This window comes from Lepus europaeus, chromosome 2 (assembly GCF_033115175.1).
Source record: "Lepus europaeus isolate LE1 chromosome 2, mLepTim1.pri, whole genome shotgun sequence".
Taxonomy (NCBI): Eukaryota; Metazoa; Chordata; class Mammalia; order Lagomorpha; family Leporidae; genus Lepus; species Lepus europaeus.
The window spans coordinates 42,962,751-43,034,839 of record NC_084828.1 but is presented as its reverse complement, the minus strand read 5'-3'; positions in this window follow the sequence as shown (position 1 = coordinate 43,034,839).

Sequence of the window (72,089 nt, the reverse complement as noted above, 5' to 3'; positions counted from 1 at the left end):
TTCTATCTCAAACATTAAAAATGTTTTGATTAACAATTGTTAGGCCAGCGCCTGTTTCTTAACAGGCTAATCCTCAGCCTTGCGGCGCCGGCACACCGGGTTCTAGTCCCGGTCGGGGTGCAGGATTCTATCCTGGTTGCCCCTCTTCCAGGCCAGCTCTCTGCTATGGCCCAGGAAGGCAGTGGAGGATGGTCCAAGTCCTTGGGCCCTGCACCCGCATGGGAGACCAGGAGAAGCACCTGGCTCCTGGCTCCGGATCAGCACAATGCGGCAGCTGCATCGGCCATTGGAGGGTGAACCAACGGCAAAAAGGAAGACCTTTCTCTCTGTCTCTCTCTCTCACTATCCACTCTGCCCGTAAAAAAAAAAAAAAAAAAAAAAAAAAAAAGTTATACACATGTTTATGGAATGCATTGTGACATTGCAATACATGTATACAACGTGTGCTGATCAAATCAGGGTAATTAATATTTCTCTTTTTTTGTTGTGACTTCATTTTTGGAAACTCCCAGGACCTTCCTTCTATTTGCTCAGAAAATAAATAACAGTTTACTATGAACTATAGTGGCCGGTGCCATGGCTCACTAGGCTAATCCTCTGCCTACAGCCTGGGTTCTAGTCCCAGCTGGGGCGCCGGTTCTAGTCCTGGGTGCTCCTCTTCCAGTCCAGCTCTCTTCTGTGGCCCAGGAAGGCAGTGGAGGATGGCCCAAGTGCTTGGGCTCCTGTACCAGCATGGGAGACCAGGAGGAAGCACCTGGCTCCCAGCTTTGGATCAGTGCAGCTTGGGCCATAGTGACCAATTGGGGTGGGGGGGGTAAACCAACGGAAAAAGGAAGACCTTTCTCTCTCTCTCTCTCTCTCTCTCTCTCTCTAACTCTGCCTGTCCAAAAAACAAACAAACAAACAAACAAAACAAAACAAAACAAAACCTATAGTAACTCCACTGCAAGGTGTGACACAAAGACACAAAGAACTTATTTCTTCTATCTTACTCTGATTTGACTTTCAACCTCCCAGCCCGCTCCCAGCCTCTAGCAATTCCACTCAATGTTCAGATCAAGTGTGCTTAGCTTCCACATGAGGCAGAACAATAGACATTCTACATTTTGCTTATATACTAACAGGGAATTTTAAGATCTATGATTATACAATGCTTTTTATATCTACCAGTTGTTACATTTTAAGTTTTCAAAAACATGTTTTAAAAATATGTAATTTTTGTTTGAAAGGCAGAGTTAAAGAGAGAGAGAGAGAGAAAGAAAAAGAGAGAGATATCTTCCCTCCACTGTTGACCTCCCCAAATGGCCGCAACAGCCAGAGCTGGGCTGATCTGAAGCCAGGAGCCTGGAGCTTCTTCCAGGTCGCTATGAGGGTACAGGGGCCCAAGCACTTGGGCCATCTTCCACTGCTTTCCCAGGAACATTAGCAGGGAGCTAGATTGGAAGAAGAGCAGGCAGGACTCAAACTGGCGCACATATGGGATGCCAGTGCTGCAGGCAGTGGCATTACCTGCAACACCACAGTGCTGGTCCCTACAATAACATTTTAGTCTTCTTTTTCCCAGGTTCTACTTTCAAAATTTATACATATATATATATATATATAATTTTAAATAAATTTAAACATATAAATTAAATATGTTTTTTAACTTTTATTTAATGAATATAAATTTCCAAAATACAGCTTATGGATTACAATGGCTTCCCCCCCATACCTTCCTTCCCACCCACAACCCTCCCCTTTCCCACTCTCTCTCCCCTTCCATTCACATCGATTCATTTTCAATTCTCTTTATATACAGAAGATCAGTTTAGTATATATGAAGTAAAGATTTCAACAGTTTGCACCCACACAGAAACACAAAGTGAAAAATACTGTTTGAGTACTAGTTATAGCATTAAATCACAATGCACAGCATATTAAGGACAGAGATCCTACATGAGGAGTAAGTGCACAGTGACTCCTATTGTTGACTTAACAAATTGACACTCTTGTTTATGGCATCAGTAATCACCCTAGGCTCTTGTCATGAGTTGCCAAAGCTATGGAAGCCTTTTGAGTTCACCGACTCTGATCATATTTAGACAAGGTCATAGTCAAAGTGGAAGTTCTCTCCTACCTTCAGAGAAAGGTACCTCCTTTGATGACCTGTTCTTTCCACTGGGATCTCACTCACAGTGATCTTTTATTTAGGTCATTTGTTTTTTGACAGAGTGTCTTGGCTTTCCGTGCTTGAAATACTCTCATGGGCTTTTCAGCTGGATCCGAATGCCTTAAGAGCTGATTCTGAGGCCAGAGTGCTGTTTAGGACATCTGCCATTCTATGAGTCTGCTGTGTATCACGCTTCCCATGTTGGATCGTTCTCTCCCTTTTTTGTTCTATCAGTTAGTATTTTCAGACACTAGTCTTGTTTATGTGATCCCTTTGATTCTTAGTCCTATCATTATGATCAATTGTGAACAGAAATTGATCAAATGGACTAGTGAGATGGCATTGGTACATGCAACCTGGATGGGATTGCATTGGAATCCCCTGGTATGTTTCTAACTCTACCGTTTGGGGCAAGTCAGCTTGAGCATGTCCCAAACTGTACATCTCTTCCTTCTCTTATCCCCACTCTTATATTTAACAGGGATCACTTTTCAGTTAAGTTTCAACACATAAGAATACTTGTGTGTTAATTACAGAGTTCAACCAATAGTATTAAGTAGAACAGACAAAAAAAATACTAAGATGGATAACGTATTAAGTTGTTCATCAACAGTCAGGGCAAAAGTTTATTTGGAAAGCAGAGTGACATACTCAGAAAGAGGGATATACAGAGAGAGAGAGAGAGACAGAGACAGACAGAAAGAGAGAGAGAGATATCTTCCTTCTGCTGGTTGCAACAGCTAGAGCTGCACTGGAGCCCTACCAAGGTGTCCGACTTGGTTGGCAGGGGCCCATGCACTTGCATCATCTTGTTCTGTTTTCCTAGGTACATTAACACGAAGCTACATCAGAAACAGAGCAGCCAAGACTTGAACTGGCGATCTGATACAAGATCCGGTATTTCAAGGACAGTTTAACCTGCTGTACCACAACACTGGTCCCATTACAAAGATATTTAAATAAACTGGAATGTTTGGCTTGCAATTGGAGGCATGGACATACTAATGGAAACTATCCTGGTTGCAGATCACAACTCACTTATGTAAGTACAGGAAGAAAGTTGAGTGGGAATTGCTAGTGGAATAATTACTCTCCAGGTGGTTTTAAAGAGCATTGTTTTGCCCAAGGAATAACTGAAAATAAATGAAATGATTGTCTTTATTTAAAAAAAAAAAAGTGAATCACAACAAATGAGCAAAACATTCACTGTCTGCTATTCCCTGGAAGGGTGCAGGAATATAGCCTTTTGCCATGGTTAGAGAATGAACCTACATATTGCTGACTTTGTACTTGTCCATCCTCAGCCAAAGTTCAAGTGGTGAAAGCTTTATGCTACTGAGCCTGATTAATTGGCACTCAGACTTCGGTTTTAGAAGCACACACATCACACTTATTTTTAACATCAAAGATAGCTGTTAAGTTTTCTTCTCTATGCAGGGTGGCGTTTCATCACTTCATATTCATTTAGTCTCAGAAACTCAAATCCTGCCAACTCTAGTGTTATATGCGTATCTAAAGTAGAAAATAATTTTTCCAGCTTTATCTTTTGTAATAGTTTCATCAAACAGATATCAAAAGCCTACAGAGCATTAGTCAGGGACAGGGTGATTAGTTTCTCTCTTTATGGATGGGTAATTAATATAAAAAGGATGGAAAAATCCTTAATCCCATTACACTTGATCCATCATTTAGCAATGCTTTTTGACTCTTCAAGGTAAAATCTGCATCTGAATTTCCCCAAAGCAATCAAGTCGTCAGTTTCAGAAAATTATTAAACCCCACAGCAAACTGCACATCATGGCAAGGAAAAAAGTGAGGTTTCTGACATTCATCTAAGAGAAATCTCATTGAATGAAACTGTTTCAGATATCATTTGAAAGTTATTCCTAATAGAATTGACCTAATTTTGCTTTAGTTTATGCAACCTAAGGTAAAGGCAATACCTGCATACTAGAAAAAAATAATGTATCTAAAGAGAACTAGATGGAAATGTATAGAAATATTTACACATTTCTGAGGCAACGTGGTTTATCCAAGAGCATGTGGTGTTGCAAAATGATAGAGAAGCCTATTGCATGGCAAAGACAAACCTTCCTTTCTTGGATGCTTAAGGCAAACTTTCAAACCCCACTAAATGGATCTATCAAGAGTGTGTATTGGTCTTGCCCACAATTTTAAATGCTATTGATTTCTCTTTTTGACCATTTCCATTGTCTAATGCTCTGTATATCATGATTAGGACATGAATCAAATCAATTTATCATTTATGTAGCTGTTGTTGGATGGGAAAGACAATAGGTTTTTATCAGAAGTTCCCTTATTCTCATTACTCCTGTTTTTCTACTACTGCATTATTTCATTGGAATAAATAATTATCTCTTCATTGTTCTTGTAAAAGATACATAACAAATGTTAGCATTTTAACTATACAAAGAGTCTTTGGAATGTTTTTTGGAAAATAGGTATAATGAAAAAACTCTCCATGGATTCCAAAGATCTTTGGATTTCAAAAGTTTTTTTGCATCAAAAAACTCATATTAATTTGTTGTTACATATCTGAACTGGACATAGTTTAAAGCACTAAGAAAAATAAGAGACTTGTTTCAAAAAAGTCCTTATCAGAGCAACATGAACTCTTGTAAACTTGAAGTAAGGGCGCTGGCACTGCAGCTCAATAGGCTAATCCTCCGCCTTGCGGCGCTGGCACACCGGATTCTAGTCCCGGTTGGGGTGCCGGATTCTGTCCCGGTTGCCCCTCTTCCAGGCCAGCTCTCTGCTGTGGCCCAGGAATGCAGTGGAGGATGGCCAAAGTCTTTGGGCCCTGCACCCACATGGGAGACCAGGGTAAGCACCTGGCTCCTGGCTTCAGATCAGCATGGTGCGCCGGGCACAGCGCTCCAGCCGTGGCGGCCATTGGAGGGTGAACCAAAAGCAAAAGAAGACCTTTCTCTCTGTCTCTCTCTCTCACTGTCCACTCCGCCTGTCAAAAATAAAATAAATAAATAAATAAAAAAGGGCAAACATCAAATATATGGTAAAATGTTGGTGGAAAAATGGTGAAATCAGTGATGCTTTATGAAAGTTAATGAAGACAAAGCCGCAAAGAAATCAGCAGTTTATGAATGATAGCTCATTTTAAGAAGGGACAAGACAATGTTGAATATGAAGCTTGTAGTGGCAGACCATCCACATGTGTTGGCAAGGAAAACAATAATCTTGTTTGTGCCCTAATTGAAGATCACCAATTAACACCACAAAGAATTGCCAATACTGTAGATGTTTCAATTGGCTCACCTTACACAGTTTTGTTTAAATGTTTTTGTTTGAAAGAGAGAGAGAGAGAGAGAGAGAGAGAGAGAGAGCAAGCTGTCATTGCCCTGGTTCACTATCCAAATGCTAGCAACTGCCAAGACAGGGCCAACCCTAAGTAGAGAGATAGGAACTTCACTGAGTTCTCCCACATGGTTGGCAGAAACTTAAGTACTTGGGCCATCATCTGCTGCCACTCAGGGCACACATTATCAGGAAACCAGATCAGAGGCAAACCAGAATTTAATCCCAGGCACTCTGATATGGGATGCAATTGTCCCAAACAGTGACTTAATCCCCTGTACAACACACCACAGCTTACACTTTTCTAGCTAAAAAATTAAAATGGAGCAATATTTCTGCTTGGCAGGTTCCAAACTATTTCACCAAGTTCACCTGCTGAGAAGTAGTGGTACAGAAAATTTTGTAATAAATGAGATAAAGATATTGAAGTAATTTTCTGGAAAAATTGCGATAGGGAAAGACATGTAGCTTTTCTAGTACCATTCTGAAGACAAAGCACAATCAAACCTGTGGGTACCAAGTAGGGGAAGTGTTGCAGTCAAAGCAAAGCACAGTGGCTTGTTGGACTGCTCAAGGCCTTTTTCTTCTTGACTTTCTGAAGTGCCAAAGAACAGCAACATCTGCTTATTAGATGACTGGAGACTGTTCACCAAAGCTTCAGCAGAAAAATACTCAGGGAAACTTCACCAGAGAGGCTTTTTCCCCCTTCATTTCCTTCACCAAACAAAAGCAATTTCACAAGAACTCTGATGAGAAATCACTAGGTATCCACTTTGGACAGTTCTGATTTGGCTCCTTCTGAGTTCTTTTTGTTTCCTATCCTTAAAAAGAAATCTTCAAATGGCATTTCTTTTTCTTCAGCTAATAATGTAAAAGAGGGTTGTATTGACCAGGCTTATTTTTTAGAGATGGACTAAATGGCTAGTATTATTACTTACAAAAGCATCTTGAACTTAATGGCACTTATCTTAAGAAATAGTCTATATTATTTTTACTTTTATCTTTTAATTCCATTTTCTCCTGAATGCTTTGCAGCCCCCGTTAGAATTTTGTGACACAAAGTGCATGAATATCATATCACTTTTATCTTTTAATTCCATTTTCTCCTGAATGCTTTGCAGCCCCCGTTAGAATTTTGTGACACAAAGTGCATGAATATCATATCATTATGCTATGGTCATTACCATCCATCTCCTGAACTTTTTCACGTCACCTGAAACTAGACCTTGATACCAGTTAAACCATCACTCCCCAATCTTTTCTCTCCCCAGACTGTAGCAACTATCACTCTAATTGTCTGTCTCTGAATTTAACTGTTCTAGGAACCTCCTTTAAGAGGAATCATATTTGTTCTTCTGTCCTTGATATATTTTACTCAGAATAATGTCTTTAAGGTTCATTCATGTTTCAGAGCATCTGTCTGAATGCCTTTCTTTTTTACATCCAGGTAGCATTCCATTGTATTTTTGTACCACATATATTTTTATATAATAGATACATATAGTATACATATATATATACAATCTCATTGTATTGTATACCACAATTTATTTATCTATTCTTCTGACACTGGATAGTTGGGTTGATTCCAATTTTGTCTACTGTGAATAATGCTGTTATGAATATGGGTGTATGTGTATATGTTCAAGTCCCTGCTTTGATTCAATTCATCCACATTCCCATCAACACTTGTTATTTCTACATTTTGTTTGAGTATACACACACACACACACACACACACACATATATATATATATATATACACATACATATGCATAAAAGTTATCCTACTGAGTTGAAGTTTCATCTCATTGTGATTTGGTTTTGCATTTCTAACGACTAATAATGTTGAACGCTTCTTCACATGTTTAACGGCCATCTGTACATATTCTTTAGAGAAAAGTCTATTCCAGCCCTTTGTCTACTTTCCAAGCGTGCTCTTTATATTGCTCTTGTTATGGCTTTTGCTGAATTGCAGTGACAGTTGGCTGAGTCTAGAAACACAAATCAAAGCAACACATAGAACATAAATGATGTATATTACTGCCTTTACTTCTGGATCCTGAAACATTATCACTCATATTCTGATTTCCTTTTAGTTATACTTAGATATAAGTGACAAGGGCCATGTAACACTTTTGAAAATCTCATGGTGGTCAGTAGTAAATTTTAGTAAGCTCAAATCTTATGATAAATTTTTGTAGTAAATTATAATGATTATATTCAGTGAAAGGTAATTAAAAGGCAAGATTCTGAGTAATAGTTGAATTTAATTCAGTGATTTGGTTGCCTTAAGGACACTCTCATGCCTTTTTTTGAATACTTTAAAAGAGATTTAGTTCAGACACAACTCAGTGCCAAAAACCGTTAGCAGTAATTTTCTTACAGAGGAAAACCCAATCTACATTGATGCAGTAAGAAACAGTAACCAGTATCTCAACAGTGCGTCTCAATTTTCTGTGGATTTCTACTTAGAAAGCAAATAAATAAATAAACAAAAGAATACAAACAACAAACCTGACAGTTTATCCCTCTTATATGTACTTTTCACTTTCTTCCAGAGCACAACAATCCTAAAATATTTGAAAGTCTACTACGTTAAATAAGAATTAGGCTCCTATGTTTCTCAAGAAAGGAAAAAAGCCAATGGTGAGGTATTAAAATTAGGTTACTTTTAGCTCGGTTTAATAATGAACTTTCTAATCCTGAGACCTCCCTGACAGTGAGTTTGAGTGCTTTGGAAAGGAGTGAGCTCACTGTGCACTGTCAAGCATAAACAAGAGAAGCAGGAGCCAGGAGCAAGACAAAGGATTTTGGGGCCAGGAGGTTGGAATAGATGACTTCTTGAGTCTCTTAAAATTCCTACATTTATCGGATTCTCAGAGCTTTTATAAATATTGTGTAGAATATAAAAAGGCACACTTTGTACCCTAAGGACCAAACAGTCTAAGCCAGATGTAAACAAAATGATGGCTGACAGCAACATGACTAAGATATGGAGGTACAGATGCAACATACAAAAGAATCAGGCATTATTTCCAAAGAAATCATTTTTAAGAACAGATTTTGCCATAGCTTCAGCCTTAGAGATTGGATTGTTTGTATTACTGCAGGGCACAAATGTCGCATTCTCTTATGCTTCAATGGATTTTTAAAAATAAAATAATCTACTCTTTTTAAATATCTTCTTATTTTTATATATGGACAGTCATAAGATAGTACAGCAATTTATCAAATTGTCACTCACTCAATAGCAACATGATGATTCAACATCCTAATACTGTCAGAGAGACATTATATTTAAGATGAAACATAACATTTTTTGCAGAAACACTGAATTAAATTAATTAGTGAGGCCCAATCAAAGCAAAGTGTTTCAAAAAAGAAAAAAAATCCCATATTTTTAAGTGAATGAGTCAAAAATATTATTCATGAATTGTAATCACATGAAAACCTTTATTTCAAGGGTTCTGAATGGATTAATGAAGTAATCTTATAAATCTTTCACATATTTAATAAAATAATATTTTCCTTACTTGACTTTCATCACAGATTTGCCAATTCTTATCTATATCTACCAACATAGAAAGCAGAGAAAAATTTCTTGGTGATAGAAAAAGTATTAAATCTATGCAGTCCTTTATGTCTAATCACCATTGTTTCAGTTTAAACTTCTCAATTTAAACTCAGACTCTTCATCTTATTGTACACATAGCCACCAACAGAACCAGCATTTGTTCAAAGTAACAGCCATGAAACCATGACTACCTGTATCTATCCATAAAAAACCTGACTCTATACCCATTGCCTAGGGACTGAAATTCTAACTTCTGAGCCTCGACTTCAAAGAGTCTCACAATTTAGTTCCATGTCTCCCTTCTTCCCACATGTCACCACCATTACCCCTCCACATCTTTTACTTTAGCAGTTTCTGAAGACTCGTTCATGTTGTCTACTCTATCCAAATCCATTCCTTACGACTTCATCCAATCAGTGTCTTAGATGTTTCCAGACTTCTAATTGCTACATTATTCATGAAGCTTTTGGGAAAATTACTTGTGAGCACTCCATCTGAAAGCAGTTACTACTCTTTAAATGCTATACATTTTGTGTGTTTTATTAAAATAGTCATTTTTCCTATGCTTTCCATTGGTCCTTAGTCATTTAAAGGGGATTACTCTATTTTATTGGGTATCTGTGGGCATCATATTTCTCCCATATGACTTTGCTAGTAAGTGATTAAAAATATTGAATTAAACTGAATTCTTTTTTTAATAACTGAAGAAACAAAAATGAAAACAGTTAAAAAGACTTGCAAAGGCTTAGATCGGGCTTTATCAGGTGGTTCCAAGAATAGAAACTGGGACTCACCCATGCTGCAATCTGGCGATTTTACCATTAGAGAATATTCATCCCCAGGTAACCTAATTTTTTTTGACAGTAGGAAATGCTTTGCAACTGTAGTACAAAATAATAATTTAATGGCACAGTAATGTGAGACTAATTTATTGGGATAATAAACTTTAGTTTTTATTTAGATATCTAAATATTATATGATTGAGTAAAAGATAAATGTTAGTAGCTTAAAATTTGTTTATGATACAATAAAAACTTTAATTAAATATTCTTATAATATAAATTCAGATAAACTATGAGGTTTTAGAGTCACAAAAATAAATTGAGTACAGTATGTAATAGTATATAATAGTTTTTATGCAATTGCTGCTTGAGATTTTTCATTACACTGTGAAGTTGCCCTATGTTAATTATTTTATCTCAAGTCATATTTCAATACACAAGTAAATTACCCATATTTTGCTGTAACAAATTTTCTCAAATGAGAAAAAGATACAACTACACTTACAAAATTATATAATTCTTAAATCTATTGATAAGAATGCCTACATATTTTAGGTTGCCTAGCAATGTATAAAAAAAATAAGATGATTAATTTGAGTTCCATCTCTACATTCATGTGTCAAGAAGCACATACATAAACCTGCATCTCATCACAAAAAAGATTACAATGCTTGTTTATTTCCAGACCACCCTCATGGAAAGTCCTAGGGAGTAATTAGTTGCTGTAAAGCACTTTAGATCTCAAAAATCTAATTATGACTGGCCATATGTATAACAATATACATTATTCCATTCTTGAAAATAATTTGTCATTTTAGCACATTGTAGCTAATAAGAAAACAAATATAAAATGTACTTTAAGAAAAATGATTCCTTTGCATGGAAAAAAAAAATCTGAACATACTTTATAATGATCATGCAGCCAGTATCACTCTTAACAATCTTTCTAGATTCAGTGTATTTCAGTAATGCTGGCTTCCTTAATTTCTTAGCACATTATAGATGTACTGAAAGTGAGAATTCTAGGGTGTTAATCATCTGTGTCCATAATAGACTGAAGCAAGCCATTTATCGATTACAGTGTAAGATGACAACCACAATTTCAGTTGAAAGATAACACTTGTGAGTAACTTCAGGTCATTAACTTTGGAAAATGTTACTTTTTCTTTATAATATTATTGTGCATTCATGAGAGTTAATAAAAATAGAAAACAATTGTTTAGAAACTGAAAATTTGTTATCTATGTTCACTGCTTCAATGTTCACTGGCCTGATTCAGGGTTAACACTGTGTCTTGAGAAATGATTTAACTGAACCATAGTCCCAGGGCTTTGGTACCTGAATGAAATGGTGTTTGTTGTTTATCAAGCAATGCAAGTTTGTATACATTTTGTTGTTTACAGACCTGAATATAACATTAATACTCAACTCTATACTTGCTCCTGACTGAGACACTAAGTTATTAGGTAAATGGGCTCAGTGAGAGCTATCCAAGCCAAGAATTATTTTCCTCTGAATGAACATCTGGGTCAGTGCCACCTAACATAAGGACAAAGAATATTCAAATCTTCAAAGTTAAGCACTGCAGCAAAAGAGCCTGAAGAATTTCCCTTCAGAAATGTTAAAGATAGATATGAGCCATCTACCACTGGACTCACAGAAAAAGCACAGCATTTTACCCAGGAGACATCTAATTTTCTGTAGCACAACTTATTCTAAAAGGCACTACAGTCAATTGAAGGCAAAATGTATTACTAGTAGATAAATAATTCGATCCATGTATTGAGATGTTTGATGGATACCAATTATAAAACAGAAGAGACGGGGCAAGCGCTGTGGTGCAGCGGGTTAAAGCCCTGGCCTAAAGCGCAGGCAGCCCATATGGGTGCTGGTTCTAGTCCCAGCTGCTCCACTTCCAATCCAGCTCTCTGCTATGGACTGTGAAAACAGAAGAAGATGGCCCAAGTCCTTGGTCCCCTGCACCCCCATGGGAGATCCAGAAGAAGCTCCTGGCTCCTGGCTTTGGATCGGTGCAGCTCCAGCCTTTGCGGCCAAATGGGGAGTGAGCCAGCAGATAGAAGACCTCTCTGTCTCTACCTCTCTCTGTAACTCTGTCTTTCAAATAAATAAAATAAATCTTAAAAAAAAAACAAAAACAGAAGAGAGCTGTAAGAAAACAGTTGGCATTTTATTTTTAGAGTAGTTGATCTCCAGCTATTGTTTCTAACAGCAACCGTTTGTTTATTGAGAGCTCTCACTTTGGGACACCACCACCAAACTACAAACATAGGAAAAAACATTTAAAATTTTCTATGGAAAAGAACTATTGGTACAACTAGCTCTGTGAATGAAAAATTCCATCAAAAATATCCATGATAAAATTTGATATTGTAATTTTTTTTCCATGAGCTATTTTCTTAATACACTGAATATCATTATATATTTTAAAAATCTGCTCTCAAAACTCCTTTGGTGGTTTTCATAGAAAAATATTAACTATTAAGACATTTTACTTCTGCTGCAAAATCATCTTTTATCATCTTATAACTCCTTAAAAGAATGATAAGGGATTGCTTACATTTCAAATTGTGTTTTTAAACTTATAGGCAATACATTTAACTATTAAGAAGATTGATCTAAAAAGGGGTCTCTCAATGCCACAGCTGAGAAAAAATTTCTAAGATCAATCCCATTCACAATAGCTACAAAAACAATCAAATACCTTGGAATAAACTTAACCAAGGATGTCATAGATCTCTACGATTTGAATTACAAAATCTTAAAGAAATAGAAGAGGATACCAAAAAATACAAAAGTCTTCCATGCTCATGGATCAAAAGAATCATATCATCAAAATGTCCATTCTCCCAAAATCAATTTATAGATTCAATGCAATACCAATCAAAATACCAAAGACATTCTTCTAAAAAATGATGCTGAAATTCATATGGAGGCACAGGAGACCTCGAATAGCTAAAGCAGTCTTGTACAACAAAAACAAAGCCATCACAATACCAGATTTCAGGACATACTACAGGGAAGTTATAATCAAAACAGCATGGTATTGGTACAGAAACAGATGGATAGACTAATGGAACAGAATAGAAACACCAGAAATCAATCCAAACATCTACAGCCAACTTATATTTGATCAAGGATCTAAAACCAATTCTTGGAGTAAGGACAGTCTATTCAACAAATGGTGCTGGAAAACTGGATTTCCACGTGCAGAAGCATGAAGCAAGACCCCTACCTTACACCTTACACAAAAATCCACTCAACATGGATTAGAGATTTAAATCTACGACCTGACACTATCAACTTATTAGAGAACATTGGAGAAACCCTGCAAGATATAGGAACAGCAAAGACTTCTTGGTAAAGACCCTGGAGGCACAGGCAGTCAAAGACAGAATTAACAATTAACAATTGGGATTACTAATTGAGAAGTTTCTGCACTGCAAAAGAAACAGTCAGAAAAGTGAAGAGGCAACCGACAGAATGGAAAAAAAAATATTTGCAAACTATGCAATAGATAAAGGTTTAATAACCAGAATCTACAAAGAGATCAAGAAACTCCACAACAACAAAACAAACAATTCACTTAAGAGATGGGTCAAGGACCTAAATAGGCATTTTTCAAAAGAGGAAATCCAAATGGCCAACAGACACATAAAAAATGCAAGTCAAAACCACAATGAGGTTTCACCTCACCCCAGTTAGAATGGCTTAAATGCAGAAATCAACTAACAATACATGCTGGCGAGGATGTAGGGGAAAAGGGACACTAACCCACTGTTGGTGGAAATGCAAACTGATAAAGACACTATGGAAGACAGTCTGGAGATTCCTCAGAAACCTAAATATAGCCCTACCATGTGACCGAGTCATCCCATTCCTTGGCGTTTACCCAAAGGAAATTAAATTGACAAATAAAAGAGCTGTCTGCACCTCAATGTTTATTGCAGCTCAGTTCACAATAGCTAAGACATGGAATCAACCTAAATGCCCATCAACAGAAGACTGGATAAAGCAATAATGGGATATGTACTCTATAGAATACTATACAGCAGTAAAAAAAAAAAATCAAATCTGGTAATTTGCAACGAAATGGAAGAATCTGGAAACCATCATGCTGAGTGAAATAAGACAGTCCCAAAGGGACTCTCAAAGAAATAAATAAGAACAAGGCCTAAAGCCCAACAGATTATTATCAAGCCCCTTCTATCAGGTTCTATTTGCCTCTCAATCAGAAAAATTACTTGTAGCTTAGACAGCACCTTTCTTAGCTCCTCTAATGATGACTCTGTCCTTTGTTCTGGACCCTGTCTGGTCCACTTGGGCCTCATTCCTTTGTAATCATGACCTCTACTCTACCACCAATGGCTCTACTCCCAACCTGTGTGTACTGATGGTCCTCTTCCCCACTTAATGCTGTATAATTGTTCAGACCTGGTTAAGGCCACTCTTGGGATCATTGGTTACTATTCTCAACCTGTCTTTTATGACCTTGTCTAAATATGATCAGAGTCGGGGAACTTGGAGGGCTTCCATGGCCTTGGCAACTCATGACGACAGCCTAGGGTGGTTACTGGCGCCATAAACTAGAGTGTCAGTTTGTTGGGTCAACAACAGGAGCCACTGTGCGCTTGCTCCTGATGTGGGATCTCTGTCCTTAATGTACTGTACGTTTTGATTTGATGCTATAACTAGTACTCAAACAGTATGTTTCACTTTGTGTTTCTATGTGGGTGCAAACTGTTGAAGTATTTATACTGAATTGATCTTCTGTGTATAAATAGAATTGAAAATGAATCTTGATGTGAATGGAAAGGGAGAGGGGGCGGGAGAGGGGAGGGTTGCGGGTGGGAGGGAAATTATGGGAAGGGGAAGCCATTATAATCCATAAGCTGTATACTGGAAATTTATATTCATTAAATAAAAGTTAAAAAAAAAAACTACTACTCAAACAGTACTCTATACTTTGTGTGTCTGTGTGGGTGTAGTCTATTGAACTCTACTTACATACTTACTTTACTTTACTTACTTAGTATATACTAAGTTGATCTTCTGTATATAAAGATTATTGAAATTGAAAAAAAAGGGGGTCTCTAAAAATGTCATCATGTAAATAAGCACAGATATTTTAAGTTTTAAAGAAACAATGATAAAAATTACAAAAATTCAACAGAGAAGAAATTCAAAATATATTCTGTTTATTCAGTCAATTTCCAAGTATATATGAAGAGTCTGTTTTTGACATACTTTACTGTAGACATACATTAGCTACTTGCTGTAGGTAATATTTAAGTAAGGAATACAAAAAGTGAAAAATGTGATGATTTCAAAAAAAGGGAAAAAAAATCTGAGAGGCATTGAAAATGAATGAGGTGCATTCTTTTTTTTTTTTTTTTTTTTTTTTTTTTTTTTTTTTTTTATTATTTGACAGGTAGAGTTACAACCAGCGAGAGAGAGACAGAGAGAAAGGTCTTCTTTCCGTTGGTTCACTCCCCAAATGGCTGCTATCACCAGCGCTGCGCCAATCCAAAGCCAGGAGCCAGGTGCTTCTCCTGGTCTCCCATGTGGGTGCAGGGCCAAAGGAATTGGGCCATCCTCCACTGCCCTCCAGGGCCACAGAAGAGAGCTGGACTGGAAGAGGAGCAACCGGGACTAGAACCCGATGCCCATATGGGATGCTGGGGTCGCAGGCGGAGGATTAACCAAGTGATCCATGGCACCAGCCCCGAGATACACTCATTAATCCATACTTCCGTGGTTACATGGATCCCAAAACTATGACTTATATAGGAAAGAAAGCAAATGTTGGTTTTAGTATCAGTCCCTTCCTTTGGAATGACTCAAGAATCTAAAATAATGGCATTGCTCAACCTTTTTTGTTGCTGAGTGAGTTACGTTTAACGATTTGGATATAAATAGAAAAGAAAGAAATCCTTCTATTTGATAACAAAGATTTTGGAATTTAGAAGAATTTAAACTTTTAAATTATTCTTTTAAAATTTCCCCCAACAACTTATGAGAACAAATTATAATTACTAACATTCTATTTTTCAGAAGTTCTTATTCCTTCATTAACAACATTACAGAAAATTTTGATCCATTAGGAACATATATCTTACTGTGTGTGATTCCTGAAAAGGTGTTATTTTTCATTATTCTTATAACCACGAAATGAATATTATTTATTTTCACTCAAGAGTCTAGATTCTCATATATTATGCTTTCTAAAATCCTGTTATATAGGAGCAGATATTCTATATTATATACAAATTTTAAAATATGTATTTTAATATAAGTTCACAGTTTAATACATAACATGACATACTGAATTAAAGGTTCAAAATGCAACAAATGGGATCCAAGGATAATGGGGTGCTTTAAGTCTACAAAAGATTAGCACATTCTATTTATATTGCTTTGCTATGTAATTTAGCAAATGCAAGGGCAAATTCAATATAAAAGAGTAGATCTGTACTCAGTTATCAGGTATAGATTTTATTTCTAGCATTATAAATTGCATTATGAACTTGAGCCTGTATTTCAAACTTCCTGTGCTTTAAAAAATTACATCTTGGTTTAGATGAATCTATTTCACAAGACGATTGGAAGATAAAATAATTTTAAAGTGGCTTTATGGAAAGATATCAGACAAATTTAAGTTCCAATCTATTAGAACTTAATTTTTATTTTATAATGTAGCTTCATTATTATATCTCAAATGCCAAAATGTCCCAAGACGGTTGATACAAATCCACTGAGAATATTACATTTGGAGAACTATAATTACTAGCTGGTAATTCAATTTTCCTAAGAGGCAAATACAATTGCACTTTCTATCTGAGATAAAAATAGTAATCAATTTTAAATAAATCTTAGACATTTTAAAGATTATGTCTTTTTTTTTAGATTACAACTTGCTCAATGGCCATGACCTCTATATATTGTGGAATAATATTTATCACACAGGCATCTAATTTTTATCCTAAAACATAGGAAAGCAAAAGAATCCTTAAATATTTAGAAGCTTTTTTTAAATATTAAAAGTATATGTCATTATGAAGAAACACATATAACAATTGTATACCCTGAAGCGCATAGTAAATCAATATTAAAAAGCATTTATTTCCCTGTTGCAACTTTATTAAGCCTACAGCAGAATAGCATTAGAAGTCATTTGGAAAGTAGCTTGGGACTGCCTTTTTAAGTGCATTTGTGAGTTCCTAAAATTTTGCTAGATCATTGATTTAAGTACCCCTCTTTAAATATTTATGAGCATATTTATTTATTTATTTTATGAGACAGAGAGAAATAGGAAAAGAGAACTTATAGACAACTCTCTGATTTATTCCTTAAATCCTAGCAGCCAGCACTGGGCTGTACCTAACTTGGGAGACAGGAACTCAATACTTCAGACTGAAGTTTAGATATGCTATATACACATATATACACACAATGCAGTTAATATTCAAGCTATGACTAACTTTCTACAAAATATTTTTGGGGGAGAAAACATCACATATTCTTATGAAATTTGAAAGCAGTGTTGTCATTTAAAAATGGAAATAAATACTCATGTTCAATTTGCTATTCTACAAAAATAATAATGCAAAAATATCATCATGTTTAAACATGTGGAAGACAAATCCCAAATAAGGGCAAATCCAAATGGATCTATTCATTTGGGGCACATTCTCATTCCAAAGAAATAATAAAGCAATTACAGAGACTTGCTTATACAAATCAAGACACGTCTGATTGCATCCTGAGCATGTCTCAAGAGAAGTCACCCTAAAATATCGTCCATCAGGAAATGAGGAAAATTTTAACTTTAAATATTGGAACTCAAAGAATCCACACTTTCCCATGAAAGACTACGGTTTAGACATTTTTGATTTTGAAAATAAGGTACGTTCTTGACAGGTGATTGGAGATAAGGGTTAGAGTTCAAAATGAGCCCAATCGAATTTTAAAATGGGCTGAAACTGGAGCAATGACCTTGACGACTCTCAATATTGTATCTCCTCTGTCCTCAAAGAGAAGTTTTTAAGTTATAACTTAATCTTGTCTATTACATCTACTATTAAAATCTTGGAAAATTACATTTCCAATAAGTAACTGAACATTTTCTTGTTGACTTTTTATTAATATAAAGAGAAAAAATGTCATGCATTTCACAGGCACAGTGCTAAGAAGACAACATATCCACCCCCCATCTTCCTCCTTCCTTCCTTTTTTTTTCTTTAATTTTTGCAAAATCATGATTTCAGCCCACTCTATAATCACAGGCTTAATTCACCACTAACTATAATATTGAGCAAGTAAAAAGTAGGAAGACCACAGTTTCACAGGAGTATGAACAAGAGGTAAAACAACAATCATATAACAAGAAGTCCATTTGATTCCTATACATTTTACTGTATTCTATATTAACAGTCAAATATCAAGGAAAACCAATGATATTTGTCCCTTTAGGACTACCATAACTGACCAGTTCCATGTTTGTTTTTTCCATAATATTCCAATTCATTTTCACATGGCTATTTCAAGATTGCATAAGAATGGTATTACATAAAAGAAAAGCAGAGACAGCAAAGAAATCCAAGGACAAAGTTAGTCTGAATTTATTCATATCATGGTAGAATTTTCTTTAAATATAATACATACAGTTATTGGTATCAGTTTTACATACTGAAATGGACACGAAAATTTCAACACCATATAAAAATGATTTCTAAGCTATTATATAAATACGAAAATAACTGAAATGATTAAATGTGGAGAGGAGAATGAAAAAGGGATTTTCATGGTCTTTATGGTTTAACCCATAGCAATTCTCATTTTGGGGAGATGGTGGTATGAGGCTGTTATTAGGCCTGTATCTTTAATATCTTACAAATAGCTTAGTGATTTGGAGGCAGAAAGTACTGAGGTGCCATTTTGCTTTTAAAATAAATTACTAATCCTCTGTCTTCAGCCTGGTGGTCACTGTCTGACCAATTTATCATTAGTGTAGCTAACAGGTACTACTCAGGGCTCACCGAGGATTTTCCTGCTGGAGTACCTCAGCTCAGGTGGTTCCTTTTACTTGAGATGCATTTTAATACGCTATGCCATCTTGTTTTACAAACATTTTATCAAAGTTTAAAGGACAGTCTCAAATTTTGCCAGGCAAAAACCTATTTTCTCAGTCAGATATCTCAACAAACAAATTGCTTGTAATGAATTTCTATTTACGAAAGCTTTCAAAGGCTTTCATAAGTCCTTTTAAAATGAATTGGTGGTTTGCAAACTCACAGAAATGCAGTAATGTATTATTGAATTTTGGTAACGATATGTTCACACTTAGTGCAAATCTTATAGTGCTATAATTGAATGTAATGTGTCATAATATGACTGCTTCATCGAGAAATACAAATGAATCGGCATTACTTATAACTATTTCAAATTTGCCTGGGAAATCGGATACTGAGGTTACCTGAATTCCCATTTCTTTATCAGATAGATGAGAACTCAGTTGTATTTCTTTCAAGTGCTCTTTGTATACATCTACATTCTTCAAAATATTTCCTTCACATGTTAAATACTATTATTTAATATTGTTATACTAATATTCACATTTATTGCTGCCAAAGATATTGGCAGTATACACAATTCATACAAGAATACATTCCTCATCATGTTTTGAAAAACATATTTTTATTGGGTGATTAAAATCTACAAGCACAAGCTTGAATTTCAGGGAAGATTATAATATATAAGCTACAGAAATAATGCTATCCTAAACTGCAAAGTTTATCAATAAACAATAGATAATGCCATGGAATCTCTGAGTGATCTGTGCATAAACCTTAGCTACAATAACTTTAAATGGTAGACATCTACTTGCCAACTTCAATTAGACTTTTGAAATGCAAAACAATTGACTTGCAGGATCATATATTAACATACATTATGAAAAGTAATTAGAAGTATAAAATTAACCAAATCTACAGAAATTATTTTGACATTTCTACTGATAAACAAAGTCATTTTTTATTGCATAAAGATGATCAGGAATATTTAGTCAGCATGTACATGAATCATTGTAATTAGGATTATCTGCAAATAACCAAATGCAAGAGTCACAGTACATAGTTTTTCTGTGGTGACATTTCTTTGATCACATATTTATTCTAACCTTCCTTTTGCTGGTACAGATTTTAACATCACTGAAGACTAGACCAAGGGTGGGGAACCTTTGTCTCTGCCAAGGGCCATTTGGATATTTACAATATCATCCATGGGCCATACAACACTATCAACTTAAAAATTAATCTGTTATAGGAATTGAATGAATTTTAAGCCTGCCTATGGTTGTCTCAGTAGGATCAGACCAAATTATTTCACAGGCCTTATATGGCCCATGGACGGATAGTTCATCACCCTAGACTAGACTAAGAATTACCTATACCCCAGAATGTAATCAAGAACTTGTCTGTTAACTGCTAAATTAACTGCCTAGCTAGCGCTAACAACATACCTGGTTTACATAATGAGATCAATAATAACCGATGCAACAAATTCATGCTGATTAAAATGTAAAGCTACCTGGTTTTACTGCTTCATTCATTTCAAAAACATCCTAATTTAACACGCCCTCAATCCACCTTCCTACCTGTCAACAACACAGTACACAGATACTCATGTCTTTTCTTTTTAGCAAATACTCCCCATTCACAAGTTCTTATACTCATTTATTTTCATTTATTCATCCCCAAATTATTGACAGCATATCTGTGCTATCATTGGTATTTTTATCAACATACATTTTTTAGGCCACATAAGTCCTAGGCTCTGAACCTAAAGATGCCTCCAACTTAAGAGAAATACCCTGAAAACTCAGCTACGTAAGGTGAGAATCTGAGACCAGATAGGGGTTTGAGGAACTGAGGGAGTGCAGAACACACCTCTGGGAAAGAGAAACGGAGAGAAAGGTCTTTCGACTGCCTCACTGACTCAATAAAAGTGCATCATCGACAAAGGAGCTATTTCACATCCATGCCTCCCACATTTTCCAAGTGAACATCTCAACAATTCTTACTCAATATTTCTTCCCAATATTTTTGAAGTAAATATTTAAGACTTGAATGTACTGATATTTATTTCAGCAAAATCAATCAATAAGCACTGTGATACAAAATGTTTTCTGCTCCAACTAAAGTGATCAATATTAGGAAACAGTAGGGCATAGTTTTCCTAACAGAATGGGATAAATAGAGTAATATTTAATCTATATTATTTCTAGTGGAACCAAGACCAGAAATGGCTCTACCAAGACATACACATGTCCTGCAGCTTTTCAGATTACTTTGCCTCTGAGACAGCCTGAGTTAACACAAACAGAATATTGGCTAATCATTTAGGATACATATCAAAGATGTAGGAAAAAATTATTCAGTCATTTTCACTTTAAATTCAGGATAGAAGTAGTTTTTATTTCCTCTGTGTCCCATAAGATGCCAAACTCTTCCAATTACTAAATTTCTTAACTGGCTATGTAATCCCTCAGAGCCTTATTCCTACATGGAAAGACTAATTATTGCATAAATGTCAAGTTTTGAGAATTAATTTATAAGCTTTGTGTAAGCTTAGAGAACACAACAGTTGACTATCTTCAAATTGACATTAATATAGTTAAATCATATTTGAAAAAAAGAAATATTCTAAATTATTTTGAGAATGACCATAAAAGTGATTGTCAATCTCCCATATTAGATATTTAAATAACTCAATTTTAAAAATTTTATTAAAATGGGCAACAATCTTCTTGAGGAACATTCAGTGTAGAAATGGATGCACGTATGTGTCTGAGTGTGTTAGTGAGCTCTATATTATGGAGACTTATAAATACATGGGGAAAGTTGCTTTTATTCATAAGAAAGTTATCTTCATTTGAAAAATAAAATATTGTATTTAATCTATTTGTACTATGACGAATTCCAGTTGGATTAAAGAGTGAAAAGAGAAAAGTAAAACCACAGACATGGAATTATAAGATATGAAGAACTAATTTAGAGTTTAGAAAAAAATTTATCAGTCTAAGAATGAAAGAGAGACTCTCTAGTTGATTTGATAACCACATAAAAAATAAAATTTAGAAAACAAAAAATCTCCTATCAGAAAGGAGAGTTTTAAAAGAATAAGTAATATTCTACTTCAACTATAATAAAATATCATTATTCAATTTCAGCTACCAAACTCCCTCCTCTGTATATATGCATATATGTATGCATACACACAATTACTTTTAATAATAAAAGGTGATTTTCAAAGATTAACCAACTGAAAAGAATTTTGAATTATAAAACTTTGTGAAAAAGTTTTTCTACCCAAATTAGGAAAAGTGTGTGTGCATTGTCTTTCTTAATAGATACTTTTTAATCCAATAGTTCCACTTTTAATATGACACTTGAGATTCTGGTTAAATATTCAAGTAAAAATGTTATAAAACTTTAAATAGTACAAATAGTAAACAACAATGAAGTAGTTAATAACATGGTCTATTGCTAGGATAGGATGTGATACAATCTTACAAAATTATTTTTTGAGTTTATTGACATAGGGTGATGTTATCATTACAAACGATTAAGTGGAAAAAGTCTAAAATATGTTCCTGGGTACTTTGATCATATATATACATATAGGTTTATAGGTCTGAATGTAAACTATTTTTGTACAAATTCAAGAGTATTTCAAGCATTTGTGGAAAATTGGAATTAAAGGTAAGCTTATTTTAATGCAAAACCTTTGAGGGGCTAGTGATGTGCAATGGTGGTTAAGTGCCACTTGCAGTGCTTACATCTCATATCAGAGTGATGGTTCAAGTCCTGTCTGTTCTGCTTCTTTTTTTTTTAACTTTTATTTAATGAATATAAATTTCCAGTGTACAGCTTATGGATTACAATGGCTTCCCCCTCCCATAACTTCCCTCCCACCTGCAACCCTCCCCTCTCCCGCTCCCTCTCCCCTTCCATTCACATCAAGATTCATTTTCAATTCTCTTTATATACAGAAGATCAATTTAGTATAAAGATTTCAACAGTTTGCACCCACATAGAAACACAAAGTGAAACATACTGTTTGAGTACTACTTATAGCATTAAATCAAAATGGACAGCACATTAAGGACAGAGATCCCACATGAGGAGCAAGTGCACAGTGGCTCCTGTTGTTGACACAACAAATTGACACTCTAGTTTATGGCGCCAGTAACCACCCTAGGCTGTCGTCATGAGTTGCCAAGGCTATGGAAGCCTTCCAAGTTTGCCGACTCTGCTCATATTTAGACAAGGTCATAAAAGACAGAGTGAGGATAGTAACCAATGATCCTAAGAGTGGTATTTACCAGGTTTGAACAATTATACAGCATGAAGTGGGGAAGAGGACCATCAGTACACACATGTTGGGAGTAGAGCCATTGGTGGTAGGGTAGAGGTTATGATTACAAAGGAATGAGGCCCAAGTGTGCTAGACAGGGTCTAGAACAAAGGACAGAGTCATTATTAGAGGAGCTAAGAAAGGTGCTGTCTAAGCTACAATTAAGCTTTCTGATTGAGAGGCAAATAGAACTTATCCAAATTCCTGCTAATGGCCCAAGTGCTTGGACTCTTGCCACTTATGTGGGAAATCAGGATGGAATTCCTGTCTCCTGTCTTCGATTTGGTACAGATTGGGCTATTACAGCTATTTGGATAGTGAAGTGGCAGATGGAAGATAAATCTCTCTATCTCCGTGTCCTCCTGTCATGCAAGTAAATAAATCTTAAAAATACTTACATCAGAACCATTTTTTCATAATCCATTTTTTTGATTTTTGAAGACTATAGAGCACTCTACATACATGTATGCAAACACACATGGAACACTCTCACACACACACACAAACACACACACATGCACACAGACACATACCTCAAAATTCAGTCTCAAACCTCAAATCATGGTCACTTTGTCCTCTGTATAATTATATTCTATGGAGCTTCCTTGTCATCCAGTTGATTTTCTTCAATGGATTGAGTTTCTGCAAATAAACTGCTTTTAAACTCTAGCTCAGGAAGTTGGTAAAGGCAATTTCTTTTGAGAAATGTAAAGGGAAATTTAAACCTACAGGAGATCATTTGATCTTCAATGAGAAAATCTGTGACAGCTCAAGAAAAGACAAATAAATTTAAATGATTATTTTATTGCTAACATCTACATTTTAAATGCATTTTAAATGTATAATTAGAACAGATATTTGGCATGACATTTAGGATGTCTCTTGAGGTACCAGTATCTCAAATCAGAGGGCCTGAGTTCTATTTCCAGTCCCATTCTTCATTATAGCCCCCTAATACTGTGTTCCCTCGCAACTAGAAGATTTCTGGGTTGGGAGACCCAGAGTGGATTTCCAGCTCATGGCCTCAGCCTTATCCAGACCTGTTGTTTGGGCATTTGGGGCATGAACCAGCAGATGGGAAATTCTCTCATTCTAGCTCTTTCTGTGTGTCTCTGCCTCTCAAATAAAGTATAAATAAAAACTAAAGCACAGTTTCCACTATGTGGTATGTGCTTGTAATGTCTTTTGTGCACCATCTCTCCACTGCAGAAAGGCTATGTACTCCCTCCTTTCTCCTCTGACTACCCTTTATCCTCAGCAAAGGCCTCTCATGAAAACCCCTCTAGTACTCCAGGGTCACTACTTATTACAGTAAATACAGACAAAAAGGTCCTGTCATCTTATAAAACCTTTCAGTCTCTGAAAGATAAAATTTAATTCCCTGTGCAAATTCAAATATAACTCAAGAATAGAACAGCTTCTCTTGTGGTTGATAGGATTATGACAAAAGGGTAGAAGAATTGATTTTCAACTGAAGTGAGAAATTAAGTTAACCTTAACCTTCACTTCGATATACATGCTGGTGTACTAGAAAAGACCATGTAGTTTCTTTTAGTTATCAAAAAAAAATTCAACCTACCTACATCCATTGTTAAGGTGCTGTGAAAATAGAGAGGGAAATAATATGTATTTGAGAGAATTGTTACTCTATGCTACAAGTACAATGAATTTAAGAGATGGTTTGTGATTTTAACAGGTTGAGACTATCATAATTATACATAAATTATTTAAATTAGGTAGAATAAATGGAAGTTATTTATAAGCAAAAAGTTAAAATATCTATAATGCCATTATTATATATAAACTTCATTTAAAAATGAAATCTTGAACACTATACTATTTGAAATGTAGACGTCTATTCTCATCATGATGGCTTATAAGGTGTTATATCAATCAATGGCAAAATTTCCAATGCATGGAAATTTTTTGAGGAGTTGTTCATATCCCCAAGGATAATGGAAGCTTCTCAGAATGCAATCTCCTTCTCTCTGCTTTCTGTCATGTGCCAGGTAATGGCTTTCAAATATAGTCTAGGCGTCTCCAAGAATGAGCAACACGTAACCAAATAAAAGGTCTTTATTCTGCATTGAGATTATTATTCTTGCAAGTATTATCATTTTACCAAATATCAAGACTCCTATGAATCTAAGACGATCAGAATTTGTGGTGCAGAACAGAATAGAGACCAGAGAGAAACACACCTCCTAATGTAAATACAATATAAGACTTATGTCGCAGCACAGAGAAATGCATAAAGGGGAACCATCCACAAATTCATTCTGGGATAGGTAGTTACCAGCCTTTTAAAGGCAGTTTTTCATCCTACCTTATGCCAACTACCCCTAAATGGGGCATTTAAGTCTTAACAAACACAGAAACATTAGCAGAAATATTAAAGGAAAATATCTTTCTTGCCATTGACATTTTATAAATAAGACACAAAAATAGTAAACATAAAAATGGGTTGACTATTAAAAATATGAACTTATGCCCATCATTAATCACCAAAAAAGAAATTTAATAGTCACAAATTGGGAGAAAATATTTGTCAGACAAATTGATTGATTGGAGTTCTTTACCATCCAGGGTATTAAAAATTTTTTGGTTACACGTAAATAAAACTAAACAATCATGTGTATCTTTAAACATTAGGCATTGGTACTCAACAGTTATAATTCCATTCTGTCTACATACAGTAGACACAAAATTACACATAACACGTCTCTGAAAGTTTTACATTAAGAGAATTTTTGTAAATTGTTAATCTATATTCTTCATAACTTTCGGTGAGAGGCAGTTTGCTGCCCTTCTGCTCACGCAGTGGCTGACGGGGAAATTGCTCTGCTCCTGCCACAGCTGTTCCTTGTTTAGTGGCCTGGGAAACTCTGCTACCTGTCCTGCTGAGCTTTGAAATTTGGAGAGGGCTCAGCTGCCCGCATAGCTGAGAGAATCAACCTATTTGATCTCATTTGAGACGACTGCTTTTTCAAACGTGACGCATCTACTTACATGCAGTGATAGTCGTTAAATGACCCGCCTGGATGAGGCTGGGTCAATACTGTAGCTATGAGTAAAACTGAGCCCTGCAGTGTCGGACTTCCAAACTTCATGATTTCTAAATGCAATTATTGCTAAAAGAGCAGCAACTTCACATGATTACATACTCTAAAATCATTTTCAAGTTTTGTGAATTAACAATAGCACCAATCCTGCACTATATATTCTAATTTATACCTTGTAATTAGTTATCAAAACTAGGAATCTTAACAGTATTTCTAAATTCAAATTTGTGGATCTTCATTTCCATAGCTCCTATTAGTTATGTACTAATAACTTGGTGCTATGACTATGAATGAAAATAGTGTAAATTGACCAACATAAATATAGTCATTTAACATCTTAAAATAAATTCATAGTTCAATAGATACTGATGCTATGTTGATGGTACATTACATTGATTTATTCTGTTTCTCTCTTTGATGAATGAATAAATATCTGAAAGCTATGAAAAGTTAAAAATTTTCATGATTAAGAAAAAGATCAGCATAAAGGAGAACAAACCAACACTGATAATAAATAGTAATACATTGAAAAGAAATTTAATTTCGTAATTATTGTGGCATTACAAATACAGTTTAGCACTCCACAGTATGTATAGTATTTGATTGAAAGAGGTGTTTAACTTCCAACACACAACTCTAGAGCTCTCTCACAAAACATCACACTTTCTTTCTTCTAATTCTGGGTGTGTTTTTTTTTTACTGCTTAAAAAGTCAGGTTAGTGCCTAATAAAATGTCTTATTTATGTGTTTTTTCTTCTGATGTTTATGCTGTTTTTCTCTCAATCCACTATCCTATTCAAGCCCTGTTCCCCTCTTTTGGATGTCTTTGTGTGTTCTGTGATTCAGGGTCACACATCAGAATACCAACTCACAGATCTGAACTCTTGTGAATATAAATTCTAAAGTATCACACAAAACACTCATTCTCTAGCCTTGGTGAAATAACGCCTTAAAACATATTATGTGTTTTCTTCAGGAAGAAAATCTCACACATGCTATTGATACAATCAAGCATCTATAAAACAGTAAGATTTAGCAATTTAACTATTTAGGTTAGGGCTTTATTCAAGCATTTTACTTACCGTCAACAAATTCCAAATCTAATCAAGTATGTGACAATAGAGTTATTACTATTTCTATAAGCCAATGATTACTTTTATTTAGATTTAACATGAGCTATTCTTGAAATAACTTTTATAATTAATTATCATGTGAAGAAAGCCAATAGAGTTAAATACTTGTTAAAGAATAATTTACTTGTGTTTGTAGATTACATGTGCTTTCATGTATCACTGTGTAAAACAAAGACCTCCTTAAAAATCAAAGAAGGAGTGATGATGCTTTGATGAGACATTGATCAACAAAACACAAAATGTGTGAATTTATACTCCAATAGAAAGCATATATAAATTGTCATACAATTATCTGTATATTATAAAATACAAACAGGAAACTTATCTGGTCATTTTAGTACTGTTAAAATGTAACAATTCATGGATGTCAAGTCTAGTTATTAACACAGTCCATGCCAGACACTATTAAGAACATTTACGAAAGTGGGCATTTGGCATAGTGACTAAAATTCCTGTGTCCCACATCTGAGAACCTGGATTTGATGCCTGCATCAGACTCTTGACTCAAGTTTCCTGTCAATGCAGACCCAGAGACAGGGGAGATGCCTTAAGTTATTGGGTTCCTGCAACTCATATGGGAGACCAGGATTGAGGTTAGGATTTTCTACTTTGGCCAGGAAAGGGGCTGTTGGCAGATATTCGGGAAGTGAACCAGAAGATAGGAGTATTCTCTCGTTCATGTGCTCACAAATAAATAAATAAATAAATAAACATTTTTAAAAAAAAAATTACAGATATTTACTCACAAAACTTATTTATTCATTTGAAAGGCAGAGTTCAAGGGAGGAAGGGTGAGGCTTAGTTCACTCTCCAAATGGCTGCAATGGCTAGGGCTGGGCCAGGCCAAAACCAGGAGGTTGGAACTCCATCTGGGTCTCTCACATGGGGTGCTGAAGCCCGAGCACCAGGCACATTAGCAGGGAGCTGGATGGGAAATGGAGCAGCCAGAACTTGGTCCTGCACTCATATGGGATGTCTGCTGACCCTGACTCATAGCAATTCTGAAAGGTATGAATATTAACCTCATTTGTCAGATGGAAAAATATAAGGCAAGATAAGTCAAATCTCTTGCCCAGGTAACATGGCTACAGAGTAGCAAAGCTGGGCTTCAAAGCCAGAGAATTTTTCATCTTTATATACTTATTTTTTTGCCAAGCTACAAAAAAACATTTTCTTAGTTTAGTGTTTATATAGTCTCTTGGCACTAAGTTTCTACAATAAGGTGGGAAGTATTAGTACATGAAACTTGTATAATCTAAATAAAATTTTAAAAAACTATATGAAATACATGAAATATGATTCCTTTATATAAATAAACAAAACTAAAAAAAAAACATAGCAGGCATTCAGTAGGTTAAGTACATAATAGGAAAACAACTTAAGTGTTCCTAATGAATTAAACTTATCCAAAATCTATATATTTTGAAACATCCAATTTTTTCAAGTATGTATACACAAGCAAAAGATGATGATAATTGGTATAAATGGAATAAGATGCCCTCAAATCAATTAAAATTACATTGTCCATTGTTTCTCCTGGCCTACATTATTAGATACAACAGGGATAACTCTCTTATTAACACAAAGGGTTACTGATTTTAATAATATATTTATGATCTTTCACTTGGATTTTTTTTTGCCTACTTCTGTTTTTTTAAACTTTTTAATAATCCTAAAACCAAGTTTTTGGACAAGTCCCCATTATTTCCATATAAAATTGAAAGTAATAAATGATTCCCATTTTGGTTTTATACATGGACGTTAAAAAATATAGTATATTGAGAAAGGGAAAATATTTACTTGAAAATTAGGGAACCTGATATAGATGGGAGGATTACATTGCTTAATATGTGCATACAATTATTCTAAGAGCTTGGTAAAAAAATACAATGTATCAAATGTAAAAAGCTATATACGTAAGGTGGGCATTTGGCACAGCAATAAGACACTCCTTGGGACATGCATATTCAGAAATATTGGAGTACCTGGGTTCCAGCCCTGGTTCTAGTTGTGTTTTCAACTTCCTGCTACTGTGTGCCTTGGGAAGACAGCAGACCATGGCTACCCATGTAGGGACCCAGATGGAGTTTCAGACTCCTGCCTCCTGCCTTCTTCCTAGCTCAGCCCTGCTGTTATATTTGGAAAATGAAGTAGTTGATGGAAGAATTTTCATTCATTCTCTCTCTCTCCCTCTCTCTTTCTCTCTCTCTCTCCCTCCCTCCCTCTTTCCCTTTCTCTCCACCTCTCTTTCCCTCTCCCTTTCCCCCTCCCTTTCCCTTACCCTCTCTTTGTCAAATACAATGAAATTTAAGATTTAGCTCTATAATGGATGAGTGAAATAGAATACATCTGATATGTTTCATAAGGATTTTCTTATTTATAGTAGGTAATCAAATAAGCATTCATAAAAGTGAATATCAAAGTGAATGGAATTCAGCCTCCAAATCATATGATCAGTGATAGAAATGTCTCTCAAATGTTTCCACAATATTTCCCCCTTGACAAAGAATAGTAAACATTTTAGCAGAATGGGCAGTTTGTTTCCAGTGACCCACTTTAAGTTATATCTCATATCTTTGGGTTACACTGAGTGATTAGAAAGACTGCAAGATTCATTCTAAGCACTGGTGCATATTTATCACATCACACTGTACAAGACAGACTACAAGGATAGCATATTGATGAATTCAGTTATGAGATATTTTAATGCACTGCTTGCCAGTCATCATTCCATACCTTTTTGTTTTTTAACAGTTTTATTTTTATTTTTATTTTCCTGTATCTTTCAGCAGTAATTATGATGTCTGAAACTGATTTTTCAAACCACTTAAAATACAAATTCTTGAATTAAATGAAGAAAATACCTGTAACTTGTCAATTCTCAAGCAAAAATATTTTCTCAACAGTGAATATTAACATTTGCCAAGCTCTATTCCAGGTATTGGAAATACAGCATTGAATATAGCACACCAACACATTTTACAAAGCTTACATTTTAGAGAAGTTAGACAGACTGTGTGTGTGTGTGTGTGCAGGCAAACAATATTTTAAACAGTGATAAGTTTAAGTAGGTCATCTAGGTGATCTGGAAAGAACTGACAAATTTTGTTGATGCAGTAGAAAACCAAAAACCAAATGGATAACAAAATACGGAGGGAACAAACACAAGCATGGAGTGCTGAAGGGAAAGATACCTAAACTGTGTTCCTTTGCAGCAAAGAGGACAGTGCAACTTGAGCAGAGAGCTGCGAGGACATAACTAGAGAAGAGACCAGAAATAGCCAGTTTGTATAAAGCTCTGCAGGCATTGGGAAGGACTTCGGTTTTCTCCAAGTGAAATGGAAATGCCTAGAACTGTTGAGGTATGGAATGCCATGATCTGACTTATCTTTTTATTACAATGTGTAGACTATGGAAATAAACTGAACAGGGGCTAGAATAGCAGTAAGACCAGTGATGGAGCTGGGACAATAATCCAAGTTAGACTGAGAATTTAAATTTTAGGTTATAGAATGAGAAGTTGTTGATTGTTCCCTTGGACTTTCCTTGGAACAGAAATAATAGTTTGACAATAATATATTTTAATGCCATATTCTCATCACTCACAAGAATTTATGGTAAAACATTAGAAATTTGCTAATCCAATTTCAAGTAGGTATTTAGATGAAAAAGTCATTGAAAAAAAAAAAACTCTCAAATATATTCCCACTTTCACAATGGAATCATTCTTTTTTGGTTTTTTAAATGAGGGTGAGCATTTGGCCTAGCAAGTTTTTTTTAAAGATTTATTTTATTTATTTGAAATATAGAGTTACATAGAGTGGTAGAGACAGAGAGGAGTCTTCCATGCACTTGTTCACTCCCTAAATGGCTGCAACAGCTGGAGCTGAGCTGATATGAAGCCAGGTGCTTCATCTGGGTCTCCCATGTGGGTGCAGGGGCCCAAGGAATTGGCCTATTCTCTGCTGCTTTCCCAGGTGCATTAGCAGGGAGCTGGATAGGAAGCGGAGCAGCTGGGACTCAAACTGGCACCCATATGGGATGCCAGCACTGCAGGCCAGGGCTTTACCCGCTGTGCCACAGTGCCAGCCCCAATGGAATGATTGTTACTTTCACTTACTCTCTGTCACAAATTATATTATAATACTAAGACTATAAATAACGTTTGGTTAGTATTTAAGTTGTCAACTCTCATCTCATTTTTTATTTTTGATTTCATCACCAGTAACTGAAAGTTCTTATCCTACAAATGTGATTTTTTCCCCTAAAATAATTTATAAGACATTTGCTAAAAGAGTTTGCAATATGTCTTTTAAACATATTATCAAATGGGATAAAGAGACAAATTGGAGGAATAATTACTTTCAAAACACCCAAAACACAATCTTTGCCTTTCCACTTCAGTGAATCCCACTAACTGGTGGACAATCTGTTCATTAAGGTCATCATCCTGATTTATATTGACTCTGAGAGACTGTGCAGGAATTCTCATGGCTGGTTAATACAGCTGAAATTAACAGATTGACTCTACCATGCCCTATTCATTTTCCATGAAGAGATTCAGTTAAAAGGTGCACAGCTTATGATTCTTCATTTTACAAGGATGAGAAGTAGATCATCACCTAAATTTGATGCAATTTAGTCTCACTTTAACTCATTGGGAATAATTAGTTCATTTTCTTCCTCATAATGGCTATAAGTCTATAAGCACTTAACTATTTCAATAAAAATAATCCAAAAATATCCATGGCAATTATACACATATTGTAAGCAATGGAGGTAGGAAAAAAGGATTCCCATATGCATTCACAGTGCTAAGAGGCTGGCTGCCAGCACCAAATCCTTTTGAACAATTTCCATTCTTCATTCACATTCTCATTCCACTGAACCTAAGCAGGCTTAGGAAAGCAGGCTGAATGTTTAAAGAGTTCCACATTTAAGTCAAGACTTGATGTATTTTTAACTAGTGTATGGTATGTGTTAATTTGATCTGAAAACCAGTTAAAGGCCAGTGGCTGGTGCAGCTAAGACCACTGTGAAAGAGAGAACATACGCTTATGCCCAGTGTGAGTTCATGAAGGCAATTTGCCAAAAACACTTTCTGGCACAGATGGAAGTACACTCCTTTTCTTCCTCGGAAATAAGGTGTGACTATGTGATTTGTTTGGGCCAAAAAATGTGGGTAAAGTGATATGAGCTTCTCGTTGGCAGTACTTTAGAAAACCCACATGCCTTACCACTTTTCCTTTCTCTAAGGGAGAACTGTGGAAGTGTGAAAGTACATGGTGAAGTCTGAGGAGTCTGGATCCTTGAATGGCTAAAATAAACAGTATCTTCTTCCAATCCCTGTTGGACAACTAGCTTGAGTATAAATTGAATCTCCAATAAGTCAATGAGTTGTTTTGTTTTGTTTTGCTTTGTTTTGTATAAACATAGCAAGGAATTTTATCATCTAATAGCAGAAGCATTTGGGGCCGGCACTGTGGCTCACTAGGCTAATCCTCTGTTTGCGGCTTCCAGCACCCAGGGTTCTAGTCCCGGTTGAGGCATCGGATTCTGTCCCGGTTGCTCCTCTTCCAGTCCAGCTCTCTGTTGTGGCCTGAGAGTGCAGTGGAGGATGGCCCAGGTCCTTGGGCCCTGCACACGCATGGGAGACCAGGAGGAAGCACCAGGCTCCTGGCTTCAGGTCAGAGCAGTGCGCCGGCCACAACGCGCCGGCCGTAGCGGCCACTTGGGGGGTGAACCAACAGAAAAAGGAAGACCTTTCTCTCTTTCTCTCTCTCACTAACTCTGCCTGTTCAAAAAATAAAAAATAAATAAAAAAGAGGAAGCATTTGGTAAACAGGATTGAAGAACTAGTGGTCACACAAGTATTGCACTGTAAAAATGTGCAAAGTTGCCCAAAAGGTAAACTGAAGTCTAGAGGAGTTCCGACTACTGTTGGTTTTACTGGATAGAAGTTTATTCTACTTCTATTAACACGTATCTATTAATATGCAATCCATATTTCTAAACATGTTAGAAGAAAAATTGTTAGACATTTATCATTTTCATTAAAATCATGTTGATAAAAGTATTATATTATTTAAAATATGATATGTAATAGATTTTACTTTTGAGAAACAAGAAATGTTGATCAGTACATTCATATCTCAACAGTTTTCAGAAAGCATTTTTCCTACTAAGAGTATCCACAAAACTACTACTAGTACTCAAGTAGTACTAGTACTCAACTAGTAATACTAGTACTCAACTAGTCTGAAGACACTATTACACTACTTCCTGTATATCACATCATGTTCTAGATATGTGTTAAGAATTTAATTCTCAAGAATGGTTCCTTATCAAGAGAATATTGATACTATTCCCAGTTAAGAAATTGAGGCACAAATCTAAATAGTCCAAAGTTAAACAGGTAGTGACTGAAATAACCGGCAATTAGACTCAGTCATTTTGCCTCTAGAGTCTGCCCTTTTGAAAATTGTAATCTACTGCTACTCAGTCGTGATCAGCAGTTAATTTCTCTTCATGTACCATATGAAATAACTAGGGCGTTATGCAATCCAGGGTTTTGCAGAAGATGAAGGCAGATAAAAGAATGTGATTACTGAATACTACTAGTCCGTGAGTTTAGTCCCTGCCTAAATTACCTTCCATTGTTGTGAAATGATGGCTGAAGGAAGAGGATTAGACATCACAAGGTTTTTTTTGTAAGTTGGTTTCAGCAGGGACCCTGGTGCTCTCCAGGGCAGAGTTAAAGACAAGTCTCTGGGTTCTACACCCCTAAGGAGTGTGAACAGCTAATTTAGATAAGCAAAGTCTATAATTAGCTAATTAAACACAAGACTGTGAATCCTGCCAGGTTAAAGACAAGCTGTGATACTCTGGCACCAGCTGAGAAGCAGCAGCAATTTTCTAAGGACATACAACCCAGGGAAACCAAGTTCTAAGTCCGCATTTTACCTGGTAAATGACTTTCCATTCACTGAGTGTGTGAATTTTAGCAAGTTACTTAACCTCTTAAGCCACCAAAACCTGATCTTCAAACTCCAGACAATAATGCTGCTGCCAGATCAATGTGGAATTAAGTGAGATAATGCTGGTAGAGCACTTGGAAAATTTCCAGGCATGTTAGTAGCTCTGAGAGGATTTATAAGGACAGTGTTAAAAAGGTGCTAGAAAGCACAGCTGTGTTTTAAATATTTCCTCTTAGATACACCACGAGTTTCTATAGTTACTGTGAATTAGACATGTTATTTGTCCTGTTACATCCACTTTTCCCATATTTTTCATACTTTTCTCTTGAGCTACTAAGTGCATGTGAAATCATATCACCCCTCGCTTTAGGATATTCTTACAGTGAAAGTTATTTTTTTGTAAATAAAGAATTTACTTTGTTAATTTATGCTAGTCACTCAATTATTAATTTTTGATGTTCACATCTCAAAGATTAATGAATTGCAATTAAAATGCTATATTATACACATTTATTATATTTATTGTATTATGTAGAACCCAAAACAACCTAGGAAAAGAGGAAAATTTCATGAGTATCTCAAAAAGTTCATGGAAAGATGAGTTAAAATATGAATTTATTCTGGGTAAAAATGTTGAAATCCATCCATGGTGTTTCATAATATACATTTTATGAAACTTTTTGAAGAGCCCTCACATGCATAGATTTCAAAAATATTTTTGTACCAAAGTAAACTTTTCTTAAAAAATATTTATTTATTTGAAAGTTAGATAAACAGAGATTGACAGGCATATGCCCCAAATGCCTGCAAGAGCTGGGGCTCGGCCAGATCCAGACCAGGAGCCAGGATTTCAGATCAGGTCTCCCATGTGGGTGACAGGGACACAAGCCCTTGAGCCATCACCTGCTGCTTCTGAGGGTGACAGTTAGCAAGGCAGCTGAGAACAGAATAACTCAGGCACTGGTACAGGATGTGGGGATCCCAAGCAGTGTCTTCACACTGTGCCAAACACCTCTGTAAGCTTATCCTTTAGTTCCTTTTCCACAAAATTTTTAAATACCCCTTAATGTAATTTCATAAATTTGAGCTGTACACCTAGTCTATAGAATCTCATGGTACAGCAATTATGTGAATTGCTGCCATCTGCTAGTAACCCTCCCTCTCCACTGGTTTTGAACTCCAGGCTGAATCTGAACTTGCCGTTTGTTCTACACATCTCACCGTCCTTTCCTTCCCAGACACTTCTCTCCTGTCCAGTGCTGTACTTCCTGTGTTTCTCCCATTACTCTACAAGTGCATAAGATGCTTCTCCCTTCTCACAAGGTAATTTATCCTTGGAGGGGGGAACCTATATAGCAGATGCAATACTCATCATTTAAGAGAGAAAGAACTGAGCCACAAAATTGTTTCTCACCTGTTTCTAAATTGCCAAATTCCATTAAAAGATGTATTTCTCATCAGGTAACATATCAGAGCTCAACTTGTATTTTAATCTTCATTGACTATACTGTAATGTGACTTTTTCACATTTTTCAAAAGCCTCTTTTGTACCTCTTTTGCATGGTGCTTATAAATAAAACATACTGATAATAAAGACACATATAATTCAATATGAAGCAAAACTCAAGAGATTAAAATGAAACCCAATGAATAAAATGATATCAAATTTAAAATCTGTTAAAACACAAGTACTCTGGCCGGCGCCGCGGCTCACTAGGCTAATCCTCCGCCTTTCGGCGCCGGCACACCGGGTTCTAGTCCCGGTCGGGGCACCGATCCTGTCCCAGCTGCCCCTCTTCCAGGCCAGCTCTCTGCTGTGGCCAGGGAGTGCAGTGGAGGATGGCCCAAGTGCTTGGGCCCTGCACCCTATGGGAGACCAGGAGAAGCTCCTGGCTCCTGTCATTGGATCAGCGCGGTGCACCGGCTGCAGCGCACGGGCAGTGGCGGCCATTGGAGGGTGAACCAATGGCAAAAGGAAGACCTTTCTCTCTGTCTCTCTCTCACTGTCCACTCTGCCTGTCAAAAAAAAAAAAAAAAAAAACAAAAAAAAAAACACAAGTACTCTGAAACAAAGGAGTTCGCATTCTACAACTGTAACATAATTACAACAAAAACAAATGCTGATCAGTATGAAAAAGCAACTCAAAAGCCAATATATGACATTTAGGTGAAAACTCCTTTCAAACTTGAATTATCCTGCCTCAAGTGGTGTATTTGAGCATATGATATTTAATAGTTCAAAAGCATCCCAAAGATCTTGTTTTCTTGACTAACATAAAATCGACTGTGAATTACTCCACTATTAAAATATATATGTGCAGATAGTGTACTAATACATTAACGCTTTTCAAGGATGTCCTAATTTTATTAGAGGACTTCTTAAAAGAAAAGATTTATTGGGGGGCGGGGAGGCGCTGTATTGCAGCAGGTTAAAGCCCTGGCCTGTAGCACCGGTATCCCCTATGGGTGCCAGTTCGAGTCCTGGTGGCACTGCAGAGGGCAGCTGTAACCCCTATGCCACAGTGCCAGCCCCATAGAGGGCTTTTGAGGGAATGCACTTTCTAAAAGCCCAATAGGAGCTCCAATAATATTTAGAATGTTCAGCTGCAGGAGTGCTTCTCTGTCCTGTACTCAGTCTTCACGTCCAACTTCACAGATAATTGCCCAATTTGCATTGTGATGAGCTCCACAGGCAGAACTCAAGTCTGCCCAATTACTTCCACAGTTTTTTGTTAACTTTTCTAGTATCTTCCTAAACACAGATCAAAGAAGTAACATATGCCTTGCCTTTAGAATCATTAAAATACTATAGATTCAGGGGCCAGTGTGGTGGCACAGTGGATTAAACGGCTGCCTTCAATGCCAAGATCCCCTATAAGCGCTGTTTAAAGTCTGGGCTGCTGCATTTTCAATCTAGAATCCTGATAATGTGCCTGGGAAAGCAATGGAAGATGGTCCAAGTGCCTGGGTCCTTGCACCTACGTGGGAGATCCAGATGGAGTTCTAGGCTTCTGGTTTTAGCCTGGCCCACCTAAATATTGGTGCCATTTAGGGAGTGGACCAGCAGATGGAAGATATCTCTGTAATTCTGCCTTTTGAAAAAATAAATGAATCTCTTTAAGAAATACTATATATTGGGGCCAAAGTTGTGGTGTAGCAAGCAAAGCTGCCACCTGTGATGCAAGCGACTTACATAGCTGCTGGTCTGTGTCCTGGCTTTTCCACTTTGTATCCAGCTCCCAGCTAAAGCACCTGGGGAAGCAGTGGAGGATGGCCCAACTGCTTGGGTCCCTACACTCTCTTGGGGACCCAGATGAAGCTCTTGGCTCCTGGCTCCTACTTTCAGCCTGGCCCAGGCCCAGCCATTGTGGCTGTTTGGGGAAAGAACCAGAGAATGGAAGATCTGTCTGTCTCCCCTTTCTCTCTCTGTAAGACTCTTTTTCAAATAAATAAATCTTTCAAAAAAAAAAAAAAAAGAAGAAAGAAAGAAATGCTATCTACTAGTACTTGTTTTTCCTTTAAAACAAAGAAATACCACCAAGAGAATGTGAATGAGTTGCTGAAAGTGACACTGAGATAGTAAATTCAAGAATCCAGGTACTACCTACTGTGTAGTGTTGTCTCCTTCAGAACATCAGACTTAATGTGAAGTATATAAGATCCTTACAGAAATAAAATACTTCTTGATGTTCACCACATATTTGTTCAAAAATTACATTTTCCAATATTACTAACATCTCAAATTTTGTCTTTATGATTACAATTATTAGCATAGTAATATACAATAACTGCAAATATAAATAGTATCATGGATCATAATATAAAAATTGAAAAATTATGAAGAAAATATCTGGTTAAATATTAAAATTATGCTCAACTTGTTTGTATCTGCTGACCTCTTTGAGTGTCTATCTCATTTCCAAGAGTAGCACCTTTCTCACTCTTGAGAAAAGTCTCTGTAACTTATCACTAGGAAAATTCAATAAGCAGAAGTATAAAAATCATTAGGTTAAAAGAGGTCCACATAGAAAACATTCCAATCCATTTCTAAGAATGTGTGAATAGATTTGCATGAAAAAGAGAGAAGCTTTTTAGGTTATATACCAGGATTACAGATACTAACAATTCTGTATTGGAATATTTTGTAGGATATATTTAGTTTGCCAATTTAATTTCCTTTGGGTAAATTCCAAGGAGTGGGATGGCTGGGTTGAATGGTAGGGTTATATTCAGGTTTCGAGGAATCTCCAGACTGACTTCCATAGTGGCTTTACCAATTTGCATTCCCACCAACAGTGGGTTAGTGTTCCTTTTTCCTCACATTCTCACCAGCATCTGCTGTTGGTAGATTTCTGTATGTGAGCCATTCTCACCAGGGTGAGGTGAAACCTCATTGTGGTTTTGATTTGCATTTCCCTGATGGCTAGTGATCTTGAACATTTTTTCATGTGCCTGTTGGCCATTTGGATTTCCTCTTTTGAAAAATGCCTATTGAGGTCCTTGGCCCATCTCTCAAGTGGGTTGTTTGTTTTGTTGTTGTGGAGTTTCTTGATTTCTTTGTAGATTCTGGTTATTAATCCTTTATCTGTAGTATAGTTTGCAAATATTTTTCCCATTCTATCTTTAAAAAATTTATGAAGTGCCTTCTTAGCACAGTAAGCAGCGCATCAGAATCAAAAATATATATTCAAATATCAGAAACTTCACAGTAAAAATTGATTTTATCTGAAGAAAAAAAAACCACCTGAGTATTTAGTGAAAACATGTTAATGTGTAAAAAATGGAAAAGTATATGTTTGTCTTTTATTTTTGCTACTAAATACATTTTCCCAACGAATATAAGCTTGGAAAAAATGATATTTGACACTAACAAAAAGTAACAACCCTGAGAGAGTAAAAAGATGTCATGCTCATAAAGTTTCTTTGAACTTGTTAGATTTCAGAATAACTAAATATTCTCAGTTCTAGAAATTAAGAAATCCCAATTGTTCATTTCTTTGAGCATATAAATTAAAAGAAATCCACTTCATTGATTTAATTGGCATTTTACTGATGTACTATTCCTTCAGGCATAAAGAATCAAAACAATTACAAAAACTTCCTGGGTAGATCAGATTAATTATGATTCTGTGTTATGATATCCCAATATAAACCACAGTTGAATTTGGAAGGAAAGAGGAATTTGTATTTTATACTGAAATGTTCTTGTTACTTAGTTGTGGGATATGTCTTATTTACATAGTTTTAAATATGCAAAATATGGTCTATGACAATCACAACATGCAAATGTTGCTACACTTCAGATAGAACCTTGCCATTCCAAAATTGCAGGTGTCATAGGTGGTATGATTGAAAAGCAATTGGTGTATACCTGAATTTTTACTTAAAGTACAGTGGGTTCAGAATGCTGTAAACCTCTACAAACAAAAAATTGCTGCTTTGTGGTAACTCATCGTCAAAATGCGTAACATTGCTTGACTTACATTTTTGAAAGTTATTTGCATTCTTATACAATCTGTTCAATATAATTTATAAGTTGCCATAGCATTGTGTAATAAAATATCTCCTATTTTTAAAATATCAGTCTAATTGTTGATTTTTAATGGCAATAAAGGTACTATAATGCAATAGTATGGAAAGTAGGAGAAGTGGTGTATTTATTTATTTTAAAAGCAGTGTTTTAAATTTAGAAGTATTTACAACCGCCCCCAAAACATGTGTCTATATGTTGAATAAAAACATACTGAATATATTCTTTGTAGAGTACAGCTAACATACTATTTAAAAATCCTCTATCTCCAGACCTTCCAACATCATATAGCCTAGGTGGGATAGACACAAATAAACCAAGCAACAATTAAGTTCCTCTATCCCACCCACACAACAGCCTAATCCTGTTGAAACACACATGCATATACACATATACATGTCCCCATACCTAATTTCCCCTAGATTCCTAGGAAATAAGTGAAAGCTAAATTTTGGGAGATGTATTCAACTACCTGATTATTAGTATGATTTCTCGCTACTTTTTAATTTACTCATATTTTATTCTTGCTTTAGAAATGTCAGTTTCTCCTAATGAAACTTCAACTGTTAACTAAACATGGAAAGTGATCACGAAGGTACCCAGACTAGCGTAAAACTGTTTCAGCTGCCGTCAACCACCTCTGTCTTCCTAAGTCTGAAAATCCATTACTCAAATGTACACTTCACATTTGAAACCACATTCACAATGAAATACACTAATGGTTAAACAGCAGCTACACATCCTGAGATTTGTTGCTTGCTATAAACCTCTAGGAGCATTACTCTTTCCTTGATGAGAATACAAATTTTCAAATTAGCTAACATTCCTTTATGAAGGCACTTAACTTTAAGCAGAAATGAGCACTTTGCTATCAGAGTTCTAAACTCAATACTACGGCTTCCTAATAGACATTTGTTTGCTACAAAGGAAACTAGGAAAAACAAAACTGGATTTGCAAATTAGAAGTTTTATGAAATACTGTGTTGCTAAAGAATGCTTCTTCAGCAATACCTGGAAACTAATATTTACAATGGATGAAGTGCACTTCTAGTTCTATTTCCCAGAGGCAGGGGTTAGAACGAGTGCTGAGAAACTCTTATCCAGAATCCAGTCACTGAGACTTGATCATGCTCACTGGCCTCAACTCCAAAACACAATGTCTGCCATCAACTCTGATGAACATGGTGAATACTCTATGTGCTGTTGATTGTAAAAGGGATTTAAGTTGTACAGCTTTATAAATATGTAATATTGCATTATGATTAAATTTATGTTTTTATCACAGAATTATTCTGCACCATTAGAAAAACAAATCTAAACACTCTTTAAACAACAGCATATTTCTAGCTTGTTAAAATAAATATGTTTCAAAGAGATTTAATTATAGAAAATTTAGGAGTTATGGCTCTAGTTGTTTCTAGGATTTACAGTACCAATGATGGACAAAGAACAGAATAAATCTTTGCTTTAAAAAAGCAGGGGGGCGAGATGCTGTGGCATAGCGAGTTAGGCTGCCATCTATGGCACCAGCATCCCATATGGGCACTGGTTCTGGTCCTGGTTGCTCCATTTCTGATCCAGCTTGCTGCTATATGCCTGGGAAGCAAAAGAGGGTGACCCAAGAGCTTGGGTCCCTACATCCACATGGGAGACCCAGAGAAATCTCCCAGCTTCTTGCTTCAGATAGGCCATTTGGGGAGTGAACCAGCAGATTCATTCTCTCTCTCTCTCTCTCTCTCTCTCTAACTCTGCCTTTCAAATAAATAAATAATTCTTTTAAAAAAAAATGAATCTTGGGGCTGGTAGGACGGCATACCGGGTAAAGCTGCCTGCAGTGCCAGCATACTATATGGGCACCAGTTCAGGTCCCAGCTTCTTCTCTTCCAATCCAGCTCTCTGTTAAGGCCTGAAAGAGTTGTGGAAGATGGTCTGAGTCCTTGGGCACCTGAGCCCACATGGGAGACCCAGAAGAAGCTCCTGGCTCCTGGCACAGATCTGGCCACTGTAGCCATTCGGGGAGTAAGCCAGCAGATGGAAGACCTCCCTCTATCTACCTCTGCCACTCTGTAACTCTGCCTTTCAAATAAATCAATCTTTTTTATAAAAAAAAAAAAAAAGAAAAGAAAAGATCTTTGAGTTTGACAATGATTGTTCCTAACAAAATGGTTTCTGGAATAGAAGTTTTATAATTCGATGAGCTACTTAAAATACAATAATTACTTTTGTCTTTCAAGATGGTTTTAATTTTCTTTTTCTTTCTTTCTTTTTTTTTTTTTTTTTTTGACAGGCAGAGCGGATAGTGAGAGAGAGAGACAGAGAGAAAGGTCTTCCTTTTTGCCATTGGTTCACCCTCCAAAGGCCGCTGCAGCTGGTGCTTCTCACTGATCCGAAGCCAGGAGCCAGGTGCTTCTCCTGGTCTCCCATGCGGGTGCAGGGCCCAAGGACTTGGGCCATCCTCCGCTGCCTTCCCGGGCCATAACAGAGAGCTGGCCTGGAAGAGGGGCAACCGGGATAGAATCCGGCGCCCCAACAGGGACTAGAACCTGGTGTGCCGGCGCCACAAGGCAGAGGATTAGCCTATTAAGCCACGGCGCTGGCCAAAATGGTTTTAACTTTCACAATCAATTTTTTCACTTACTTCAGAGTAATGCAGCCAAAATATTTAATAATATCAAGAGTTAAAGACCATATCATTTTTTGCACAATTCTTATACATATTTGTATTCACTGGAGAATAAAAATATATTTTCACAGAGACACTGCTTTTTAAAAAAATGTGAAAATTAAAAACAATAGCAACCAAATTAATTCATAAGAATCATCTAATCCAAGTTATCAAAGCAGAATTTTAAAAATTGATCAGAATATTTAACAATTCAAAATACTAGGAGAGCAGAGTTGATTTAATTTGAAATTGTATTTATGCTAAGGAACAGTTTTATTAAAATTAAATTAATGCTTTCAATAGTCCAAATTGGAAAAAAATTATGAAATTATAAACAGTATGTTTTTGTACTTTATATTTAAGCTTACTTTAATAATCTGTAATTATTCCTTTGATGACAGTTTCCTACCTATAAATGATAAGAACTGAAAATTAACCACAACATTTTACTAAGTTATGAACATATTATGATGTATGTTTCATTAAAGAGTTGTTTTTTTTTTTTTTCTTTTGCCGTTGGTTCACCCTCCAATGGCCGCCGTGGTAGCACGCTGCGGCCGGTGCACCGCGCTGATCCGATGGCAGGAGCCAGGTGCTTATCCTGGTCTCCCATGGGGTGCAGGGCCCAAGGACTTGGGCCATCCTCCACTGCACTCCCTGGCCACAGCAGAGAGCTGGCCTGGAAGAGGGGCAACCGGGACAGGATCGGTGCCCCGACCGGGACTAGAACCCGGTGTGCCGGCGCCGCAAGGCGGAGGATTAGCCTAGAGTTGTTTTTAATTCAAGGATTAAAAAAGTAACAGATGTGTCAGTATTAAATGAGTGTAATAGACTGCTGAAATTATAAGATTGTGATGTAAGTTCTTGCAAGCACGTGTAAGAGCTACATGTCAGCTGATGTTAAAGATGATTTATGGGGTGAGGATTCTTAAATATTACATCATACAGGCTGCATGGAAGGAAAAAAAGTTTCCTTAGTTTAGCTTCATACTATATGATATTACAAATAAAACAATTTTTAATTTCTTGACAAAAAAGGTTATATAAGTGATAACTCCTTAATTAGAAGACAATTCATTATTGGTTCTTTAAAATTATTGAGGTGTCTAATCACTAAATGATAATATATACTATTCAGGCCAGCGCCATGGCTCACTTGGTTAATCCTCATCCTAGTGCATCCCATATGGGCACTGGGTTCTAGTCCCAGTTGTTCCTCTTCCATTCCAACTCTCTGCTGTGGCCGGCAAGGGCTGTGAAGGATGGTCCAAGTGCTTGGCTCCCTGCACCTACTTGGGAGACCAGGAGGAAGCACCTGGCTCCTGGCTTCAGCATAGCCCGATCCTGGCTGCTGCCATTTGAGTAAATCAGCAGATGGAAGATCAATCTCTCTCTCTCTCTTTCTGTGTGTGACTCTGCCTTTCAAAGAAAGAAAGAAACCATTTAAAATTTTTTTTAAAAAAAAGGGTCAGCACTGTGGCGTAGTGGGTTAAAGCTGCGGCCTGCAGCGCTGGCATCCCATATGGACACTGGTTCGAGTCCTGGCTGCTCCACTTCCGATCCAGGTCTCTGCTATGGCCTGGGAAAGCAGTAGAAGATGGCCCAAGTCTTTGGGCCTCTGCACCCACATGGGAGATCCAGAAGAAGCTCCTTGCTCCTGGCTTCAGATCAGCTCAGCTCTGACCGTTGCACTCATTTGGGGGGTAAACCAGTGGATAGAAGACCTCTTTCTCTCTCTCTCTCTCTCTCTCTCTCTCTCTCTCTCTCTCTCTTTGGCTCTACCTCTTTCTGTAACTCTGTCTTTCAAATAAATAAACATTTAAAAAAATTTATAGAAAAAGTAAAAATGTTTGGCTGGTGCTGTGGCGCAGTGGGTTAAAGCCCTGGCGTGAAGCGCCTTTATCCCATATGGGCACCAGTTTGAGACCCGGCTGCTCCACTTCTGATCCAGCTTTCTTCTATGGCCCAGGAAAGCAGTAGAAGATAACCCGAGTCCTTGGGCCCCTGCACCCATATGGGAGACCCCGAGAAAGCTCCTGGTTCCTGGCTTCGGATCAGCGCAGCTCCAGCCATTGCAGCCAATTGGGGAGTGAACCATCAGATGGAAGACCTCTCTCTCTCTCTCTGCCTCTCCTCTCTCTGTGTAACTCTTTCAAATAAATAATCTTTTAAAAAAATGTAAAAATGAAACTCCTCTATTCTTCTGAGACACTGGCTCTCATTAAATCAGTACATTGTAGATTACCATGAGCTTTGTGAGTAGAGAAAGGTATATGGACAATCCCCTTAAATATATAATGGCCTACATAAAGGAGACGAAATGGAGAAAGTATATCATAAGAAATGCAAATATTAGGCAGCTGTAGAGAGAGAGCCAACACTCAGCATTAAATGGAAAAACTTTTTTTTTTTTTATTTTTGACAGGCAGAGTTAGACGATGAGAGAGAGAGACAGAGAGAAAGGTCTTCTTTCCGTTGGTTCACCCCCCAAGTGGCCGCTATGGCTGGAACTATGCCGATCCGAAGCCAGGAGCCAGGTGCTTCCTCCTGGTCTCCCATGCTGGTGCAAGGCCCAAGCACTTGTGCCATCCTCCACTGTACTCCTGGGCCACAGCAGAGAGCTGGACTGGAAGAGGAGCAACTGGGACAGAATCCAGCGTCCCAGCCAGGACTAGAACCTGGGGTAGCGGCACCACAGACAGAGGATTAGCTTAGTGAGCCGTGGCGCCAGCCTAAATGGAAAAATTTTAATAACATTAAAGATTATTGCCTATGCTAGAATACTGGTTTATTCTTTTACTTTGGCAGTAGTAAATGGGACTGTCAATTTTTAAAAAGATTTATTTATTTATTTGAGAGGTAGAGTTACAGATAGAGAGGGAGAGACAGAGAGAAATGTCTTCCAGCTGCTGGTTCACTCCCCAAATGGCAGCAAAGGCCAGATCTGGGCAGATTCAGAGCCAGCAGCCAAGTTTCTTTTGGGTCTCCAACACGAGTACAAGGACCCAAGCACTCGGGCCATCTTCCACTGCCTTCAGAGGCCATCTGCAGAGAGCAGGATCAGAGGAGCAGCAGCTGGGATACAAACCAGTGCCCATATGAGATGCCAGCACTGTAAGCCAAGGCTCTGGCCTCAGGACTATCATTTTCAGGTGTGTGTGTGGAGGGGTGAATCAGTATAGTAAAAGGTCCTATTTGCCAGATGCTCTGTTGAGCTACCCTATCTTAATCTTTCTTGGACCAAACCATTAACATGATGTCCTGGTTGCAGACCAGGTTCAAGTAACACTATTGTAACACACAACATGAGAGGATATATATTTTGTCGTGTGAATGAAAAACTAAACACTCACCCTCAAAGGCTAATTAGGGCTTGAGTCCCACATACATAAATGAGACTGTATCTATTTTTATGTTCACTCTTAACTCTCAATATATGATGTGAATAGTTCATCAAATCAGAATTTTGGGCGAGGGGATTGTACAGAATATATAGAAGATCAGCTCTACATCATTTGTGCCCCACCAGTAAGTTAATAAGTAAGAACATTATATTATGCTTTTCTCTGAAATTCTACTTGTTTCTTAGAGTAAGAAGAGATTACTTCTACTATACCCTCATTATGAAGCACAGGCTTAACCTTAACATGTTCATTTGCTTGGTGTATGGATCAGAAAATCTTTTGATGTCTAATTCCAAATCAAGCTTAGAGGAAGTTGGAAGAGGAACGCAATGGTAGTTATTTATGATCTGTAAGTGATATATCTTAACAATGCCATCTGTTATCACTAGTCACAAGGTTTCTTAAGGTAGCCAAGACCTTTTAGATACAAATTAAACTCATGCTGTTGGCATATTCTACTAACTCACTGCTAAGCTTGTTAGAGATATTAAACTATGCAGTTGTTTTAAAAAGCACCATTAAATATTAAGGTCACATCAAAGAATAGAGATGCATTCATATTTTTAAACCAAAAATTAAATATAATATATGGAGAGTCTAATAATTATCTTCTTAGCACAAACATGTCTGCAACATATCTACCATATTTCAAGGTCAGTGAAGGCATAATGAATGACCCGAGTTCCTGGAGCAACTGCACTCTCAAAAATATCTTGCTTAGCATAGAAGGATCTGGAAATTAATTTAGCTATGCTATTTAATAAATCTTTGGAGAAATCAGGCAGATTTTAATTGTGAAAGTCAGTTGCATTATTCATCAATAAGAAAAAGTGACTTTTAATAGAACTTTCTGCAATGATGAAAACGCAGCCTGTACTATAACACTGTCCTCAGTAGCCAAAATGGTTCTTGAGGAATTTAACTGGGGTTAGTGTGACCGAGAAACTGAAACTCAATTTAATTTAATTTAGTTAGTGCAATAAAAATGAAAATAGTCACATGAAGCTAGTGGATACTGTGTAGGGCAAAGGAAATATAGATAATTTGGACCACATTTATTGGAAAGAGTCTTAAGAGATCATGTGTAGTTTTGATAAACACACCAGTGTTGAATTAGCCCCTAAGAAACATTTGGCCTAAATCAACCCTTAAAGGTGTGTAGAGTCTAGGCTGATGTTGATATAAATGAGAAGAAAAGACAACATTAAGTACAAGGATCAACTTGAATAGGATAACAGACAACACAGTATGAAGGGCAAACCAAAGGATTTTTAGGGGAAAAAAAAAGCAGTATAGATTAATTTTCTCCAACTTGGTTTATAAATGAATTATTGAATTTAGATGGAATTCAGGCCTTTTTAAAACAAAACTGGCTCAGAAACCTCTTTTGCTCCAAGCTGTGTCACTGTTAGAAACATGGGGGCACGTCATGTGATATCATTATTCAGTTGAAGTAGAAAGTTTGGCCTATGGGCTATTTACAAAAACACACATTCCTTTAACTCCATATATCTTTACCACAGATTTCACTGGAATCAAATAGTGTTATAATTCAATATGGCACTATAAGGACCAAAACTCTAACAAAACTGACCTACTTCCTATTTTTTAAAAAACTCTCAGTATGTCTATTCTATTGATGTACACTATTATTTACAGGAAGCTTATTAAACACAAATATATTTTAGTATGTGTTTTCTATATAGCAGAAGCATAAAGCCTGGTTTTCCTCCATCCATTATGCCTTAAAAATGGATGAACCATGCTAAATGCCAATATTTACATTTTTTAAAAAGTGGTATGCTATTAATTTGTATCATTTAGAGTTCATCAGATTTCTACTAAAAATCATCCCTAAAAACAATCTTCTTTAACTCTTGTGTAATGCACAATGAAATCACAATATTCTCCACAGATACTTGCTTTCCAAATAACAGACAATTCATGTACATACTATATAGCTATTTGCATAATGAAATTATTTTTTAAACTCTTAATCCAGGTGCTATCCTCTAGATTGGTAAAAAAGAAATTAATGGAATAATATACAGCAATATTACTCCTCTGTACAAAAATAACAGTAAAGATACATCAATGTATGTAATGAACAGAAATGTTATAAAATCTACTTATTTTTGTGCTCACTGAGTTATCTTAGAAATTACACCGATTTGTCCCGAAATACCCCCATGTTTCAGCATCCTTGACATGCTATATTTTTAAGGAAAGGTTAAAGACACACAGATTTTCTTAATTTTAGTTCTGTAGCACAGATATGGTTAACACACAAATAAATAATAGAATGGAATGAAAGTAGTAGTGCAATGTATGGCATAAAAAAGACTAAATTAACTCAGAGTATTTTAAAAATACACACTCAAACATCTGCTTTGAAAACAAGTGCTTTAAGCTAAAAATTTCAAATATCAACTGATGGGCTCTCTTTTTCTTAATTTTTGCTTACTCTCAGATTCTTCCCTTAAGAATGTGAGATCCATCCCTGTTGAGTTCATTGTAATATCCCAGCTCCTAGAACACAGGGTGTCCCCTACCTATGTTTTTTCTAAATATGCAAACTCAGGTGAAATATTAGTTTTCTTTTTTTTGTTAAAGATTTATTTATTTACTTGAAAGTCAGAGTTACACAGAGTGAGGAGAGGCAGAAAGAGAGAGAGAGAGATTGAGCGAGCTCTTTTATCTGATGGTTCACTCCCCAATTGGCCACAATGGCTGGAGCTAAGTTGATCCAAAACCAGGAGCCAGGAGCTTCTTCCGGGTCTCCCATGCAGGTGCAGGGGCCTAAGGACTTGAGCCATCTTCTGCTGCTTTCCCAGGCCATAGCAGAGAGCTGGATCAGAAGTGGAGCAGCTGGGCCTCGAACCGGTGCCCATATGGGATGCCAGTGCTTCAGGCCAGGGCTTTAACCCACAGTGCCACAGCACTGGCCCCAAAATATTAGTTTTCTATATCTTCATTAATGTAAATGGATTCATCACGCTTTTTATCCTTCTGATGTCTTGAGTTCTGTTACACTTAGGCAGATTTGATAACAAAATAAAACCACAGGCATATTCCTCTACTTAACATGTGTGTAGGGAATTTGGATAATGTTTAATGGGCTTATTCACCAAGATGGCCTTAATGCTTCCATCAACATGATCAAATTTAAATAAGCTTGTAACTCTGAATTCTGATCTCCCTTTTCTTAGAACACTTGCTTTAGGAAAAGTGTAATTTCAAATTATTTCTCCATCCCTTGGAGATACATGCAATTCTTTTTTTATAAGTCTCTTGCCAGCTTTAAAAGGAAAAGATGCCATCCCCAGAAATGTAATCATCAAGGAAGATAGTGTCCCTATCTCCTATTCTCTGTGGAAAGGTAGCTGCCTAACTTACATGGCTTCCAATTACCAAATACAACCGGCATAATTGCAGAGAAAAACATTTGCAAACCCTGGAGATAATTTGATGTCTTCAACATATCCCACTGAACAACCTCCCCACTTCAAGTAGTTTTTCAATAACTCATTCTGGTTCATCTTTTAAAAATGTTCTACCCTTTGTTTCACAGAGTTTAATTCAAACTTAGAGATATTTTCTGTCCCCTAATGTGATAACCTTGAACAAAGTCTTCCTTACCTACTCACTGCCGAGTACAATTTTTACTTCAACACTATCTAAGTTAAATATAAGATCCAAACACAGTAATCACACATAACTTTGAATAACATGATGGGATGGGTGAACATCCTTGTGAACAACACCCAAAGAGTATCAGTCAGACTAAAAGAATAAATAAATAAATGCCTGATATCTCTATGTTTATTTAGGTAGATTGAAATATATATATGTATATATATATTTAAAATATTAAACAACTTGTTTAGTGCTGCCCATCAATCGATGAATATGACATTATTCCCCATGTTTCAGTTACATACATTACAGAAAAATTCATAAATCATTTAAATAAATGTCTAAATACTTCCATTTATTTTAATAATTGCTTGGATGATTTTGGTTCATCAAAACTTATCAGATTTCAAGAGAAAATAATCACATCACTTTTTTGGATAATTAGTATTTAGCTATTGTTCCTTACAGAGAACTCTTGAGAATAACACAAGTAAAAAATATTAAGCAAAATTTATAACAAGAAAAAATATCATTAAATTTTTAAAGACAAATTTTATGTCTACCAATTGAAATTAGAAATTATGGTAAGTCAAATGATGACTGCTAATTACTGTCAAGAATCTCTCTTGCTTTAACTTTTGAACAATGAAGACACTATTTCTCAATTTTATTCTAATGGAGATGCCATTATGAAACTATTGACAAAGAAATAAATAATTCCCAATAATTCAAGGTGAGTTAGCTTGACTAGGAGCTTTTTATTTTCCTAAAAGGAAGAAAAAAGACATGGAAATCTCAAATTTACAAAATAAAATCAAGACAGCTTAATAAACATTTATTGATTATTAAGGATATTTGAAATACTGCAATGCACTGAGCTAACATGAGTAAGAATGGCTCTTTTTTCCGATGAACATCCTTATCAGATAGGCAGACACTGAAAGATTATATTGTTTTATTGTGGCAAATGCAATACCACATACCCGTGCAGAGGATACAGGAGAACATTAAGCTCAATCTGAGATTTAATGGAAAAATTTTTGGAGAGTGGTAGTTCCTACAAAGAGCTAAGTTCAGTATTCAATGAATAGAGTTAACTAGATGATGAAGATAGAGAGTATTTAGAAATTACTCCAAGGTGCTTTTTTTTTTTTTTATGAGTCTCTAGATGGTACCTTCAAAGATGATCAGACAAAGATTTAAAGAAACAGTTGAAAGTTAATTTGTTTATGGTGACTACAGAACCTCCAAATGGATAAGCCTGGCTGCTCATGGATTCATGTGAATATGAAAGTCAGAAAAGAGACCTGGGTGGAAGATGTGGACCTGGGGGTCACCAAAGTCATTCATAGCTCATTCATAAAACTAAAGAGAGAGAGAGAGAGGAGAGCAATGCCTTTGAGCCTTTGAGCAACCTTTAAGTGACTAGCCCAGCAGGAGTCCACGGATGAAAAGTACCTAAGAATAAATAGTATAACAGAATTCCAGAGGGTAATGTGTTCTAGAGAGTTATGTTTGGTGAATGGTATACAATAGAGAGGTCCAGTAAGTTGAATGAGCTTTCTCACACAATGTGAAAATATTGAGTTACTATGGAAATCCATTTTAAATATTTAATTAGAGTCAATGATTTAAACAAACTGCAATGTGTTGGTGAATATAAACTTAGGGTCTAGCAGCAATAAATATAGATGAGGTATTATGGCTGATAAAAGCTTTTTGATTTGGGATGGAGTATGGGAGGATAAGAGAAATGACTGGTTGTTAAAGGTCAAAGACAAAGGCAAGTAATCAAATATAAATGTGAAAAGAGTGGCCTGGATCAAGGGATGGAGCACTTCATGTTCTGTCCCGTCAATAAGAATATACTTAGTGAAATAAGCCAGTGCCAAAAAGATAGATACCATACGTTTCCCCTGATGGGGTAACTAATAGAGTACCTAAAATGTAATATATTGAAGTGAAATGGACATTTTGAGATTTGATGATTGTTTACAGCCCTTGTCTCTACTGTTGATGAATACTGGTTTGTGTTTGTTTTTCCTTCATATTACTGGTTGAACTCTTTATTTAGTATAGGGTTGACCTTACAATCGTTAAGTAAACTGAAAACAGATCTTGGAAATAATTAAGAGTGGGGATAGAAGAGGGAGGAGGAAGAAGGGTTGGAGCATGGGAGAGAGGGAGGGTAGCCTGGGAAGTATCACTGTATTCCTAGATCTGTATATATGAAATGCACTAAAATTGTATAACAAATTTTTTAAAAGAATAAAAGTGAAGGCAAATTGGAAATAAAGATGCAAATGCATTTGAAAGGGAGAAGATGAAAACTATACCATTTTATGCCAAATTATATTAGTTATGTTCTGAATTTGTTGGGATGTAGGAATAAGAAAAATCTAGGTGTAGGAGGCTTAAGGTGCTGGTAAATTGTTGATACAGTCAGAGAAATGTGAGTTTTCCAAATATTGGGAATATTATAGATGATTGATCAATATCACATTGAACACAATCTCTTCTGAATGATTCATAGCGTCTCTCGTCCTGTGCAACGCCTAGGGCATCTATGACATTCTTTAGTTAACATCAAGGTCATATTCTCTATTTTTACTAAGCTTGGGGATCTGTTCTCAGGTCTGAGCCCACCCATTTTCCTTCTATTTCTTGTACCTCTACCTCTAGGTGGCTGTCAGCAATCACTCTTTGATACTCTTTTTCTGTAGATACACATGAATTTGCCATCAATTGTTCCTAGGCATTTCCTGCCCTGTTTTTCCCAGAGACAGAAAAGATGTCCTTTTTACATTTCAGTTTCACTGCTAAGAGCTGTGGAAAGGCCGGTAGCATACTGCTAAAAGTTACACATCACACACATCTCAAAATAAGAGCAAGTGGTTTATAATTACTGATGAACAGGAAAGAATTAAGAATGGATACCACCTAGCATTTCTCCCTCTGCCTTTATTACCCTGAGGGCAGAGCTCATCAGAACAACACCTTTTTTGGTTCTCTCATTTACTTGAAATTTAGTCCTGAAGACATAATCAAGGCAGAACAACAGGTGCTCCCTTGTCTCAAGTGGGCTATTTGCATACTGAAGTATCTCTGGATTCTAGGTGATGACTTCTCCAATGGATTTAGCTCATTCCCGGAGAGATGACTTTTGGAATTTGTTTCGCAGTGTGTTCCATGAGAATTGCCTGTTTACTACAATGAAGGTTTCTCAAGTGAATGTGCCCAGCTGAGATTTCTGGAGATGCAGGGCCATCTACTTTACACAGCTATGTGCCTGCCCCCAGGAAACCTCTCAGCACAAATGCATAAAGCCTAAGTAAACAATTAAATTAATTTAACTCCTCAAAGGAATGATAGTGAAGTCCAAAAATTAAGACAATGGTACCGAATATTACTGAAAAAAAAAAGTGATATGCTCTATAGGAAAGAAATCCCATTATTGTGGTAGAGCCTAATGTGTTTTTCAAAACCAAATATTTTAACTAGAAAAATTATTTGCTTCTACTAGAGCAGGGGGAGGTCATTTTCCTTTGTAAAAATAAATGGATTTTATTAAACATCTTCAATATTTTCAAAAATGCAAGGTTATATTGACAACACTGGTTTTTGTATTACAAGTTTGAAAACAAAATATTTTAAGATATCAATTTTAAATTCTTTGTAGAAGCCAATAGTCATCTATTGGCTATGCATTTTGTATATATAAAATATTATATGTACAAAATGTTGACAAAATTAATAGTTACATAGATTAATAGCTCAATCTTGTAAAGAATTTACAGTTTTTGAGGAAAAGAGAAAAACGCTTATGAAATTCAAAATAACAAAAGTTCCATTAAAGGTGTGGAGTTACACAGGGTAAGAGTTAAAAGAAGCAACTGACAGAAGCAACTGGCATTTCAGAGAAACAAAGCTTGGAAAAAATCAATATAGTAGACTAAGGAAACAATGTTACAAAGAAAAACAATGTTTTTTGAAACCATCAAAAGCCTCATGAGATTTCTTCATAATAGGGCATAATTGACTATATTTGAGTAAACATAAGAAACATTACCAAATGAGTATCATAAACAGCCATTACTTTCATATGTAGGAGGAAAATAAGCAGTTACATGGATATTTCAAGTATTGACAACTTGAAATTGTGTTCAAGACCTACATGTACTTATAAGGTATATAGTCACTGGGGGAATGACATCGAGGCACAGCAGTTTATGCCACCACTTGCAACACCAACATCCCATATGAGAGGGCCAGTTTGAGTCCTGGCTGCTCTGCTTCCCATTCAGTTTCCTGCTAATGTGCCTAGGAAGACACTGGATGATGGTCCAAGTGTTTGGTTCTCTGCCATGTGTGGGAGACCAGGAAGGAGTTCCTGGGTCCTGGCATTGGCCTGGTCCAGACCTGGTTGTGTGGCCATTTGGAGGGTAAGCCAGCTAATGGAAGATGTCTCTCCCTCTCTTTCTCTCTGTCACTCTGCCTTTCAAATAAATAAATAAGAAAATATTAAGCATAGATAGAAAGGGTAAAAGGAAGGAAGGATTGATCCTAATCCTTGCAACCACCCTGAGAACATTTTACTTTATTTTTTATTTTTTTTTTATTTTTTTTATTTATTTTTTATTTTTTTTTGACAGGCAGAGTGGACAGTGCAGAGAGACAGAGAGAAAGGTCTTCCTTTTTGCCGTTGGTTCACCCTCCAATGGCCGCTGCGGTAGGCGCACTGCGGCCGGCGCACCACGCTGTTCCGATGGCAGGAGCCAGTTGCTTCTCCTGGTATCACATGGGGTGCAGGGCCCAAGCACTTGGGCCAGTGGATGGCCCACTGGAGCAGGATGCTCCACTGCACTCCCTGGCCACAGCAGAGAGCTGGCCTGGAAGAGGGGCAACCGGGACAGGATCGGTGCCCCAACCAGGACTAGAACCCGGTGTGCTGGCGCCGCAAGGCGGAGGATTAGCCTATTGAGCCGTGGCGCCGGCCCATTTTACTTTATTTTTAACTTTAAACAGTTTTCACTGGTAAATGATTCATCACTAATGTTGTCATTTTTAATCAACTACATTCCCATGTTATAACCCGACAAATAATATATTTTAGATAAATACGTGTATTTTGAAAAAGTGCTCTGAGACTTATTGTGACATCTCAGTGTAGAGCACCTACTCTTTTATACACTGATCCACAATTGATGGCTCATGACATTGCCATTTTCAAGCCATTAGTTACACAATAACAGTGTTAATTTAGTTTTAATTAAGTCAGCCATATTCAAGCTTGGGCTACTTTAGCTTGCTTTCAGAGATAGATGATATTTCTTAGGGTTATTACTTTTCAAAACATCTTTATTATTTTCAAAAGACTGGTTGAGCATTAATTTTGAGCATCATATTAGAAGAGAAAAATCATCCTCAGGTTATTTGATACTGAAAGCATTCACACAGTACTGCATGTAAGAAAATTAGTCTGAAGATATGGACAGGAAATTTGAGGGGATGATTATTTTCTAGATGCTAGATACAAACGAATTTGTTGAAGTCTTTCTGTATTTTTTTTTTTAAATTTTATTTTGACAAGTAGAGTTATAGACAATGAGAGAGAGAGAAAGAGAGAGAGAGAGGTCTTACTTCCGTTGGTTCACTCCCCAAATGGCCGCTATGGACGGTGCTGCACCGATGCAAAGCCAGGAGCCAGGTGCTTCCTCCTGGTCTCCTATGCATGTGCAGGGGCCCAAGCACTTGGGCCATCCTCCACTGCTCTCCTGGGCCACAGCAGAGAGCTGGACTGGAAGAGGAGCAACCCGAACTAGAACTCGGCACCCATATGGGATGCTGGCTCCGCCGGAGGAGGATTAACCAAGTGAGCCATGGCGCCAGCCCCCCCTTTCTCTAATTTTGACTCAAACAATTTATATTCTTAGTAAATCTGTGTGCTAACTTATCTTTGAATCTCAGGAACTTGAAGGTTATTCCAGTTTTGTTATTTTCAAACCAGTGCCACAAAGTAATCTAAAAGAAATCTCTCCTAGAACATGCAAATATGTTTATTAAAAGCTAATGGTTTTTCAGTTGCTTAGGTCATGTTACTAACATGGACAAATTGAATGTGTTATGAATATGTTAGTGATGTAGATCAGTTAAAAGGATCTCTATTTCCCTACCCATCCGCAACTGCTGTGCTCAAAGATGCATACAAGAGAGACCAGAAAAGAGAAACCTAATTTAACATACACTTGTTATTATCATGAATTGACACCTCTGTCACTGTGAGGTCACTACCATTGTCTCGATATGAAAATAAAAGTCTTTGTTAACATTAAGAAAGCAGACATTGACAATTTCAGCAAGCTTATGTATAATAGCCTGTATAGAACATCTGCCACTACATCTTAAGGTTGTACGTTAATAAACTTTTAAATGGATATAAACTTTTAAATGGATACAATAGGGGCTGGTGTTGTGGCACAGTGTGGGTAAGCTGCTGCTTGAACTGATGGCACCATGTGTTGGAGTGCCTGTTGGAGCTCCAGATGCTCTGTTTCAAATCCAGTTTCCTGCTGATATGCCTGTGAAGATAGTTAAAGATGGCCAAAGTGATTAGGCTCCTGCCACCCATATGGGAGACCAGGCTTGGCCCAGCCCTGGTTATTGTGCCATTTGCTTGCTCACTCGCTCGCTCTCTTTTTCTCTCTATCCTTCATTGTGCATCACTCTGTCTTTCAAATAAGCAAACAAATCTTTTAAAAAATAAATAAATTGACACAATAACCTTATGGGCTAGTTATTATCCTAGACGGTTACAATAGAGGAAAAAAATGCTCAAGGCCATACAACTGATAAACCTTTGTCTTGTCCACCTTTTTGACTACAGAGTCCAGTTCCTTTCTATTCTACAGAAGGGAAGAATAACAAATTTGGAAGACAGGCAGAGAGAAGCAGATAATGTTCTCAAGTCTATACTCCAAGTTCATACATTCTTTATAAATAATAGATACACATTAAAAACATTAATGAACTTTCTACTTTTAATGTCCTGACATAATTCAGACCTTCGAACAGAATTATTGAGGCAACAGTGATAATTCCAATTAGCAATTCATCTGCTGCTCTTGAGGGTCATTTTAAAATTCTGCTTATTAACTTATAGCATTTTCCTTCTCAGATTGACTGTCATTTCCAGGAATAAGTCAAAGTAGATCAGACCTTGTAAGGTAGCAAGAAGTAGGACATCATTAAAAAGAGCATTCAAGTAGTTAAAGAAAGAGTAGAAATTTATCAGAAGTAAATTGGCTATTAAATCATCATTGGCTGTTCTCTCATTTGAAATCATAAGCATTCCAGGTGGATAGAAAAGAAATAACATTTAAGACTTCATTAAGAGTTTGCAGAATCATAAGAATAGTGAAAAGGCCTTGGGTAAAATGTTCCATGTGGTTGCAGTAGGCCACATTATATGAATACCTTCCACGTGAACATTTTTATAGGTGAACTAAGATCCAGATTCTCCTTAATCCATTCCTTTCTGCATAATAAATGTTCATAGGAAAAGTGCTGAGTGCTTTTTTATGTGTCAGGCACTATATTATCCAGCACAGAAATTATTATTCTGATTTCACATATCAAAGAACTGAATCTTGGAAAGGTTAAGGAATTTGTCCAAGGTCACGGAGTCATGGAGTTAATAGGTGAGAGAGCAGATATTTAAACAAAAAAACTATCTCACACCAACTCTGATGCTCATTGAACTACTTAAGCCAATTAAAGACAACAAGTGCTACAGAATTAGGTCTGAATTCAGCAATGAAAGAGCCAATTCATCATACTGTACCTAAGTTATTTTCAGAACTGCAGAATTCTAGAGCCATGGCTGAGCTTGTTAATTGCTGTTCCAGTAACCGCCTCAACCAGAGTCTGCCTCTGAGGATAGTGTACAGAGAAAGCCTAATTCTTCTAGTACCCTGAGTAGGCCAGGGTAGGGTGAGAAGTTGACTGTACTCCTCCTAATTTACCCATACCTTCTCTGAGGAGGAGTGTCTCCCTTTTCCATCTCTATACACACCTACAACCACTCATTTTGATCCTAGCGTCATGCTTTATGCAGCAAAAATACCCACTCAGGCAGACCTACTGCTGAGACTATTCCCTATCAATATTAGCCTTAGTTCTTTAGCTTAGAGGAAATTCCAAAGTGGAAAGGAAATTAAGTATGTGACATCAAATTTTATTTTCTTTTTATCCATCACACTGTCTTCTCACAACTATGTGAAACTCAGTGTAATTTTTCTGAAAAACAAAGTGTGTATCTCCAAACTGAATAGAGAAGACTTTGAATTTACTTAAATATTTCTTTGACGTCCAGCAGTGCCACCTATTTTTGTAAATCATGTCTCATTGATCTCTTGAAAACCTTTATGGAAGTATACCTGGCTTTATTACATATAGTTTAACTCCAGTGGTTGTTAATCTTAGGAATCCCCTTCATTGTTTGCCCTTCTGTTTACTTTTTTCAGCTCTATATAAACTTTAACAATAGAATTGGCAATCATCAATACTTGATAGACATCAGGTTAACAAATGAAGGTATTATGTCTCCCTAGGATCAAAGCTAGAGCTACAAAGTAGGGAAAAAAGAAAGAATAAAAATATAGAGGTAGTGGAAATAAAATCTGCCTACAAGTATTCCTTTTTCCATTGGTGTCTTACCTGTTGAGGTAGACCTCCCCATTAAAATTAGATAGGAATGAGTTGGACCATTTGTCCCATCTGATTGTTCCTTTCCTCTTCATAAATCTGTCCTTGCCCAAATCTCTTTTCTCTCAGTAGTACTAGAGAAGGCCCGTTTCTGATGAAACACAATTCCTTCAATGAATACTTATCTTTTCCTCAGAGTCTCCTAGATAAAATATTAACTGTAGATATTTATTCACTTATACTGCAAAGTTTAGGTGTATTTAGCATTGTGTTAAAGTGAATTACTTTATCTCACACCAGTGTTCTGATACAGGTCAAATCAAAGACTCAGTGTTGGGAAGGTGAAGATATCAAGGTCCCATGCCATTATGCCACCTTATCTATGCGACCCTATGGCAACTTGTGTCAAGGTAACCAACAAGCCCATCTGCTTGGCTAACTGCCCACAGGTCTATTATGTAACTGTTTGGCCCTGGGCCACTATTTTCTATAAGCCAATATAAGCAACTGGGGATAGGGAGCGGCATGGTTAGATGTGGCTGCCTGTAGATGCATGAGGACATGCATCTGTGGCTATGTCTGGGGATGCAGCTATGTGTAGAAGTAGGTAGATGCGTCTTTGTGTGTGACAGATCAGAGCCACTGACTCAAAGTTGTACATCTCCTGTTGCCCCACTGTCTTCAGGAGCTAGTGGCTGTTTCTTGTGCATTTCTCACCACCACTGTGAGTAAAGGAGATAGAAACCCACAAACGGCTCTGAGTTCTCTGACCTGTTGAAATCTGAATCTGCTTATCCTGGACCCTATGCCACAGGCATACACTCAGTATCACAAATTTCACAGGCATGAGAAACCTTACCCTTAAATGAGTAAAATTTAACACCAATACTGTATACACATATAAACATGAGTGCCTTGAAAATTGATTCTGATGAAACAATATATCAAAAATGAGACATAAACCCACCAGTGTGTTCCATAAATTTTACTTAACTGAATAAGATGTGCAAACAGTAAGTCATTAATGAGGACTATTTTCTTTAGAACTCAAGAAAAGTAAGAGCTTATCGTTTCTTCTTCCTTTCTCCTACAGGACAGAGGACTTGTAAGTGATGATGCAATTTTCATAGTGCCACTCAAAACCAGAAATATTCTTTCCACATCATTCCTTTAAGCCTCAATCATTTAAGTGAGTTCACAGCCAAGGGCTTTAAATGCAGATCCCTTGAATTTTTACTTTCTTTTTCACCCTTGTAACTCTCCTTTTACTCTTAATTTAAGGACTGGGCTAGTTGTGCCTAATGTCTCAGCCTATACATTAATAACCCCTTTATAATCCTCTTTTACTCGTGAGTGTCCTTGTTGGCATACCAAACCCTATATACAACCTGGTTATTGAGAGAGACAACCTATCCACGGAGTCTTTGCAGAGTTTGGAGCAGAGCTTTCTGCTGTGACTGTTGATGTTTATGAATTATTGTTTACATAAAACCAATGGAAGGCTGTTGGTTTTGCTTACAAGAAACTTCGTTGGAATCATTTTTCCTTACTTCCTCCCATTTCTTTCCTAAATCACTGTCCCAAAACCCAGCAAATGCCAAATGGAAATATTTTATGAGTAATAAACAAACTTACTAAATGAGAACTGTACAAAATAGAGTGACCATATTAATGTATGCTATAGCTGGAGTAATAAAATAAGTAGTTTTCATTCTTCTTAATTTGGGCTGTAACTAACTACCTAGTGATGTCTTAATTAGCCTAATAAAAGGCAAGTTTGGAAGATTTGTATTCTTGATTCCAACTTGATTTCTTCTAAGCCTACACCCTTATCACCTTTCCCTTTTGAAAAAATATTCAAATTAAAAATACATTCATTTCTTTCTGATTCATATAATTACTATAATAATTACTATAATTACTTGAATCCACTTAATCTACTTCTTAATATATCTTTTTAAATTTAAAAGTTTCATTGTGTTGAAAGGCATATAACTAACGTATGACTGAAGTTTAACATTTGAACAGTCAATGGAATTAAATGCATTCACATTGCACCTATCACCATCATCCATCTCCAGACCTTCTCATTGTCTCATTCTGAAATTCTGCAACCTCCTTCCAGTCCTTGGTAATTGTTAGTTTACATTCTGTCTTATGGATTTGACTTTTCTAGGTTCTTATAAAAGTGGAATCACACAGTATCTATCCTTTAGCATCTGGTTTACTTAACATAATGTCTTTGAGAAAGCCATGTGGTAACATGTATCAGAATTTCAATCCTTTTAAGCTTATTACTTAATTGCATGAATAAATTGTGTTTTAACTGTTCAGCCATCTATGGACATTTCCATTGTTTCCAACTTTATTTTTTTTAAATTTATTTATTTGTTTGAAAGTCAGAGTTACACTGAGAGAGGAGAGGCAGAGAGAGAGAAAGGTCTTCCGTCCGACGGTTCACTTCCCAGGTGGCTATAACAGCTGGAGCTGTGCCGATCCGAAGCCAGGAGCCAAGAGCTTATTCCAGGTCTCCCATGTGGGTGCAGGAGCCCAAGGTCTTGGACCATCTTCTGCTTTCCCAGGCCATAACAGAGAGCTGGATTGGAAGAGGAGTAGCCAGGACTAGAACTGGCGCCCATGTGGGATGCCGGTGCTTCAGGTCAGGGCGTTAACTTGCTGCACCACATGGCGGCCCCCCAACTTTTGAATATTATGAATAATGTTGTTAGGAACGTAAGTATACAAATACTCTGAGTATCTGCTTTCAAACCTTCTGAGAATACACCTAGAAATGGAAATGCTGTTGCATATGGTAATTGTATATTTAAGGTTTATAAGTACTACCACATTGTTTTCTACAGAGGCTGCATCATTTTACAAAGCTATCTGCAATACACAAGAAGTCTAATTTCTACACATCCTCACTAACTCTTGCTATTTTCAGTTTTGTTTTATAAGCCATCTTCTTGATGTGAGGTGGTATCTCATTGTGGCTTTGATTTGCTTTCCTTAATGATTAGCCATATCTGACATCTTTTCTTGTGCTTATTGGCTAATTGCATACCTTCTTTCACTCTTCCTTTTATTAACAAAACTTAACTAGACGTTCACATATTCTTCCTGCCCTCATTTTGCAAAAATTTTACAACTTCTCTAAGCTGTTCCCTTTAACTCCACAAACTTCCTCATTTTCAGAATCTTTTTAAGAATATTAATATTATCATAGGTAAACAGGTGACTATGCTGATGAAAATTCTCAGTTTATGACTTTATAAAGTGGGACAGAGACAGCCTGAAGAGAGCCTATCTTCCTTGTGACCGTCAGTTGATATACCCCTTGCTCATTCTGCCTTGTTAACTCTTCTGGGTTCTTGACTACCCAGAATTCATTGTTGTGATATGTTTCCTGATGAGTACAGGCTAAGCTTCCCTTGTACCTATTTTCATTTAAATGCAAATACCAGCCAATTTTTACTGAATTATAAGTGCCTGTTTACATAGACATATCTTCTATTAATTCATTAATATAGGAAACTAATGTCTTATATCTCATAATCTTCCCACAACATAGCATAGTGCTTATCATACATTAGGGCAACTCATTTATTTATGGGATGTATAAATAAGGACGTGTGTCCAAATACAGTCCCTCTTTCAGAACTATGCTTTTAGGTGCTCATTCTGAATGGTTTGCTAATGCCTCAAACTGAGATACTATAAATGGAAGAAAGGATTTGTCTTCTAAATCTGTTCTCTCTTAGTTATTTCCTTTTCTGTTAATAGTAACTTTATTACTCTGAATTCTAACATAAAACTCCCACTTTCTTCATTATTTAAAGTGTCTATTCCCATTTATATATTACTTTTTGTTAAGTCTTATCAATGCCACCTTTACAACACCCCAACTTGTTGGCTCCTGACCTTCCTCCATTCCCATGGTGTTTACTTTTATTTCAGTAGTATGTTTATATTACCTAAATTAATAAACAATTAATTAATTGGGTTAATGACTAATGCATAGATATCTATATGGAGTAATTGAATGCCTTTCTAATTGTCCTTTTATATCCCACTTTTTCTGACCTATGTTCTTTTGAAACTGTTCTCTCTTGCTCAAAAATCATTTATGGATCATACTCCTCCTCAAAAATATTTCAATTTTGCCATGTCATCCTACCCCTCTACCTCCCACCTCCACACCAGGTGGTTAAAACCCTTCCTCTTCAGCATGTGTTCTCAGTCCTCCAATGCAAGTCCTCCGAACTTCATAGCTTTCATGTTCCTACATATTACTACCTATAGATCTTTGCTTACATTCTAATGGTAGTTCTTTTTTTTTTTTTCAGGCCCAATGTCCAAAAGTTGCATATTGTTTTAAGTCAAAATGAAATCTTTTTTCTCTCATGGGAATTTTCTTACTCCTTATCAATTTCAAACTAGAATTAATGACACTTTCTTCTGAACTCCCACGTGGTTTTTCTGCCTCATGTATGACATCCAGCCATTTACCATTTGAATTATTATTTTTTGTGAACATGCTATTTTCTGGTTTATATTGTAAATTCCTTATAGCCAGAATCCTAGGGTTATTTATGTTTTGCTCCCTCACAATGAATTAGGTGAGTATAGGAGACTAGCACACTGAATTTCTCTTTTATGGACATTCAATTATTTTTTCCTACACAAGCGAATGAATGAATGAGTGAAACTTTAATCATCACTGCACTGAAATGTCTTCTCATTTACATTTTCATAATCACTTTTGGAGTTTGCCTGAACCTTGTCTTACAAACCGACAGAAAAACTTCAGCCAGGGTAAAAATGGGATGCTTTCTCTTCCTCCCTACCTTGTATCACAGACGTTTCTAGTCAGGAGATAATAAAGAAGTATCTATTAGGAATATGCTCTTTGGTGAACTCACATAGGTTTTTTCATTGTAGCTGCTTTTTATTTACCCTGAGCATTTCCAAGGTAGCCTTTCTTATTTAAAGTTCTGTTTCCTAGGGAATTTATGACTGCCTAGTGTTGCCCAGCAATAGGATATGTGTGCTGGTATTTTATATTTAGATTGCTATTCAAAAATGTGTCTTAGGTTACCTCATCATCTTTTTTCTTAAGTAAAGTATATTGGTGGGGGAGGGAATAGGAGAAACTGTCAAAATTATGCAGCAATCGCGAAGTCCTAAATATCGCTACTTATTTTATCAGTCGAAATATAGAAATGTGATTCATAACAGCAGCCCAAATGCTCAGCGAAGAATTGCCACAACATTAATTTCTAAGACAACTCTAGTTTTTGAAGCTTTGTACTATTGTACTTGGCAAGTGGGTGTGAGAAATCAGCGTGTTTTTCCACATTGAAATTTTTCCCACATCTTACAGCTCTTGCTTGTTCCTCTGGGTAGGGAACGTTTCTCTGCCAAGGGCCATTTGGATGTTTATATCATTCATGGGCAATACGTAAGTATCAGCTTAAAAATAATAACCTGCTACAGATTTATTGAGTTTTGAGTCCAAACTGCTGTCACTTGGCAGGGCTAGAACAAATGATTTTGCAGGCCTTATGTGGGTCATGGGCCTTTAATAGTCTGTGGGCTGGACATTCCCCACCCCTGCTGGAGAGGGCTTCTTTGACACAGGGAAGGTGTATTTCCCAAATTGTTCCCCTATTACACAGTACAAGAGAGATACAGAGAACAGTAACAGGATAAATAGTAATTGTCCTTTGATTTTAGGTGTAATTATATACAGTGAATGTCAGAATCTTCCTATGGTCCCTGCGCTCCTAGTTAGAATATATTTTCAAATATTTTAGTGGTATGAATTAAATTATGAATAAATTACATTATAAATGATAACTATATTAACAATGAATTAAATCATATCAATATTAATAAATTAAATCAAATTAATGGATAAATGAAATTGCTGATTGAATTAATTTGTCTCCCATATGCTATTTGTCAATTTAAGTTCATGAAATTTTCTATTCATCCATAATACAAACGTTTATTGCTTGAAGAATCATCTTAACAAGCAAGAATGAACAGAGATGGCTCCATATTGTATCTAAAAGCAAGTAAAGGCACTATAGAAAAATACAGGAAATATCCACAGGACGGAGTTTTCAGAACCAAATTAAGGTTTATGTCAAAAGGAAGCATAAAAAGGCTACCTATGGCATTAAAAATCAAGATTCCAAATAATACTATGATTTCTGAGGAAGAACATCACTTTAAGAATCAAGAACATTCTTCGGTCAGTCTTTCAGCACTAGGAAAATACTTGATTTCCAATTTTTAACACTTGACGCCTGATAAAGTTCTGGAGTGTCACTGTGGGCTTCATCTTAGCATTCATAACCTGCGGAGACTTCAGTTGTGACTTTCATTGATTTTCTGAAGCATGAACTCAAGTGTCTATATAAGATGCAATCCACAACCCCACGCACTCCGTCATCACTTAAGTATCATATAATTGTAATTCTTCAAAGTAAAGACTAAATATCAGAAAATTCAATAACTCCACCAAAATACAGTTTCCATTAACCCTAAATATAACCTTACAAAGGAGATATTTCTAAATTATAGTCATAGAATTTGAAAACAATTGATAATTGTTTAAAAAGAAGCTTCAAATAAGATTGATTAGGTAAATGCATTTCTGATATTATTATCAAGCACGTTTGATGATTTTGGTTTGATAATGCACTGCAGGTGAAACATGTTCATGTAAAGTATTAGAATGCTAGAAAATTAAGGCAATGTAGGTTTAAAACTGAAGTACAGGAGTGAATGTTTAGCCTAGGGGTTAAGATGCCCACATTCAACATCAGAGCACATGGGTTAGATTCTGGCTTCATTCCCAGTTCTAGCTTCCTACTGATGTAGACCCAGGGAGGCAGCCGTGATGAGTAAAGAAATCGGGCTCCTGCCTGCATGTGTGAGACCTGGATTCCATCCCTCACTTCTACTTCAGTCTCAGGCAAGCCTTGAACACTGTGAGTATTGGGGAAGTAAACCATTGGTTGGAAATCTCTCTTTAAGTCTTTCACAAACATAAAATTTAAAATTAGATAAGTATATAAACGAAAAATACCACATTTTAAAAAGCTTAAGTAATTACTTGTAGCTTAGACAGCACCTTTCTTAGCTCCTCTAATAATGACTCTGTCCTTTGTTCTAGACCCTGTCTAGTCCACTTGGGCCTCATTCCTTTGTAATCATAACCTCTACTCTACCACCAATGGCTCTACTCCCAACCTGTGTGTACTGATGGTCCTCTTCCCCACTTAATGCTGTATAATTGTTCAGACCTGGTTAAGGCCACTCTTAGGATCATTGGTTACTATCCTCAACCTGTCTTTTATGACCTTGTCTAAATATGATCAGAGTCGGGGAACTTGGAAGGCTTCCATAGCCTTGGCAACTCATAACGACAGCCTAGGGTGGTTACTGGCGCCATAAACTAGAGTGTCAATTTGTTGGGTCAACAACAGGAGCCACTGTGCGCTTGCTCCTCATGTGGGATCTCTGTCCTTAATGTACTGTACATTTTGATTTAATGCTATAACTAGTACTCAAACAGTATGTTTCACTTTGTGTTTCTATGTGGGTGCAAACTGTTGAAGTATTTATACTAAATTGATCTTCTGTATATAAATAGAATTGAAAATGAATCTTGATGTGAATGGAAAGGGAGAGGGAGCGGGAGAGGGGAGGGTTGCGGGTGGGAGGGAAATTATGGGAAGGGGAAGCCATTGTAATCCATAAGCTGTATACTAGAAATTTATATTCATTAAATAAAAGTTAAAAAAAAAAAGCTTAAGTGATCTACTTTTTGTCTTTTGGAAGGGCTTGATATCTTACACCATATTCTAATAGAATAACGTGCTGTTACAAAATAACTGGGCACAACCAGCACAGACTAGCTTTCTATGCACAGCAATTGAAAGCTAGCACTATATGACAGCTTTGAACTAGTTTGCAGATCTGTCTGACATTTGATAATTTGCTTGGGTTTTTCCAGCACTCAGCAGTTGGAATGAATTGCTCTTGACAAAAGACTATAATAACCCTATTTGAATAAAAAAAAAAAAACTTTACACTGGATATAATTTATCTGTGATATCACTGAAAGTAATTTTTGAACTATGTATACTTCAAAAAAATGCTGTCTTAACATGCAATTGATAAAGATTTTCCTATTCTCTTTATCTGTGATCAGTATGTTTAAAATCTGTACACCTTTAAGAAATAAACTCCAGACTGTGTATAAATCCCCTATACTTTGGCAATTTTAATAAAGAAGTTTAAAGTTAAAACCATAAAGGTAAACTCAATTCAGTTCTTTGCTATATTTTTGGTACTTTAAATATGCTTTTGTAATACTTATGGAAAAGCCCCTATAGGAAACTAAGTGTAATCTATTGAGATTTAGCATATTAGTCAACTTTTATGTCTAACATACTCATAAAAATCTAAATCCTAATTTTGATTGGTATTTTATTTTCCAACATATTGAGATAAATAAGGCATATATATTTTGGCAAATTTTGAATATTTAGCAGCAAAACATCAAGCAAAAATCTTACAATAAAATAATATATAACTGTACAGATTATGGCCCACTTCAAGGAGTGCTTCACCCTGTTTAATGTAGTAACCTATGACCGATCAGTTATGCAGATGAGCAGAACTTAATTAGACATGTAGAACAAATGTGATTTAAAAACGCAACAAAAATCATTTTAGCACTACAGCTATTTCAAAGGAACATTTAGAGCCTGCAATGGAAAAGAAATAGTATTACAAGAAAATCATGAAGTAGTCACTGGGGAATTTTTTAAAGCAGTGGAACAGTGTTTTACCTGGGGAAAAAATGTAGAACAGCAGAAGCCCTAAGAGAGAAAGTGTAATCGGCAGCAGTGCTCAAGACTAGCACAGACTGCTTCAGGCTTCCTTAGTCAGCAGGAAAGCAGAAGAATCATAGCAATAAGAAAAAACAGTATGAAATAAATAAAAATTCAATTCTCAACTTGAGAGATGAGCAATGATAGATATATTGCAATGCAAACTTGCTATTACTCTGGCCTCTTCCTTCCTAAGGAAGCTAAAGAACACTAAATTTATGCTGTTACTTAAAGGGTTTCCATTCCTTGACTGCTGTGTAGCCACACCTGTAAAACCCTTGAGAACAAAAGGACTAGAAGTAAAAACAGTGTTTGATTCAGGGGCCTAAAACAGTCTTTAGCAATCAGTAACACAAATTTCTTTTATAAATCATTTAGAGCAATAGAGACAGCTTTGATAAAATAGATGGGGCACGTAGGTTACACAAATGGATTGACTTGCCCCAAACGGTAGAGTTAGAAACATACCAGGGGATTCCAATTCAATCCCATCAAGGTGGCATGTACCAATGCCATCTCACTAGTCCATTTGATCAATTTCTGTTCACAATTGATCATAATGATAGTACTAAGCATCAAAGGGATCACATAAACAAGACTAGTGTCTGAAAATACTAACCGATAGAACAAAAAAGCGAGAGAACCATCCAATATGGGAAGCGTGATACACAGCAGACTCATAGAATGGCGGATGTCCTAAACAGCACTCTGGCCTCAGAATCAACCCTTAAGGCAATTCGGATCCGGCTGAAAAGCCCATGAGAGTATTTCAAGCATGGAAAGCCAAGACACTCTGGCAAAAAACAAATGACCTAAATGAAAGATCTCCGTGAATGAGATCCCAGTGGAAAGAACAGGTCATCAAAGAAGGAGGTACCTTTCTCTGAAGGGAGGAGAGAACTTCCACTTTGACTATGACCTTGTCTAAATATGATCAGAGTCGGTGAACTCAAAAGGCTTCCATAGCTTTGGCAACTCATGACAAGAGCCTAGGGTGATTACTGATGCCATAAACAAGAATGTCAAATTGTTAAGTCAATAACAGGAGTCACTGTGTACTTACTCCTCATGTGGGATCTCTGTCCTTAATGTGTTGTCCAATGTGAAGTAATGCTATAACTAGTACTCAAACAGTATTTTACACTTTATATTCTATGTGGGTGTAAACTGTTGAAATCTTTACTTAATATATACTAAACTGATCTTCTGTATATAAAGAGAATTGAAAATGAATCTTGATGTGAATGGAAGGGGAGAGGGAGCAGGAGATGGTAGGGTTGTGGGTGGGAGGGAAATTATGGGGGGGAAGCCATTGCAATCCATAAGCTGTACTTTGGAAATTTATATGCATTAAATAAAAGTTAAAAAAATGGATTTATCAAATTCTCCAGAAATGCTAATTACTGGTCAAGGGGCAAGGAGGCAGGAGAAACAGAGTCCTTGATATTTGTTATTTTTTAACAATTTAGATGAAGCCGCAATAGGCTTTTCAAAATTTTAGATAACACTAAGCCAGTGGTAGAATTGACAGTAGTCAATAAAATGAGATAAAGCAAAATAAGTAACAATTTAAATAGGTTTATGGGTACTGTTGAATAAGGCAAAATTTAGTATGTGTAATCCTAATTATGTTTATACTAAAAATATGATAATATAGGAGAAATGGCATTACTTGGCAAAATTTAATGAGGAATGGTAATTTGAAAAACTTTCCTAATGATATTCCACAATATATTAGAACCACTGAAACTTTTAAATCAATATTAGGCTATATGGATCTTGGCACATTAGAGAATTCTACTACATGCTTTTGGGCAGACCATGTTTGCTATGTTCATTCCCCAAAACTAATTTTCAACACAACAGATATTGAAAGAAATTTGTATTTTTCAGACTTACCTTTTAAAGTTGAGAGTTAAGAAAATTTTGTAGGACTATCGAAAAACTCATAAAATTAAATTTAAAATGTCCTCAGGCAAGATCTTGCCTAACCCTTTCACTTACAGAGGAAATCGGCTTTGAAGTAGGTCAAAATTGAGAACAATAACAAGATATATCTGGCTTAATTTGAGAAAAAGTCAAAATGATTTTATAAGAATTGCAAGATTAAAAGAGTTTGCTTCCTTCCAGGAAGTGCATTAGCAGGAAGCTGACTAGGAAGTAGAACAGCTGGAACTGGAACCAGCCCTTCTGATATCCTATGATGATTTTCTGAGTGTCATGTTAACCATTGCACCAAACACTTGAGCTTTAACTAAGACAGAAGTTATAATTAAGTGTCTTATACAGTCAACATGATTATCGTATTCAAATTACGCTTCCAAAGAAATATTTAGATATAGGCAAAGCAATCAAACCCTGGATCCACTTTTGAATCTTAGTGGGCTTTGAAAAAATATCTTTACACTCCTTCTCTCTCTTTCTGTCACTGGAACATCTGGTTATACCTGCTGGGTCTTCTCTCTTTGGGGACAGATGCCTTAAGCTGTCTGTACCAAACATGCATATTTTGATACCCTGTTTAGTTTCTTGGGATTTTGTTTCATGGAATCTTGATTTTGGTAGAGCTCCGATGAAGGGTCAAAGTGACATATGGAAGTCTTTGTTATATATCAGAAGGGTGTCTTCTGGATTTCAGGATTCTGACCATTTGAAAGCAATGATAATACACAAAGTGTTTCACGGGTGGAATCTCATCAGTAACCAACAGTTTCAAGAGAGAATCAAGAATTCTATTTTTAAGGTTCTTTTTAAAAAGTCCAAAATTATGACCAGATTTAAAAAAAAAAGAACTATTGTTGTAATAGTACTTATGAATAGATGAGGAAAAAAATCTACATTTAGCATTGTGATGACTTTCCTATATGTTTGCTATTACCATGAATCTTTTATTATGGCTGAGTTTTCCGTGAAGTCTAAATATTTCTCTTCCTTAAAAGTTTCACTCATTTTTATAGCCTTATCCTGCCTATTAAAACAGAACCAATGTAGCACAGATCTGTGTTTTTCCAGTTTTGGAATCTAAATATTATAATCTCAATACTGCACTCAATTACATATGGAATTATGGAGTCAGATTAAACAGCATTTCAGATAAGTGGGCTATAGGTATAAAAATGGAAATGTTTGCCAATAGTTGGGTGCACAAGAAGAAAAGCAAGGCAAATATTTCTAAGATGTTTATCGGAACTCTACACAATTAGTCACTTGTAGCCTTTCATTCCTCTGGCATCATATCAGATTTATAAAATTAGATCTTCTACTTCTAGAAAATAAGCAGAAAAAGTACAATAACCAATCTCTCACTTTCAAATTCAGTAAAAAAAGAGTTGAAAGGCAATGTTATATCATCCAATCAATGTAACAGATTTTGAAACTAAGGTTCTAAAAAGGTGAAGTGAGTTATGCAAGGTCACACAATCAGTAAGTAGTATATTAAAACATTAAATTTTAGATTCCTTGGCCCAATTTGGTATATTTTCTCCTTAGTTTTATTGTGTATGTATACTGTGTAGCTTTTAGTCTAGGGTAAAAATCTAAATTAAAAAAAAAAAACCTCTTTTAAAGGTAATGTCTGGTGTGGAAGTATAGCAGACCTAGAAATTCAGTAATTAGGTTGAAGAAAGCGATAGCTTGTGCTTTCTCTCTGCCACCCCAGAAGGCCCTGCAGATGCTTCCTTCGTGCAAACAAAAGCTTTGCCCATTACCTTGCTGCTGAGAGCAATCCTGTCATATCTATACTTGTAGCCTAGGAACTAATATCATTTCTTAAGGTGCAAAATCATTCTCCAATTATGTTAAATTCCTATTTTCCCACTTTGTGCCTTGCAAAGAGAAAGTTTATTTCAAACACCTAGCGCACCTTTAATTTCCACTGAAAAATAGAAGTTTTATGAATGATGTTCAGATTCGAGCACTTTAAATAGCACATCACATAATTCATGGGGGAAAATTCACCTGAGGAGTACAAAGGGTTATTATGGATGATAAGGAAAAAGGTAAGGTGGAAAAAAGTACAACAGGCAAACCTTTCAATTTTAAGATCACCCTTCTTTATTTTTATTTTTTATTTACTTTTTTATTTTTTGACAGGCAGAGTGGACAGTGAGAGAGAGAGAGACAGAGAGAAAGGTCTTCCTTTGCTGTTGGTTCACCCTCCAATGGCCGCCGCGGCTGGCGCACTGCGACCGGCGCACAGCGCTGATCCGATGGCAGGAGCCAGGTGCTTCTCCTGGTCTCCCACGGGGTGCAGGGCCAAGCACTTGGGCCATCCTCCACTGCACTCCCTGGCCACAGCAGAGAGCTGGCCTGGAAGAGGGGCAACCGGGACAGAATCCGGCGCCCCGACCAGGACTAGAACCCAGTGTGCCGGCGCCGCAAGGCGGAGGATTAGCCTAGTGAGCTGTGGCACCGGCTAAGATCACCCTTCTTATTGGTATATTAATTTGACAGCAGATAATAAAGAGAACACAATGAGTGTGGGAGGTACATCATTCTTATGAGAGAAAAATTATCAATGGCAGCAGTATATACAATCAAAGTCACACAAACCAAAAAGTCTTTAAAACTCAGCTGAGTCTACAAACAAAAGTACTGGTACATTGTTTGCAGTTTCAAAATCTTTATCATTCCAAACATAAATAGTATAAATAGCAGAAAAAATAATTTTGTAGTCCAAGTTCTCTGTAGGTAAGTGAAAGATAATAGAGTACATTTGAAATAATATGAAGTTGATATTGGCCACTGAGTAGAAAACATGGATTAGTAAGCACTCCTATGCTATGGAGTA